Source organism: Scyliorhinus torazame, chromosome 8, assembly GCF_047496885.1.
Source record: "Scyliorhinus torazame isolate Kashiwa2021f chromosome 8, sScyTor2.1, whole genome shotgun sequence".
In the NCBI taxonomy this organism is placed as follows: domain Eukaryota; kingdom Metazoa; phylum Chordata; class Chondrichthyes; order Carcharhiniformes; family Scyliorhinidae; genus Scyliorhinus; species Scyliorhinus torazame.
Window position 1 is genome coordinate 258,653,802 of NC_092714.1, and position 72,089 is coordinate 258,725,890.

Genomic DNA, 72,089 nt, shown 5'->3' on the forward strand with positions numbered 1-72,089 from the left:
GAGTCAACATGGTTTTGTGAAAAAGTAAATAGTGTTTGGCAAATTTATTAGAATTCTTTGAAGATGCAACAAGCAGGGGTGGATAAAGGGATACCAGTAGATGCAGTGTATTTAGATTTTCAAAAGACATGTGATGAGGCGCCACATAAAAGATTATTACACAAGAGCTCAAGGTGTTGTGGGTTATACAGTGGCATGGATAGAGGAGAGGATTGGCTAGCTAACAGGAAAGTGGATAAATGTGTCATTTTCAGGTTGGCAAACAGTAATGAGAGGAGTGCCCCAGGGACCCATGCTGGGGCTTCAACTATTTACGATCCATTTTAATAACTTGGATGAAGGGGCTGACTGTATTGTAGCCGATATAAAGATAAGTAGGAGAGTAAGTTTTGAGGAGGATACAAAGGGTTTGTAAAGGGATTATAGACTGGATAAATAAGTGGGCAAACTTTACCAGATGGAGTAAAGTGTTAACTTCTGGCAGAAAAATCGTATCTTTCTGAAATGGAGAAAAACTGCAGAATGCTGTGATACAGAGGGATCTGGAATATACATGAATCACAAAAAAATAGTACATGCATGCAGCAAGTAATTTGGTCTTTATTTTATTTAAAAGAAGATGGGAGTATAAAGGTGGTGAAACCTTGCTACAACTGTAGAGGACATTGGTGAGACCACAGCTAGAGTAGGGTGTACAGTTTTGGTGTCCTTACTTGAGGCAGAACATAATTGCACTGTAAGCAGTTCAGGTATGGTTAACTAGGCTGATTCCTAGGGCAGCACGATGGCACAGTGGTTAGCACTGCTGCCTCACGGCGCCGAGGTCCCAGGTTCGATCCGGGCCCTGGGTCACTGTCCGTGTGGAGTTTGCACATTCGCCCCTTGTTTGCGTGGGTTTCGCCCCCACAACCCAAAGATGTGCAGGGTAGCTGGATTGGCCGTGCTAAATTGCCCCTTAATTGGAAAAAATGAATGGGGTACTCTAAATTTTTTATTTTTAAACTAGGCTGATTGCTGAAGAGGTGGTCTTTTGAAAGAAGGTTGTGCCTATACTCACTGAAGTTTAGAAGAATGAGAGGTGATCTTATTAAAACATACAGGATTCTGAGGGGTATTAAACCAGGTAGATGATAAGAGGATGTTTTCCCTCCTGGGAGAATCAAGAACAAGCACACAGTTTAGAAATACGAGCCGGAGTTCTCCGTTCCGCCGCACCAGATTTCTGATTCACCCCGCCGGCGGGATGCTCCGTTATGCCGGCCGGTCAATGGGTTTTCCCATTGTGGGGCAGCCCCACGCCGTCAGGAAACCCCCAAGGTTGCCGGCAATATGGAGAATCCCGACGGCGGAGAATTCAGCCCAAGGAGTTTCCTATTTAGGACTGGGATGCATGCAAACCTATGAATTAAAAGCAGGGGTAGGCCACTCGGCCCCTCGAGCCTGCTGCGCCACTTAATAAGGCCATGGCTGGTCTGACAGCAACCTCAGCTCACATTCCTGTATATCACTTATGGCCATTCACCCCTATTGCTGATCAATACCTATCGGGCTTTGCTTTAAAAGAATTCAATCTGCTTCCACCGCTTTTTGAACAAGAAAGTTCCAAAGACTCACGACCCTCAGGGAATAAAACTTCTCATCTCCGTCTTAAAATGAGCGACCCCTTATTTTTAAGGTTCTAGATTCTCCCACAAGAAGAAACATCCTCTCCACATCCACTCTTGGCAAGGCCCCTCGGGATCATATATGTTTCAATCAAGTCGCCTCTTCCAAACTCCAAGCCTCACCTGCCTAATCTTTCCTCATAAGGCAACCCGCCCATTCCTGGTATTAGTTCAGTAAACCTCCGCTGAGCTGCTTCCAATGCAGATGAGAAATGTCTTCTCCCGGGTGGTATTTGGAATTCTCTTTCCCAGCGAGTGGGCGAGGCTGGCTCATTGAATACATACAAGGCTGAGCTACACAGGTTTCTGATCTACAAGGGTTACAGAAGGTAGGCAGGAAAGTGGAGCTGGGACCACAATCAGGTCAGCCATGGCCTCACTGAATGGCAAAGGAGGGATCGATGGGTAGAATGGCCTACTGCTGCTCGTTCCCTATGATCCCGGAAGGATCTCACAGTTTGATTTGCAGAGATACTTGCTCCAGAAGCACTTACTTGATCACTCCTATGGTGAGAAAACATGTCGGTGGGTTGGTTGTTGTTATCTATACCAAAAATGCTCTTGTACGAAATGGACTTTCCTTGTTCCGAAAGCTTTTAATTTGCGTGTTTAATTCAGTCACCGCCCTCGCAATCACTTCCTCCTCTCGTGAAGACTCTTCAAGCTCTGTGGATATGAACTTGGTACCTTGGTTGAAGATCGATTCATCATGAAAGAGTTCAGCTATCCACTCCATCACGAGAGCCCTGGTCTCAAACAGACCGATACGTTTAACTCTTCGTAGATCTCGAAAAGCCCGTGTGAGGCAAACCGAATGTTCAAAATACAAAATGGATTAAGGAGACCTGGGCTCGTTTAAATCATAACTTTTGTATTGGACTTTTTTTTTGTAAATTATGCAAGTTTTGTTCAAAAAGAAGAAATAAAAATCAACAATTATGAGAATTTCCGTGAAAGCCATTCCCTTTTTATCACATATTAACAGGCGCTGTAACTGCACAGAACTGGCAACCAAAAATAAAATAATAGCCAACGCAATCAGAAAACAACACACAAATAATGTAAAGAATTAATAACAGTGTCACAAAAAACAGGAACAGACCACCTACATTAAAAGTCTACTTCTGTATATGCTACAATGTGACAGTACTTGGGTTTTCCTAAACACCCGTGCGGTTTATAAAGTGCATTAAAAGCAAATTCTACCGAAAATAGCTGATCATGAAAACTGTTCTGCACAATCCTAGGTTGTCTTTCTTCCCATTACCCCCACCCACCCCCACCCCCTCCAAACCCTCTCCCCTCCCTACCTATTGCCTTGTAGCACCCTTATTCGATATGCACTTAAAATCAATTTTAAAATCATTGGTAATTTTATATATATATATATAGATAATATATATATAATATATTATATTATATCTCACCCTCTCCATTCAAAGCCATCTGCATAATTCAACATCAGTCATTATAAGGCCTTGGAACTCCTCATTGCTTTGTTAGGTGGACCATGCATTAATCACATTTGTTTTTAATTATAAATGAAAAAAAAACACAAGGGAAAAAAAGACCAATTACTAGCAAATAAACAATTGCCAATCATATAGATACAAGTGAGAGAAGGCTATTGTTCAATGTTTTACATGACCCCGGTACACTATGCGTTCGTAGTACTTGTGAGTGACAGAATGCAGGATAGAAATCCTGGTGTTTTGGTTTTTTTTTTTTGTTTTGTTTGTTAAAAACACAGTGAAATTCTCTCTTCTCTCTATCCTTGACCAGTTAACGAAGTCCAGGGATCTTCGCTGTCGTAGTGCTGACACCGCCGCCTTCAGCACCCAAAGGTTTCCTGAGAGGCGTATACCATGTAAAGGAAGCCGTCCTCATCCTTCTCCTGCTCGTAGATCTCTGAGATGGAGGTCGAGACGCTGACCATGCTCCGTTGGTTGACCAGCAGGAAGAAGGCTTGGTTTGGGTTCAGCTGGAGTCTGCGCCTGTTGAGGGAAGGAGCAAACGATATTAATCTCAGGGACATGGTTGCTTTTTAAAAAAAAGGGAAAACTGACTGGAAACCCTGGCAAAGTTAATGTGTGTCCAGAAGATTTACCTCCAATTCCTGGGGCTCCAGGATAATCCTGATGGGTTGACGACACTCAACCCATGTGAAATGCATTTGATCTACTTTGGCCTGTAGGTAGATAGTATATGACCCCCTAGTTTGATAGTGAGCTGCCAATTTGACTCGAAGGTCGTGAACATCTGGGTGGCAGAGTGGCTATCACTGCTGCCTAACAGCACCAGACACCCGGCTTCAATTCCAACCTTGGGTCACTGTCTGTGAGGAGTTTGCACGTCCTCCCCGTGTCTGCGTGGGTTTCCTCCGGGTGCTCCGGTTTCCTCCCACAGTCCAAAGACCTGCAGGTCAGGTGGATTGGCCGTGCTAAATTGCTCCTTAGTGTCCAAAGATGTGCAGGTTAGGTTGCGGAGATGGCCGGGGGGAATGGGCCTAGGTAGAGTGCTCTCTTAGAGAGTCAGTACAGACTCGATGGGCCGAATGGCTTTCTTCTGCAGTGTAGGGATCCTATGATTCTACGCGGGTAGTGGAAAGTGTACACGGATGATTAGCGAATGCCTCTAGAGTTTGGGACTAAGCGCATTGTAGAGAAAGTTTTACCCAACACATGCTGAAATATAAAAATACAATTCCTCAGCATTAAAATTAACACCAACATTAGGAATTTGAATGGAAAACATTCAGCATTTTTAAAAAATTGAACTAAGCATGAATATTCAATATACTACTTTTCACAAACTCAGCGCATCATAAAGTGCTTTTCAGCCAACAAACCATTCTCAAAAGCGCAGTCACTTGCAGTTAGCAAGTTCCCATAAACAGCAATGTGATAATGAGCAGAGAAGGTGTGATATCAGTCGATGGATAAATATAATTGGCAGGACACCCGGGAACAAGCCGCCTGCTCCAGATCAAAATAATGTCATGTGATCCATTACACCTAACTGAGAAGGCTGATGGGGCCTAGATATAAGGTACAGACAAAACACTAGATGCAGTCATTGGCAATCACAATGGAAAAGAAGAAAAATGATATTCAGGACCACTAAATGCTGCTCAAGGCCAGGACAGCAGATGCTAATTGTTGTTAAATATTTATTTCTGAAAGTGTCGCTGTTTCTGTTCAAGATTTCCTTTTGTTTGCGTGAAAAGTAATGACGGGGAAAGCCGATTTAAAAACGACAGACGGTGACTAGGGCCTGGGGGGGGGCATTGTTGCTCACCGGTCCTCACTGAATCCCGGGTCTCTCCTGCTCCACACTAGCTGCCTCTGATAAGAAGAAATGAAAGATGCCCAGCTGGGGACTCAAGGGAGCAAGTTAAAAACAGTTGTTTGGTGGTGCAGAACTTGAATATTGCTGACAAAGGGGACATGTACCTGACAGCTTGGGGAGCCTTTCTCAGCTAACTAAAATTGATTTGCCCTTTTCTCCTGCAGTACAAATTGTGATTGTTTGAAATTTGGCATTCTTGCATTTGTCCTAATGAGTGCAAGATGAAAAGCTTTGGCAACATGTCTCTCCTTTCAGCAATATTTTCATAGCACTTCATCATATCAAGTCAGAAATGTCACAAACTTGGCATGATGAATTGCTTTGCAATTAAAGTGACTATTATGTTGGCAAACAGTATAAAGCAAGATCTCACAAAAAAAATGGCTACAAGATGAAATAGTGGCTGATTTTGGTGGTTGACTATAAAAGGGAGAAATTATTGGCCATGACGCAGGGAGAACATCCTCTTCTTCTATTAATGCCATTGGGCCTTTGATATTCATGGTATTGATCACTGAGGAGGAACATTGAAGATCTCGCACCTCATCCACCGGTATCATCACAACATGGAGACTGCCACCTTATTTGGCAATACAGCTTTGAAGCGTCTGATCCGTATTCTCAAGTCCTGGGCTTTGAACGTACACCATGGAAGACTTGACACGGTTGCCTGAATAACTGCTTTTGAGGCAGGGTGAGGTAGCTATTTACTTTTTTAACTCTAGAAATGTATCTGTGACATGCAGAGAGATCAAACTGAAAGATAGGGCTTGCATTAATATAGTGCCTTTCACAACTTTAAGAAGTCCCAAAATCAATTAAGTACTTTTTGAGATATAGTCACTGGAACTGGACAAGATACACCGCAGTACATGTGTGCTCAGCAAGCAGAAACAATGATCAAATAATGTGTTTTTAATGAAGCTGGTTTGGGCTCACACCTCTGTTGTCCTTCTATGTAGTGTTGTGGGTTATTTTGCATTCAGCTGAAGGGGCTCAGGATTAACATCTGCTGACAGATGACGCAACCTTTTTTTAACTTTATTTCAGCTAATGGATTTTATTAAATTACCTCATGCTCATCCTCAGACTTCAAGAGGCAGCGAGAGAGCACTTTATCAGACCGCATCTCAGGCTGCAGCTGACAAAACCTAATTGTATAAAAGGACACGAGGACGGCAGCAACGGCACACTGGAGATTTTACAGTAAGCTGTCAAGCTGAATGATTCTCTCACGTCAGTAAATAACAAATAGTCCTGTCAAAAACAGAAAATACTGGACAATCTCAGCAGGTCCGACAGCATCTGTGGAGAGAGAAAGGAGCTAACGTTTCGAGTCTGGGTGAATAGTTGTAACTGCCGTGTAACACACACTATATTGGAGAAGAACTTCATAGAATTGTACAGCACAAACGGCCACCATTCGGCCCATCAAGTCAGTGCTGGCTCCTTCCCCCATATCCCGACAACTTTTTCTCAAGTATTGACTTTTTTCTTGTTTTTTAAAATAAATTTTAGAGTACCCAATTATTTATTTTTTTCCAATTAAGGGGCAACTTAGCGTGGCCAATCCACCTAACCTGCACATCTTTTGGGTTGTGGGGGTGAAACCCACGCAGACACGGGGAGAATGTGCAAACTCCACATGGACAGTGACCCAGGGCCGGGACTCACGCCATAGTCCCAGTGCTAACCACTGCGCCACATGCCGCCCCTCTCAAGTATTCACTTAATTCCCTTTTGGAAGCTACAAATGAATCCACTTCCGCCAGCCTTTCCAGGCTCCAATCCTTGTGCCATCAAAATTTGGTTGATCGTTTTAGACTGCAAGCATCTGACAGATTTCAGGGCTCTGGTTTTATTCGGAACTTCAAACAATCTGACTGAATGGAAAGGAGACAGAACTGAACCAGGCATAAAACAGAACGAGTGGAAATGCTTTGGAATTCCATGCTACTTTGCAAGCCATATGGTCCAGTTCATTCTCATCAACAACCATGACAGATTGCATTGGTGGCAGTTCAGAGGAGTTCACGAGGTTGATTCCAGAGGTGAGGGGTTTGCCGTATGAGGGGAGATTGAACAGTTTAGGCCGATACTGTCTAGAGTTTAGAAGAATGAGGGGAGATCTAATTGAGGTGTACAAGACGTTAAAAGTTATGGATAAAGTAGACGGGGAGCAGATGCTTCCTCTTGTGGGGCATTCTAGAACGAGAGGTCATAATCTTAGAATAAGAGGTGGCGAATTTTAAACAGATTTGAGGAGAAACTACTTCTCCCAAAGGGTTATGAATCTGTGGAATTCGCTACCCCAGAGTGCGATGGAATGCTGGGACAGTGAGTCAACTTAACGAGGAGTTAGACAGATTTTTAATTGGTAATGGGTTCAAGGGTTATGGAGAACGGGCAGGACGGTGGAGTTGAGGCCAGGATGGGGTCAGCCATTATCACATTGAGGGTGTTAGGCCCGGGAGGCTAAATTGCCGACTCCTGCTCCTAGGTCATGTGTTCTAGGGAGGAGATGCTCTGGCTGATTTCGCTATCCAGCTCTTGGTCTGTTGCATTGTAGGTAACAGATGAGGAACATATCCACCATGATCAAAAGGCGGAGCAGATTCGATGAGCTGAATGGCTTAATTCTGCTCTTATATCTTATGAATTTATTATCTACCATTTATTTTAAACAAATAATTCTTGTGTTTGGTGTAATTTTTAGAATCTTGCTTCTGTCATTTCAAACTGTTCTCCTTGACCTGACACATAAGCTACATCTTTCCAGAGTTCAGAGGCATCACTTTATTTCTTTTGAGCAGATTTGTTTTAAATACTTGATGATGAGCGCATGTCATTATTATTAGCTGAAAGATTCAGTAATTCAATAGTCCCTTGGTGATACAGAACCGGAGTATTGCTGAAAAAAAACATGCTGTCGAAGCTTCCAATTTTGCACTCATCGGGACAGAGGAAGGACAGCAAGTATACCAAATTTCAAAGCGAACAACAATTTATACTGCACGAGAAGTGTTGATTGGTTGGTGAGTAGACTGTTGGTCAAAGCATTGTCACGGAGATGCATCGGGGAACGCTGTCCACTTGCCAACCAATCAGCACCTTTTATCATGCAAAATAATTGCTGTTCCCTTGAAATTTGGCATTCTTGCATCTGTCCTGATGAGTGCAAGATGAAAAGCTTCAACAACGTGTCTCTTTTTTTTCACCAATACTCAAGTTCAGCTCTTAATGATCACAAATATCTTCATCCACGTCCATCTGATACCATATCCCGTTCTCTGATTACAATCAATCATTGGTTTATTTTACTGATGGATTTAACCCTTACTGTAAAGGACAATCTGGAAATTTTGAACAAGAAAGCTGCTCTATTCTTAGGGCACAGTCTTGATCCTTAAAATTTGTAAAGCATAACCCTAACCCTAATTCCTCAGATAATGAAAGTATGTTAAACACGTTATGGTGAGATGGAAAATTAGATCAACCCAGAAAACAGGCAAAACATCAAATACTGAAGGGGTTTCCACACTGCACAGCTCAGTGAGCGAGCAATTGAAAATATTTTAGTCACAAAAACGCATTAATTTCCAAAAAGCATATTATTATTTATCGCACTATACTTTGTAGCAAGTAAATAAATACACAAGTTTTTTTAAAAATGTGATTTGACAGGAATAGTTTTCAAAAAAATAATTTAATACGGGACTGTCCTGAAATACAAACGATTTTCATGTCTATCTACAAAATGCAATTGCAGTCAATAAACCCCTCTCGGTACAATGGTAGTCAAATTCAGGTAGCAAAACTGGCCATTGTAACAGGAGATTGAAAATACAATATCGAATGAGCGTGAATTAAGGCATTTTTATAATTAATCACTGCATGTTTTGACTAACAAATTGATTCAATAATCACTTGGGAATTGGCAAATGGAGATAGGTCATCCAGAGTAACCGATTTATATTAGTGTCTATCTTCCACATGGAGCCGGATTCCATGTCCCTGCTCTCATATCACATTAATTCCGCGACCCCATACCTCCTCAAATCACTCGATAGTCTCCTCCGCTTTCATGAAATCAACCCCAAGTCTTTTCCGATCATTTCCTGATGCCAGGCAACATTCTCGTGAGTCGGCGCCGCACCCTCTCCATCCATAGGATAGAATCCATATAACCCCCACAGCGCAGAAGGAGGCCTTTCGGCCCATCGCATCTGCACCGACCCTCTGAAAGGGAACCCTGCCTGGGCCCACTCCCCCACCCTATCCCCGTAACCCCACTAACCTGGACATCGTTGGACACCAAGGTGCAATTTAGCACGGCCAATCCACCCAACCTGCACAACTTGGGAGGAAACCGGAGCACCCGGAGGAAACCCACGCAGACACGGGGCGAACTCTGCACAGAGTCACCCAAGGCCGGAATTGAACCCGTGCCCCTGGCGTTGTGTGGCAGCAGTGCTAACCAACAAGCCACCCACCATTACCATAAAATTCTTCCTCTAACGTAGAGTCCAGTATTGGTGTTTAGTGCTTCAATTATGGTCTTACTAAAGTATTAAATATAGTTTTACCATTGCATCAGGGCTATTAGATATAATAGTTTTAGCATTAAATCCAATATTCCATTTGCTTTTTCAAAACAAAAATACCCTGCACATCCATCAAGTCTGCTCACAATAATGCTGGAAATGCGAGAACGAGTATTAAAAACCTATTTTCTTTTTTCAGTGCACAGTGTTAGGGGAATGTACCTCCACTCCAATGGCCCCCAAAACATTTAGTTGTGCGTGGCCAGTTTTCTCAGTGTACAGTGTCGTTAATGCACTTTACACGCTGTGAAATGTGGTATTTATTACAGAATAAGGCCTGCGTGGTATCTTCCAGCCTGCTGCCCAGCCTCACACAGGAATGTTTCGACAGCCCATCCTTGAAATAGATTTCAGTTTGAAAAATATTGTGTTTATATAGCACCCATCATGACCACGGGACAGTCCCAAAGTGCTTTCTTTACAGCAGTGAAGCACTTGTGATGTGCTGTCACTGTTGCCATATAGGAAACGCAGCAGCCAATTTGCGCACAGTAAACTCCTACAAATAGCATGTGACAACAGCCATCTAATCGGTTTGTCTAATGTTGATTGAGGTGTAAACATTGGTCAGGGATAACTCCCCTGTTAGGAAAACAGAAAAAGCTGAAAATACTCAACATTTCTGGCAGCATCTGCCCAGAGGGAAACCGGGTTAATGGGTGGGATTCTCCATATTTGAGGCTAAGGTTTGCCGCTAACGCAGAATCCGTGGACTTTTACGACAAAAAAACGGAATTGGATCACATCGAATGTTAGTGGGGTTGGGGGCTCTATGCGTTAATGGTGACTATGGGTGATTCCTGATTTCTCTTTGTCATTTCTTCATGTTAAAATGCGGGCTAATGTTTGGGGGTTTGGTGGGAGAATTGGATCGTTGTTATTGATATGGGGATTGACATTACATTCGTTACTGATTATTGTTTATTGTTGGGTGTGAATCTGGGAGGAAATGTGAAAAAGGAGAATAAAAAAATATTTTTTTTTAAATGAAAGTACATTGCCCAAGTATATAAGCTTGGCAGGATAATCTAATGTAACAAAGTGTACACTCTGTCCATCACTTTTCATATATATATTTTTTTTAAGTTGTCCTCCTTAGTCCAGAAGGTTAAGATGAGATTTAATAGAGGTGTTCAAGATGTTGAATGGGTTGACATAATAAAGAAAAAGCGTTTTCAGCAACACCATCCTCTAATTTTTTTTAAAGTCCTCTATGGGTTGCGGGCATCGTTGGCTAGGCCAGCATTTACTGCCCATCCCTAATTGCTCTTGAGAAGGTGGGTGCTGAGTCACCATCTTGAACTGCTGCAGTCCCTGTGGTACAGGTGCACCCACAGTGCTGGGAGGGAGGGAATCCCAGGATTTTGACCCAGTGACAGTGATGGAACAGCAATATATTTCCAACTCAGGATGAGAAGTGACTTGGAGGGGAACCTCCAGGTGGTGGCGTTTCCGTGTGACTGGTGCCCTTGTCCTAGAGGTCACAGATTTGGAAGATGCTGTCGAGAGATCCTTGGTGAGTTGCTGCAATGCATGTTTTAGATGGCACACATGCTGCCACTGTGCGTCGGTGGTGGAGGAAGCAAATGTTGAAGGCGGTGGATGGAGTGCCACTAGGGCAGCACGTTAGCACAAGTGGATAGCATTGTGGCTTCACAGCGCCAGGGTCCCAGGTTCAATTCCCTGCTGGGTCACTGTCTGTGCGGAGTCTGCACGTTCTCCTCATCTCACCGTGGGTTCTCTCCAGGTGCTCCGGTTTCCTCCCACAGTCCAAATATGTGCAGGTTAGGTGGAGTGGCCATGATAAATTGCCCTTAGTGTCCAAAAAGGTTAGGAGGGGTTATTGGGTTACGGGGATAGGGTGGAAGTGAGAGCTTGAGTAGGTCGGTGCAGATGCGATGGGCCGAATGACCTCCTTCTGCATTGTATGTTCTATGTTCTAATCAAGTGAGTTGCTTTGACCTGGATGGTGGCAGGCTTCTCGAGTATTGTTGGAGTTGCACTCATCCAGGCAAGTGGAGGGCATTCCATCATACTCCTGACTTGTGCCTTTTTGACAGTGGATGGGCTTTTGAGGAGTCATGAGGTGAGATATTCTCCATAGAATTCCCAGCCTCTGCCCTGCTCTTTTAACCACAGTATTAATGTGGCGAGTCCAGTTCAGTTTCTGATCAATTGTAACCCCCAGGATGTTGATTTTGGGGGATTCAGCAATGGTAATCCCATTGAGTGTCAAGGGGTGATAGTTAGATTCTCTCTTGTTGGAGATGGTTATTACCCGGTCCTTGAGTGACACAAATGTTACTTGCCACTTATCAGACCAAGTCAGGGTATTGTCCAAGGTCTTGCTGCATATGGACATGGACTGCTTTAGTATCTGAGGACTCACTTTTTAAAATTTAAAGTACCCAATTATTTTTTTTTCCAATTAAGGGGCAATTTAGCCTGGCCAATCCACCTACCCTGCACATCTTTGGGTTGTGGGGTGAAACCCACGCAGACACGGGGGGGAATGTACAAACTCCACACAGACAGTGACCCGGGACCGGGTTCGAACCTGGGTTCTCAGCACCGTAGGCGACAGTGCTAACCACTGTGCCACCATGCCGCCGCCAGTATTCGAGGAGTCACGAATGGCATTTAATAATAATAATCTTTATTATTGTCACATGTAGGCTTACATTAACACTGCAATGAAGTTACTGTGAAAAGCCCCTAGTCACCACATTCTGGCGCCTGTTTGGGTACACTGAGGGAGAATTCAGAATGTCCCATTCACCGAATAGCACGTCTTTTGGCTCTTGTGGGAGGAAACCGGAGCACCCGGAGGAAACCCACGCAGACACAGGGAGAACGTGCAGCTCCGCACACTCTGTGACCCAAGCCGGGAATCGACCCTGGGACCCTGGGTGCTGTGAAGCAATAGTGCTAACCACTGTGCTACTATTGTGCAATCATCAGTGAATATCCCCACTTTGACCTTATTGCGGCAGTTGGGAGGGTGAGGTGCAGGGAAGGTCATTGATGAAGTAGCTGTAGATGGTTGAGCCTAGGACACCACCCTGAGGAAACCCAAAAGTGATGTCCTGGTCTGAGATAATTGACCTCTAATGACCATGAGGAATTGAACAAACGAATGTGATATAAAATAGTTAGTTCAAATATTAGTTACAATAATGTAGATGTGAGCCAGTCTGATAGTAGTAAGTTCACAAACAAAGGACAAAGGGATTCAGAAAGCATGGCAAGGATGGGGAAAAGGATGCTGGGTAACAAGAGGCCCAGGGTTAAGGAATGCGAAGTGAGCCAATCAGGATATATGGCCAGGTCAGGAGGTGTATAGGATGACCTATGAGAATCTTGTATGTGAAACTTGATGCCATTTGAATGAGATTTGTAAAGATTTCTTTGTCTCCGATCTCACTCGGTTCTGGAGCTCCAGGAGACCGCTTGTGTGTTCTGAATCTCTGTGGTGTGAGTCAGCCTTGCAAGAAGGTTAAAAATAAATAATACTATACCTACAAATCCATCTCGAGTCTTATTGAGGCCAGACTGACGGGTAAAGAATTCAATATTGTCATTTGGTGCCGAAACCCGGGATTTCTCCAGACGGTCACCGGCCAGCTGCAAAATCAGAATTAGACTGATGTTGGACAAGGAAAGTGGAAATGGGCCCACAATATGTGTAGCTGGAAAATGACCACATTGATTTTCCCCTCTTCTCGTGGTCTGATTGATCTGGTCATTCGCGGTTCGTACGGAAAGATCGTCTCGTCGAAATCAAAGGTCAGTCTTGGGATTAGAAAATTAAAAATTCAGTCGATGTAGGTGCGACTGAGGGTTAAAAAAAACAAAACTGATGGGATATCATAAGATTGATAGTTCAGTTTTGAGTTGATTTTGGAATTGATGGGACGTCGGAAAGCTGGTTTAATTCCAGTGTGTGTGTTTTGGAATTGATGGGACGTCGAAAAGACGGTTTAATTCCACGAGTGTTTTGGAAACTATAGTTGATTAAGCTAAAACTGTATCCTTGGACTGTAGTGGCGAACAACGCAGTCTTGAGGACTAGTTCGAGATTATGGGGAATTGCTTGGATAACACGAGTGATCCAGGCAGTTCATTGCAAATATTATGTGATATTTATCCAGATAAAGCGAGGGATTTTAGAAAAATGTCAGCAACCTTAAGGAAGAAATTGGTGACGAATGGCCACTAGGGGGCACTAAAGATCTGGACATCATTAAGAAAATTCAGGGTGAAATCTGGAAAAAGAGCCAAAGTATGAAAGCAACAATATTGTCAAGAGGAGAGGGATAAGATCATGTTAGCAAGTTGGCAAGAAAATGCCCTTAAAATGGGGATTCCAATTAGTGAAGGGGGAAACCAGAAAACTCTGGAGATCTTGAAAAAGGAGTGTGCATTCAAAAAACGCGCAAGTAAAGTGAGGGAGACACCTAGCGGGGCAGACCCGAGTAAAGAAAAATGGGCTCCGTAGTTCAATGGCTGGCCTTGCATTGACAGAGGCAGATGATGACCTAGAGAATTGGACCATGTCGGGTAGAGTCCCGACTGCACCAATAGCATTGTCTGCACGAATTCCAGAACCAGCAGGGTATCATAATTTATATCCAGTCACTGCTCCCCAGATTCAAATCATGCCAGCCTCTCCAGCCCCTTCGGTTGATAGTTTGAGTCTTATTTCTGCACCTTCACCGTCTGTTAGAGAAGGGGAGCTCTGTTCCACAAGCCCAGTTAACTCTAGGATCCGATCTCGGACAATGAGAGAGGGGCCTGATCCTATCCAGAAACAATTACGCATACCACCTAGATCTCTTAAGACCGATATGGTAGGACAGAAAAGTATGAGAACAAAGAAAGAGGACAAGATTTGTTCTGAGGAGCCGGAGCTCCCCCTATTGGAAGGGAAGGACATCAAAGTCTTTGAAGGACCAGAGGAATCCACTAAAGCCCCCTAGTGAGACTCTGAGACAGTTGCCAATTAGGAAAATACTCAACCCTGATGCTGCAACAGCAGCAGCCCAGCCCACGATAGACGTTTATTTCCCATGGAGACCCAGTGAGATGATGGCTATTCTGGCTCAATCCCAGACAGGAAGAAATCTCCTGCTGCTTTCGTGGACTATCTGAGAACTACCATCTCAGTTTATCAAGCTGATTCAAGGGACCTCTGGGCCCTAGTCCAGCAGCTTTTAACCCCAGCAGAGTACCGCAGTTACCTCAACCACTCGAATTATACTAACTACGCCGCACTTCAGCAAGCCCATGCCTTGGACGATGATAGACGGGCACAAATCCTGAATGCGTTGAATGCCACATTTCAAAAGCCCATAAACATCTCTGCTATCTTAGACCTCAAACCTAAAAAGACTGAGCAGCCAGAGGAATTTCTGGAACGTTTTAATGAAATCTACCGTGGGCAGTCAGGCAACTTGCTGTACCAAAATGGTCAGAATTCCCCTCAATATTGTGCTATGTTAATACATTGCTCACCACCTTCCGTGGCTACTGCTGTGAAATGTAATAACATGAATTGGACAGAGAACGACCCCTCCCAGAAGGCCCGGGCAGTCAGATTTTATTGGAAGGAGGGTGTAGGCCAGGAAGGAGGCTCAGTTACAAAGATTAAGACTGAGTATGTAATGAAAAAGGATGTTCTGAGACCCCAACCAGCGGCAGATACGGTGGCTTACCAGCTGGAACCCCAATATTGTGACCTTGGGTGAGTGGATCAACATGGGGGAGGATATCAAACCCACCCAAATGGACCCTCAGCCCCTCTTTATGGCCCACCGTATGCACCAACAGCTTTACAACTGCCGTCCCCTCTGAGGGGCCATTGGTCTACTGGGAAAAGAGGATGGGGCAGATATAGAGGGAACAATTGTGGCCGTACAGATCACTGGCATCAGGAATGCCCCTTTAAAAGACGGGCAGCAGAAGGAGACTACCCGACCCAAAGGAGGGGGTACCCACCAAGGGGAGGACAGGCGAGGTACACCGACTTCTCCCAGGCAAACCCTTTCCCAACACAAGATTGACTAGCTAATTTAGTCATAAGGACTCTCCAATCGGACAGGGAACCTCTTGTCTCTGTGCAGATAGATCAACATTACCCAAATTGTAATCGACACTGGAGCAGCCATGTCTTCGGTGCAATCAGAACTTCGACTACCACTATCCGACCACACCCAGCATTTGTCGGGGTTCCAAGGACAGGTGTGTGAGACAGGTTATGAGAATAAGTCTACAGATCATCAGTTTGTGGTGACTACTGGATTGGACTGTAACTTGTTGGCCTGAGATTTACTGTGTATCTTCCAGCTACAGCTAGAGTGCGGAGACGAAGGGGTAACGGTTCAATCATGGAGGATGAGGCAACAGTGCTATATTTCTATCACACCCCAGTGGTGGACGTTAGACATTGAACATTCACTGCACCACGTTACCCTGGCCTATGACAGAACAGAGAGTTGGAGGACAAATACCGGCCGTTAATTGGGACCGAATGGCCAGTCAAGATTACAGCCACAGTCACGGGAAAAGAAGGTACAGCCAATTTTGTAACAATACCACCACATTTATGGCCACAGTCAGCTTCTGTAGGCCCTTATATTACATGTCAGGTCCACGGCCAGTACCATGCCAAGGATCTGGGGCCTATGGTAAGGAGGGCAGTGGATCATTCAGACCCAACAGAGTACGCACTTCAGATCGCCGGGTAAATATTTATACTGACTCACGATACGCCTTCGGGGTAGTTCATGACTTCGGACAGTTCTGGAAGAATAGGGGATTCCTTACCTCGGCCGGCATGGAAATATCCCACTGGGGTTTAGTTAATGACCTACTGCAGACCCTCCTTATGCCCGCGCAGATTTCCGTCATTAAATGCGCTGCCCATACAAACGGTAAGACTCCAGTTGACGTTGGTAATGAACGAGCAGATTGTGCAAATTCAGCAAGTGATGGTGCCTAAAATGTTAAGTCAGACTAAACGTTCTGCAATAAATAGGTCTGCCTCTGACAAGCCAATGCCAACCATCCAAGACGTCATACGGTTACAGGAGGACGCTCCTGAGAGTGATAAACAAATGTGGAAACGGTTAGGTTGTACATATGATTCTGTTTCTTCTTTATGGACCACACCAGCACATCAGACTTGTATGTCTGATGTACTGGCTTTATGGGTCATCGAATGTGTACACTTTGCAACTCATTGTGGGGCTCGGGGGACTAGTGATTTGTTGCTGGACACTTGGTGGCACCCTAAAATGCAGGGGCTGGCCCAGAGTATCAGTAATCGGTGTTTGATTTGTCAGCAATATCACACCGGCAAAGGTACCCCTTGTGGTTGAGTTGGAAAGGTGTCAATGTTATAATAACCTGCCTCCCTTCCCCAGCGCTGTTTTACAGGTGTGGAGCATGATGGGGTGGCTACGCACCGCCTGTGTAATCTTCGGCCTCGCCTCGCTTGCAGTGACATCGGCGACGGAAATGGAAAAGGGAAATATCATCCACATCTGTAACCCCAACCAAACTACAAGGACATTTCACTTATGCAGAGGTGACGTTCTTCGCTGCCCCCATATACGAGGACGTGGAATCGACTCATGGAAGGTTATCAGGTTAATGGACAATGCGGGACTCATGAAGCAATTGCACCGGTCCCGGCTATGGGAAGGGAACATTGCATGGACATTGCCTTGTTTTTGGAGTACATGTAAATTTGATTTTGGATGTGTTAAGATTGGTGCCATACAGGTAAAGTCAGACCGTAGGAAGAGGTTGTGAAAGAGAGGGGTACTAGAGAGAGAACGGAGCGTGTGAGAAGGGGAGTGCAACTAGAACGTAGGTTATCAGGGGATATACTTAATTCATTTAGGACCCAGAATGAGGGGAACCTGGGCAGTATGAATCTCTTCTACCAGATCTACCACCGCTTGTATGGCCATGGATGGGTTATCTGCTACCTGAACCCCACATCGGTGTCTAGGTTATTTTCTGTTTCACCGCTATGGGGCACTCCCCAAACGGTGGTTCATTGTCAGCGTTCCGAGCCACCGCCCAAGTAAATCACTCTTCCTTACGATCCGGGTTCAGCACCACCGGCTATTTGCCTTCCCCTTCCTTGGAATAATTCCCACTCACAGTATGATAAGCTGCTTGGGGTAACTGGGGATTCGGAGGTTGGAAGAACTGGTTGATAAATATGGCCATGTATTTAGCAGTGGAACTCGGCTGCATCTTTGTGGGCATGGCCATCCTTAAATGCGTGATGGATAAAGTGCAGGGTGCACTGGAACAGTTGGCGCCCCTAGAATCCTGGCTGTTAGGATCCACGAGGGCGCAGCGGATGACGGGGGGCTGCAACAGGAATTGGAAATGCAGCGACAAATCTTCTTAGATGAGGGGCCGTAGTTACGGATTGGACCGATAGGTTATCATGAAATGATAAAAGGAGGGAATGAGGAATTGAACAAACGAATGTGATATAAAATAGTTAGTTCAAATATTGGTTACAATAATGTAGATGTGAGCCAGTCTGATAGTAGTAAGTTCACAAACAAAGGGATTCAGAAAGCATGGAAAGGATGGGGAAAAGGATGCTGGGTAACAAGAGGCCCAGGGTTAAGGAATGCGAAGTGAGCCAATCAGGATATATGGCCAGGTCAGGAGGTGTATAGGATGACCTACGAGAATCTTGTATGTGAAACTTGATGCCATTTGAATGAGATTTGTAAAGATTTCTTTGTATCCAATCTCACTCGGTTCTGGAGCTCCAGGAGACCGCTTGTGTGTTCTGAATCTCTGTGGAGCGAGTCAGCCTTGCAAGTTGGTTAAAAATAAATAATACTATACCTACAAATCCATCTCGAGTTTTATTGAGGCCAGACTGACGGGTAGAGAATTCAATATTGTCAACCACTGCATCTTCCTTTGTGGTAGGTATGACTCCAACCGGTGGAGAGATTCCACCCCTGACTCTCATTGACTCCAGTTTCGCCCAGGGATCCTTGAAGCTCCAGTCAGTCCAGTCAAATGCTGCGTCGATGTGAAGGGCAGTCACTCGCGCCCCAACTCGCTCTTTTGGTCATGTTTCGTCTCAGGTTGAAATGAGGCTCGGAGTATAGCGGCTCTTGTGGAACCCAAACTGAGCAATTTATTACTGAGCAAGTGCCGTTTGATGGCACTGTCGATCACTTTACTGATGACCGAAAGTAAACTTACGGTGCAGTAATTGGCCAGGCTGAGTTTTCCTGCTTTGTGGGTACAGGCCATACCTCAGCAATTTGCCAGGTAGCTGCCAGTGTGGCAGCTTTACTGAACAGTTTGCCTCAGGGCATGTCCAGTTCTGGAACACAACTCAACTCCTCAGTACTACTGTCAGAATGCGACAAGGCCCAAAGCCTGGAGTGTGCTGCCTGGATAGGGCGGTGGATACAGATTCAATAGTTTTAATTGGAAAATTGGGTGGTGTGAAGAGGGTAAAAAAAAATTCAGCTTCAAGGGAAATGGGACTAATTGGATTGCTCCACCAAAGAGCCAGCACGGGCACGAGGGCCAAAGGGCCTCCTTCAGTGCTGTAGCAATCCCGGATACGATTGGAGTTTCAGTGCAACTTAAAACACAAGTTTTATTTATCAATTTCCCACCACCTTCCCACATCAGTGTTGTGTTCTGCTGCTTCGTGCAGCATGAGCTGCTTCCTTGATGTCTGCTTTGACAAAGGAAGCTCCAGACTCTGAAATGAGTTCAACTTGTTTACTGAACTATTAACACAGTTCTTAAATGAGTTCGACTCTCTGCTAATCTAGCTGTAGTAACTCAGTCTATCTTTACCAGCCTGCTCTAAGCCACGTGCCGGGTGTGATGCTGTTGATCAACCCTGAGGTACTCTCTCGATGTCTGTCTGTGGAAAGAGGCAGAGCATGTGTGCCCTGTAATTTTTTATGGGTTGTGAAGTGCCCCCTTGTGGTAATGCCACCTCTGGGTGTCCTAATTACCCATTGGTTGTGTCCTGTTGTAATGGCCCATTGGCTGCTTGTCTGCATGCCATGACATCTCTGGTGCTCCCTCTGGTGGTTACTTAGTTGTAGTGTATTTACATTAACCCCTTGTGTATATACAGTGATGCATATCACCACAATCAGTTCCAAGTATTTTTCATTTGTTTACACAATTCATTCCTGCCCCAGATTCTCGGAAAGGAAGAGTAACTGTTGACGTTCCTCAGACCAGGAAGTTCTCGTCCGTTAATAACAAGTATCTAATGACTAACACCTTGAGCATGTGTTCATCTGGATCAACTGCAGTCACAACACATGAGCGTCAAAGTTGCCTTCCTCATTCCTCCCTCCAATCCTGGCAGAGACGCATGTCCACCTCAGGCACAGTAAGAAGTCTTGCAACACCAGGTTAAAGTCCAACAGGTTTGTTTCAAAGACTAGCTTTCGGAGCACTGCTCCTTCCTCAGGTGATTTTAGAATTTTGCTTACCCCCTTCACACCACCGAGAGTGACGAGTCAATGAGAATCACTTGAGGAAGGAGCAGTGCTCCGAAAGCTAGTGTTTGAAACAAACCTGTTGGGCTTTAAGCAGGTGTTGTTAGACTTCTTACTGTGCCCACCCCAGTCCCACGCCGGCATCTCCACGGCCTGGTCACCTCAGACAGAGCCAGAAAACAATTTCCTCTGCAAACACCAGCCTTGGCTCAGAATTTTTATTTAAATTGTGGAAAACATTAAATGAAAATGTAGAAAAGGTTTTTGAAAATATTTTTATTCAACCAAAATTTTATTTATTATTTTTATATCAAGACTACACCCCCCCCCCCCCCCCCCCGCCACAAAGACCCTAATAGACTGACTAAGTTCATTTGTGGCGGGTATCCTGCGTTTCCCATGACTATCAAACGACTTAGTCACTTTTTGGGGGCCCCGGGGAGGTTCTCACCGGTTTAGCCCACACTCAGCCAACGGCCTCGCTGCACCCGAAAAGCAGCTCCCCGTGGCACAGCGAGGCCATTGAAAGCCGGGAGACCACAATGGGCGGAATCACTTTTTTGGCAGATCTGCACGCTAGAGCGAGGCAGTAAAGCTTCACCCTCACGTGCAGATTCCTGAGGCGTCCGAAGCTTTGGGATTCGACCGTCTTCGCCTCGGGGACCTCAGGTGAGCGCATTTTGTTTCTGGTCCCCACAAATTGGAGCCAGACTCGTGGGGGTCTCCTAGGGTATCGGCGGCCCCCAGCTGCATGCCCTTTGGGCAGGGTGATGCCATCTGGCGGGGCACTGTCAGGATGGCACTGTCAAGGTGCCAGGCTTGGCATTTTTTCAGCGCCCGCGATCGGGCTGGGGGGGTGGGGGGGGGGGGGGGCTGTGGCCTCGCTCAGGTGGGGGGGGGGGTGGCCTCGCTCGGGCTGGCGGCAACCTGATCTCTCGCTACAACAGGGAGTTCCGGCGCACGGACCTCCCGTTTTACAAAACGGGGCTATGTGCAGCCTCGGCCGTGCGTTCCCCAATCAGGCCCCTTATCCAATGCGAGTTGTGTTGAATAGCCATGTGTTTCTCCGTACTGCGAGCGCCGGGAACCACGCGGCTAAACGTGTTCGCTCGGGGACTTTGTTTCCTTTTGGGAGAACCACCAGCAGGATTTTGTTCAGCATTGGGGAGCTGAACTCAGAGATCGGCCCGCCATTTTGAAAGGGTGCCCGAACTTTAAGTGACCTTGTGGGTCCCCCAAACACCCCCCACCCATGGACAATGTCAAACCCCATATGGGCACTAGCCCACACCTCACAAATAAGGACACCCCACTATGGCGTCCCAGGGGGCCCCCTCTTCAGGTGCCCCCCTAGCCTCCTCTCCCAGGACCCCCACCCGTCACCCCCTCCAACCTTCTGGCGGCCGCTACTTACCTGCCCTGCGCACCCCCACCCTTCAAACCCTCCCGCCACACTCATTTCATGAGCATGCCACCCCTCCCCACCCCCCCGGCCCCGACCCTTGGCACTGCTACCCTGGCACCTGGCAGTGCTCCTGCCAGCTGAGCACCTTGGCAGTGCCACCCAGGCAAGTGCAAGGTGCCCACATTTCAGGGGAGGGCTAGTGGGCCCACCTGCACTGACTCTGACCACTCAGGGATCTCCAATGGCCTGGGAGAGCCCCGGGTGCCGTTCGGCCTGGTCCACGTTCTTGTGGACCCGTACTGATCGGCGCCGGCTGCAGCCTCCCTGGGGAGGCCGGAGAATCGAGGGAGGCCGCTGTACCTCTGGCAAGTAAGCCTCAAGTAGGTTTAAGACCTATTCTCATGAGTGCCGTTTGTTCCCGTCCCTTTTAGACGTAGTTCCGAATCCAACGCCTCGTGGGACTTGGTTGAACCCTGCGAGGCGCGGGGACTGCCGAGAAGCCCACCGAAGGGCTCTCCTGGGATTCCCCCGGCCGCGTTGTGCTCATGCCTTTGATCATTCATTTTCCTACATGTTGTAAATTTGCAAATCCTGTGTCTGGTTGCCCTATGGCATGAGTTGTCCGGGTGGATAATCAGTATCGTGGAGTTCCAGACGTAACCAGTAAAAGTGACAACTCCAATGGTGTATCGGTCCCCTTCTCCCCTTACCATCCACACCCACACCCACACCGCCCACCCCCCCCAGACACATCCACTCCAATCAGCACCCACTGCCCCACACCACCCACACCCTATTCAATCACCACATCCTCTCTCCTCACATCTAATCCCCCACATCCTTTCCCACCTACACCTACACCCCCCATAACTTCTTCACCCTCCACACCCACTCAACACCCCTCCACAGCCATCAACACCCACTCTCCCCAAACTCACTTAACACCCCACACCCTCAACACCCCCCATACCTACTCCACCCCACAACCACTCCTCCCCGCTCCTCCCCCCAACCACTCCTCCCCCCAACCACTCCTCCCCCCCAACCACTCCTCCCCCCACCACTCCTCCCCCTCAACCACTCCTCCCCCTCAACCACTCCTCCCCCAACCACTCCTCCCCCAACCACTCCTCCCCCAACCACTCCTCTTGCCCCCCAACCACTCCTCCTCCCCCCAACCACTCCTCCCCCAACCACTCCTCCCCCAACCACTCCTCCACCCAACCACTCCTCCCCCCAACCACTCCTCTCCCCCCCAACCACTCCTCTCCCCCCCAACCACTCCTCTCCCCCCCAACCACTCCTCTCCCCCCAACCACTCCTCTCCCCCCAACCACTCCTCTCCCCCCCAACCACTCCTCTCCCCCCCAACCACTCCTCTCCCCCCCAACCACTCCTCTCCCCCCAACCACTCCTCTCCCCCCAACCACTCCTCCCCCAACCACTCCTCCCCCAACCACTCCTCCCCCAACCACTCCTCCCCCAACCACTCCTCCCCCCAACCACTCCTCCCCCAACCACTCCTCCCCCCAACCACTCCTCCCCCAACCACTCCTCCCCCAACCACTCCACTCCTCCCCAACCACTCCACTCCTCCCCAACCACTCCCCCCCCAACCACTCCTCCTCCTCCCCCAACCACTCCTTCCCCCCCCACTCCTCCCCCCCACCCACTCCTCCCCCCCAACCACTCCTCCTCCCCCCAACCACTCTTCTCCCCCCAACCACTCTTCTCCCCCCCAACCACTCCTCCCCCCCACCCATTCCTCCCCCCCAACCACTCCTCCTCCCCCCAACCACTCCTCTCCCCCCCAACCACTCCTCCTCCCCCCAACCACTCTTCTCCCCCCAACCACTCCTCCCCCCAACCACTCCTCCCCCCCCACCCACTCCTCCCCCCCACCCACTCCTCCCCCCAACCACTCCTCCTCCCCCCCAACCACTCTTCTTCCCCCCAACCGCTCCTCCCCCCACCCCCACCACTCCTCCCGCCCCCCCAACCACTCCTCTCCCCCCCCCCCCAACCACTCCTCCCCCTCCCCTTCTCCTGATCACTCCTCCCCCTCCTTGGTAAATTTGCTGTATTACACTGAGCTATGAACCGGTCCCACTTACTAGAGGACAATGAGACGCAGCAGACTCCACACTCCTGGGCCACCCCAGGAGAGATGCATCTTATAAATAATAGCTGGCTTCAATCATGTGTTGCGAGTTAGTAATATAACCTTCGGGGTAAGATTACTATTGCTCTTGTGGTTTGCAACATACCTGTGGCAGCAGATTGTATATCTATTCACGGACAATATTCAGTGATGGGGTCTGTCGGTGGAATCTTATCAAAGTTACAGCTGGTAAAGTTAGGTGGCAGCTGAACACTAAAATCACCCGAGGCCGAGTCTCATGTTTCCAATCACGATTGGCCAGCATTAGTGGATCTACTAATGCTGCCCCGCCAATTAGAGTGAGGTGGGCATGGCTTGACTGACAGGCCCCTCCCCTCCCCTGCTTCTCACGGCATTGATTCCCTTACTGGCACACAGCACCCCCCCCCGGGCACAGTCAGTTTCTGGTAGATGATCTCATAACCCTTGGCTCTTGGCCGACTATTCAGTTGTGGCAGACATTAGATTGGCTCTGACCGAATTCAATGTCCCCCATGTGTACCTTCCAGCCGGGGTCCGCGCTCAGCACTCCGCAGTGAGGAACTCTGTCTCGTTTCCCCTGTCCAAATGTCCCAGTCCCTCGAGTCTCAAATTAAAAAATCGCACGCTCGTGTTCAAATCCATCCTGATCACTACCCTGCGCCATCTCTATAATCCTCTCCAGCCTTCCAGATCCCTGTGTTAGGGGAGGTGGTGGTGTAGTGGTATCATCACTGGACTAGTAATCCCGAGGCCCAAGGTTATGCTCTGCAGATTTAGGCTTGAATCCCACCATGAGAGATGGTGGAATTTGAATTCAATAAAAATCTGGAATTAAATAACCAGGAAACCATCGTCAACTAGCACTGCTGACTCACGGTGCCAAGGACCCGGGTTCGATATCAGCTCTGGGTCACTGTCCGTGTGGAGTTTGCACAATTCTCCCCGTGTCTGCGTGGGTTTCGCCCCCACCACCCAAAAGATGTGCAGGGTAGGTGGATTGACCACGCTAAATTGCCCCTTAAAATTGGAAAAAAAAAGAATTGGTTACTCTAAATTTACTTTTAAAATGTCATCGTCAATTGTCGGAAAAATGTCACTCACGTGTTTCAGGAAAGGAAATCTGGCATCCTTACCTGGTCTGGCCTACATGTGACTTAGTGACATTAGTGAAGATTTGACTCTAAGCCCTCTGAAATGGCCTCGCAAGCAAGGAGGGATGGGACTTGCCAGCAATACCCACATCCCCTGAAGGAATAAACAAATAAATAATATTCCTCTAATGCTGGCCTCTTGTGTATCCCCGACTGCCTTCATTCCACCACTGGCAACTGAGTCTCCAGCTAGCTTAGTCCGAAACTCTGGGATTCTTTTGCTCAAGCTCTTCCAGTGCTTTTGTTTACTTACCCTGATGTCTCTTTTTGCTCAATGTAACATTTTACAATTCCGACAGTGCAGAAGGAGGCCATTCGGCCCAACGATTCAGCACCGACCCGCCTGAAAGGGCACCCTACCCAGGCCCACTGCCATGCCCCATCCCCGCAACCCTACCTAACCTGCACATCTTTGGAAACTAAGGGGCAATTTATCACGACCAATCCACCGAACCTGCGCATCTTTGGACAGTGGGAGGAAACCGGAGCACCCGGAGAAAACCCACGCAGACACGGGCAAAACGTGCAGACTCCGCACAGACAGTGACCCAAGGCTGGAATCAAAACAGGGTCCCTGGCGCTGTGAGGCAACAGTGCTAACCACTGTGCCGCCCTTTTGTCCGAATACATTCACAGAAAGAGCTTTGGGAAGAGGAAAGCACTAAATATAAATGGAAACCTACGGTGACATTTCTGGTAATTGTAGCAACTCTTAAATCCTGCCCTAGATAAGGGTCCTGTGCCGTACTGTGACAGGGTTCAGCTTTGTGGTTCCCCACATAGAAAACTACTGGATCGCGTGGACACTGTGCAATGACACCAAGTCAAAACATGTCGTGCTCCTGTGTAATGAGAGCTCCCTAGACTGTTGTTGTACACCCACAAACCAATACTATTTAGAAAGACAATCATTGATTATGATCAAGTCAGAAATCTAGCCATTTACAGAGACTAGTGGCATCATGGGAGAGTAGTATTGGGCAAAATTCTCCGTTATCGGCACAATGTCCGCCGACTGGCGCCCAAAACGGCGCAAATCAGTCCCGCATCGCGCCGCCCCAAAGGTGCGGAATGCTCCGTATCTTGGGGGGCCGAGCCCCAACCTTAAGGGGCTAGGCCCGCGCCGGACGAATTTCCGCCCCGCCAGCTGGCGGAAAAGGCCTTTGGTGCCCCGCCAGCTGGCGCGGAAATGACATCTCCGGGTGGCGCATGCGCGGGAGCGTTAGCGGCCGCTGACGGCATCCCTGCGCATGCGCAGTGGAGGGCGTCTCTTCCGCCTCCGCCATGGTGGAGACCGCGGCGAAGGCGGAAGGGAAAGAGTGCCGCCACGGCACAGGCCCGCCCGCGGATCGGTGGGCCCCGATCGCGGGCCAGGCCACCGTGGGGGCACCCCCCCGGGGCCAGATCGCCCCGCCCCGCCCCCCCAGGACCCCGCCCGCGCCGCCTTGTCCCGCCGGTAAGGTAGGTGGTTTAAACTACGCCGGCGGGACAGGCATTTTAGCGGCGGGACTTCGGCCCATCCGGGCCGGAGAATCGCGGGGGGGGGGGGGGGGGCGCCAACCGGCGCGATTCCCGCCCTCGCCGAATATCCGGTGCCGGAGAATTCGGCAACCGGCGGGGGCGGGATTCACGCCAGCCCCTGGTGATTCTCCGACCCGGCGGGGGGTCGAAGAATCTCGCCCATTGTGTGGGAAAGTGGAGTTGAGGTGGATGATCAACTATGAGTGGTGGAGAAGACTCGATGGGCTGAATGACCTCCTCTTGTTCCTATGTTCCTAAACGGTGGCCAGAGAACTACGGAAAAATGTAACCACATTTTCACAGGAAGCGGAAGAGGAGGAAATATACAGGCAGACAAGTCTATTTTATAGCCACCTCGGCCAATAAATCTACTGAACTGGAATCAATTGGTTTGTATTCCAGAGAGCGTGAATTTGAATCGCAGGTCAGTTTTTTGGTTCCTACAGCCAATGCCGACTACCTCAATGAGGGACATCAGGGTCTTGCTAGGACTAAACATTGAACATTACCGAACAAAAACCTATCAATCTCGGTATTAAAATTTTCATTTGACCTCTCAGCAGCTTTTTGGGGGAGCTCCAGATTTCTGTGAATAAATGTTTCCCGCTGAACAACCTAACTCTAATTTCAAAATTCTCCCTGGCTCTGGACTCTTACGGGCATGATCGAACTGCCTCATCGCGCCCGAAACAGCGAAGCAACGAGGCCGTTAAATCTCCTCAGAGGCCTCTCGCGGGATGTGCGACACTCGGATCGCCTTGCGGGATCTAACGAGATCTCGCGATATGGATCTTGCCCTCACTGGGCGAGATCCAAATTAACATGTTTAAGTGAGCCATCAGACTCCATTAAAAATGTCGGCGCCCGATTCTCTCAAAGCCCAGGAACGAACACTTGCACCAGGGGGACCTCTTGCCATGGCGCCGTTTAGCAGACATCCACACAAATGTGGACCAGGCGTGACCGCACCAGGGGGGGCGGGGGGAGGGGGGGATTGTCTCCCAGGTCATCCGAGGCCCCCGGATGGTCAGGCTCGGGGCAGGGTGGCACTCCCACTGCCACCCAGGCACCTTGGCACTGCCAGCCTGGCAGAGGCACTGCCGGGGTGCCAGCCTGGCAGTGCCCAGGTTCCCGTGCCAGGGATAGGGCCGGGGTGCCGTGCCCTCAAGCAGTTTGGTATGGAGGGATGGGGGGGGGGGGAAGGGTTCAAGGACCCCCAAGAGAAGTTGAGGCAGTGGGTGGGGTGGGTGTCAGGAGTCTGTGGTGTGGTGTCGGAGAGGGGGCTCGAGAGACCGGGGCGGTATTTAAAATTGGCGCCCCAATCTCGTCCTGCACTGATGAGCTGAGCTGGTCTGTGCAGGAAGTGAGGCAAATGCGGCCTCGGTGGGCGTTCCCGACCGAGTCCCATTTCATCACGAGGTCATTCCCGGCACTGCAGGCACCAGGAAAGACCCCGCTATTCGCGCCCAAAACGGGAATCTTTTTTCTGTGCGTTAAATCGCAACCTATATGTCAAAAAACAAAAATATTCAACAAAGTAACCAATATGTTAAACCTAATCAATAGTTCAGTTCCCTTGCTTTTTTTGGCCTCTATAACCTCTCCATTTTGTTTCCAGACTATAACTATGAGGATTTTGAGTGAAACAAATGGTATAAAACAAAAAACAAGTTCCCTGCGCATACGTACAGGTATAGATTGTGGTGGTATGTTTTGCATATGTACAGGTAAAGATTGTGGTGGTATGTTTTGCATATGTACAGGTATAGACTGTGGTGGTATGTTTCGCATATGTACAGGTATAGATTGTGGTGGTATGTTTTGCATATGTTCAGGTATAGATTTTGGTGGTATGTTTTGCATTTGTACAGATATAGATTGTGGTGGTATATTTTGCATATGTACAGGTATGGATTGTGGTGGTATGTTTTGCATATGTACAGGTGTAGATTGTGGTGGAATGTTTTGCATATGTACAGGTATAGATTGTGGTGGTATGTTTTGCATATGTACAGGTATAGATTGTGGCGGTATGTTTTGCATATGTACAGGTATAGATTTTGGTCGTATGTTTTGCATATGTACAGATATAGATTGTGGTGGTATATTTTGCATATGTACAGGTATGGATTGTGGTGGTATGTTATGCATATGTACAGGTATAGATTGTGGTGGTATGTTTTGCATATGTACAGGTATAGATTTTGGTGGTATGTTTTGCATATGTACAGGTATAGATTGTGGTGGTATGTTTTGCATATGTACAGGTATAGATTTTGGTGGTATGTTTTGCATATGTACAGATTTAGATTGTGGTGGTATATTTTGCATATGTACAGGCATGGATTGTGGTGGTATGTTTTGCATATGTACAGGTGTAGATTGTGGTGATATGTTTTGCATATGTACAGATATAGATTGTGGTGGTATATTTTGCATATGTACAGATATAGATTGTGGTGGTATATTTTGCATATGTACAGGTATAGATTGTGGTAGTATATTTTGCATATGTACAGATATAGATTGTGGTGGTATATTTTGCATATGTACAGGTATAGATTGTGGTTGTATATTTTGCATATGTACAGATATAGATTGTGGTGGGATATTTTGCATATGTACAGGTATAGATTGTGGTGGTATATTTTGCATATATACAGATATAGATTGTGGTGGGATATTTTGCATATGTACAGGTATAGATTGTGGTGGTATGTTTAAAGGGTTAAACCACCTATTTACACCTCTTCTATGAAGTATAGATAATGTGAACACTTCCTGTAACAATAGAGTCCTGGAATGAGGCCTTGGATTAATATTGCATTAGGGAATAATGCACAGATGGCGATTTGTGTGTCAAAGGCTCAACTCCTTTAATGTTTAAGACGGGGCTTCCAATTCTAGTAATGCACAATAAGGAAAGATGCCAGGATAGAATTAAAGTGAGCTGTGTCTTACTCCATTGTTCTAGAATTCTGAATCTTTTGAAGGGGGGTCCTTACACACTGTATTCAGCTACCTCATTAGACTCATCAAAACGGTGAGTTAATGGCAACCTCTGCCAAAAAAAAGCTATTCTGGTTAGTGCTGCTGCCTCACGGCGCCCAGGTCCCAGGTTCGATCCCGGCTCTGGGTCACTGTCCGTGTGGAGTTTGCACATTCTCCCCGTGTTTGCGTGGGTTTCGCCCCCACAACCCAACAGATGTGCAGGCTAGGTGGATTGGCCACGCTAAATTGCCCCTTAATTGGAAAAATGAATTGGGTACTCTAATTTTTTTTTTAAAAAGCTATTCTTCCCGTCCGGGTTCCTCCAGTGGCTTGGCAAATGTACCCATTGAGGAACCGAACCACAGACACCACGCCGGTTTTCCTTACTGTGTTCACGGGTTGCGAGCGTCCCTGGCCAGGCCGGCATTTATTGCACATCGCTAAGTGCCCTCGAGAAGGTGGTGGTGAGTCGCCTTCTTGAACCACCACAGCCCATGTAATGTAGGGTACTCTTGCTGTGCTATCAGGGAAAGAGTTTTCCCCAGTTTATAATTCCCTTAGTTCCATCTCTCACCCTAAACAGTGGAGGGACATGCACGACTTTACAATCTAAGGAAATGGTTTCCAAACCGAGAGATCTTTGGATGGCTAAAGTTTGGGATCTGCAATTTTTTCACCACCTGCTTCCTTTAGAACCCTGGGATAGAAACCATCGCTGGTCCTCGGGATTTGTCATTTTTTGGTGTCATTGCTGATATTTTGCTCACATTAATTTTATTAAGTCCCTGGCCTGATTCAACAGTAGTTCCCTTCGGATTTCTTCATGGTGACCTCTTCCTCAACTGCAGATACATAGGAACAGGAGTAGGCCATTCAGCCCCTCAAACCTGCCCCATCATTCAATGAGATCATGTCTATCTGTCCCCTAACTCCATGCCTGGGATTTAAGCGTTGACGCCAGCGTAAACACCGGAGTGGTGCACGCCGGCGTCAACAGGCCTCCTGGCCCAGCGGTACAGCGGCCCTCAGGGGGCCAGCACAGCACCAGAGTGCTGCGTGCTGCTCCAGCGCCGATACGCGGCCCTGCAATGCCGACGCGGGTCCGCGCATGCGCGCGCCCGTCGTCTCCGCGCCGGCGCAGGTGCGCGACAGCCGTCTCCGCACCGGGGCACGGTGGCCGTTTCGGCACCGGCGCCGCGCAACATGGCGGAGCCCGACAGCGGGTCCGCACGAAGGAGGTAGGCCCCCTCCAGATCGCAAACGCCCGGCGATCGGTAGCCCCCGATCGCGGGCCTGGACGCCATGGAGCCCCCACCGAAGTCTGATCCCCCCCCCCCCCCCCCACCAGGACGGCCACCGCGGCCGCCAGTCCGATCTCCCGCCAGGTTGGAACCACACCGGCAGGACATCGCAGAACTTGGCGGGAATTCGGCCGGTCGACCGCAGAGAATCGCCGCGGGGGCCGCTGAAAGAGGCGCCGATTCTCCGGTCGCCGGAGAATCGCGTCCCGGCGTCAGAGTGGCGGGAATTTCCCACGTCACTGGTGATTCTCCGACCCGCCGCGGGCTCAGAGAACCCCGGCCCAGATACTTATGTTTAGCCCATATCCCTTAATATATTTGTTTCAGAAAAAAATCTATGTATCTCAGATTTAAAATTAACAACTGTTCCAACTTCAACTACTGTGGGAGAGGATTTCAAACCTCTACCACCCTTTGCATGAAGAAGTGCTTCTTAACATCTCTCCTGAACGGTTGGGCACTGATTTCTAGACTATGCCCCGTAGGTTTAGAATTTACAACCAGTGGAAATAGTTTATCTCCTGTCTTTCCCTGTTAATATCTTGAATACTTCGATCAGATCACCCCGTAACGTTCTAAATTTTAGCGAAAACAGGTCTAATTTGAGTAATCTCTCCTCGTAACTCAACCCCCTGTAGTCCAGGTATCATTTTTGCACTCCCTCCAAGGACAAAATGTCCTTCCTAAGGTGTGGTGCCCAGAACTGCTGACAATATTCCAAGTGGGGTCTAATCAGGGTTTTGTATAGCTGCAGCATAACCCGTGTCTTTATATTCCAATTCTCCAGATATAAAAACTAGCTTTCCAATAGCCTTTTTGATTATTTTCTGCACTTGATCCTGGCATTTTAAAGACCTGAACCTCAAGCCTCTTTGGACCTCCACTGCACCTAACCTTTTTCCATTTAGAAAGTATCCTGGTCTATTCTTTTTGGATAACCTCACATTTGCTTACATTAAATTCCATCTGCCACAATTTTGCTCATTCGCCTCGTCTGTCAGTGACTCCTTGCAATTTTAGACTATCATCTGGGCTGTCTACAATGTCACCAAACTTTGTATCATCTGCAAATTTGGATACAAAGACTTTCTTCATCCGAGTCATTAAGGAATAGTGTGAATAATTGAGGCCCCAGCACTGATCTCTGTGGTACACCACTAGTTACCTCCTGCCAATTAGAGTAATTATCCATTATCCCCACTCAACCAAGTTCCTAACCCTCAAAGCTACCTATGGCGGCTTTACTTTGACCTTGCAGCGGTGGGGTCTCAGTGATGGCCAACACGTTGTACCCTCCAAGATGAGAGTTGTGTTTTATTTAATTTATTCCTTATACTCCACGAGTTTGTATATTTGTGTCATTCACCTGAACTGGTCCTTCTGCTCCAACTTCTTACTCACCTGTTTTTATTTCTCTCATGTGGTTTAATTACTTTCACCTCTTTCAGCGTTCCCTTTATCTATAGTGGCTGAAGCACAATTTCTGACTTGCTCGACTTGCGTGTTTTCAAACTAATATTTTGTGCCATCCTTTAACACCCAAGTCCGCCCCACCCCTATTTACTGGTTTGAAAGTTGTTGCTTGGCAGTACAGAACTGGCGTATTACTGAAAAAAAGAAAGAAACATGCAATTTGCACTGCTCCAGCCAATCAGCACCCTCTTCTCACCCACGATAGGAATAGCAATCACAAAGGGCACAACATTTTCTGATTCTGTCCAGATGAGTGCAAGACAAAAAGCTTTGACGGCTCTTTTTTTTTCCAGCAATAGTTCAATGTTCAGAAGAAGAGTCATATGGACTTGAAGTGTCAACTCTTTCTCTCCCCGAGACTTCCGGTTGCGGCTATGCCTAGGTAGGTCGCACGTTCGGCAGCTCCCGCCGGGAACGGACCTTTGGGCTCTCTAGAGGAGCTGTGGGAAGGTGACAGCAAGGTCCCCCCGACATTATATGGATTGGACCAGGAGTGGAGCGGTGAAAAAAGTGATCTTGGAGCAGCGAAAAGTAAAAGGGAGAAAAAAACAAGATGGCGGCGGGTGGAGACCAAGCAGCATGGGCGCTGTGGTCGCAGGAGCAGCAGGGGTTTCTTAAACGCGGCTTTGAAGAGCTGAAAACAGAAATTCTGGCGCCAATGAAGGCGGCGATTGAGAAGCTAGTGGAGACCCAGAAGGCCCAAGGGGCAGCGATCCGGGAGGTGCGGCAAAAAGCCTCAGAGAACGAGGACGAGATCTTGGGCCTGGCGGTGAAGGTGGAGGCGCACGAGGCGCTGCACAAGAGGTGGGCGGAAAGATTTGAGGAACAGGAGAATAGGTTGAGGAGGAAGAATCATCTGATTCTGAATCTCCCTGAAGGAGTGGAGGGGCCCGATGCTGGGGCATATGTGAGCACGATGCTCAATTCGCTGATGGGCGCGGGAGCCTTACCGAGGCTACTGGAGCTAGATGGGGCTCATCGGGCCCTGGCAAAGAGACACAGCCAACGAGCCGCCAAGGGCTGTAGTGGTGAGGTTTCACCGCTTTATGGACAGAGAGTATGTCCTGAGATGGGCCAAGAAAGAGCGGAGCAGCAGGTGGGAGAACACGGAGATCCGAATTTACCAGGACTGGAGTGCGGAGGTGGCTAAGAAGAGAGCTGGTTTCAATTGGGCTAAGGCTGTGCTCCATCGAAAGGGGGTGAAGTTCGGTATGCAGCAGCCAGCATGATTGTGGGTCACGTTCCAGGATCGGCACCACTATTTCGAAACGCCTGATGAGACATGGAGCTTTATACGGACTGAAAAGTTGGACTCAGATTGAGGGTTTGTTGTGGAGGGATGTTTGCTGTGTATATGGTGTTTATTACGTTTAGGGAATGTTCCTTTGGTTTGGGTGCTGGATGGGGATGGGTGAAGGGATTTGATGGGGAGACTGGGAGAGTGTGGGCGTCGGTGTTGGAGGGGCAGACCCCCATGAAGGAAGAGGGGGAGTGGAGGCCCGGGGATCGGGAATTGGGGTAAGGCCGCAAAAGAAGCAGCGCCAGAGGGGGCGGGGCCGGCTCAGGAAAGCACAGGCTTTTACCCGCGCTAGGCAAGGACGGGGGTGGGGGCCGGGGGGATGGGCGGTGCTGGAGGGTAGCGCACACTGACTGCCAGGGAGGGGGAGGGTGGATTCTCACACTTGGGGGGGTCGATGGAATGGCGGGAGAGGCCGGGGTCAGCAGGAGTCAGCTGACTTACGGGAGTGTTATGGGGGGAGCAAAAGGGCTAGATGTGGATCTAGAGGGGGGGGGGGGGCGGGGGTATAGGGTTGCTGCTGTATTGGCCAAAGGGGAGCTGGATGTAGGAGAGGTAGTCGGGGCGGGGGTCTGCCGTCTGGGGGACTGGAGGGTGCGGGAGGCGCGGGCACGTAGCTCGCCTAGAAAAGGAGATGGCTAGTCAGCGGGGGGGGCCTGCCGTCTGGGGGACTGGAGGGGGGGGTGGTAGCAGCCCCCCAATCCGGCTGATAACTTGGAATGTGAGGGGCCTGAACGGGCCGGTCAAGAGGGCCCGGGTGTTCGCGCACTTAAAGGGACTGAAGGCAGACGTGGTTATGCTTCAGGAGACACATTTGAAGGTGGCAGATCAGGTTAGGCTGAGAAAGGGATGGGTAGGACAGGTATTCCATTCAGGGCTGGATGCGAAGAACAGAGGGGTTGCAATACTGGTGGGGAAGAGGGTGTCGTTTGAGGCAATGAATATTGTAGTGGATTATGGGGGTCGATATGTGATGGTGAGCGGTAGGTTGCAGGGGGCGTGGGTGGTATTGGTAAACGTATATGCCCCGAACTGGGATGATGCCGGATTTATGAAATGCATGCTGGGTCGGATTCCGGACCTGGGGGTAGGAAGCTTGATAATGGGGGGGGGATTTCAACACGGTGCTGTACCCAGCACTGGATCGCTCTAGATCCAGGACAGGTAAGAGGCCGGCTGCGGCCAAGGTGCTTAGGGGGTTTATGGATCAGATGGGGGAGTGGATCCATGGAGGTTTGTCAAGACCCTGGCCAGGGAATTTTCATTCTTTTCCCACGTCCATAGAGCCTACTCCCAGATAGATTTTTAAATTTTGAGTAGGGCGCTAATCCCAAAAGTGGAGGGAACGGAGTATTCGGCCATAGCCATCTCAGACCACACCCCGCACTGGGTGGAGCTGGAGTTAGGAGAGGAGAGGGACCAGCGCCCGCTGTGGCGTCTTGATGTGGGATTATTGGCGGATGAGGAGGTGTGCGGGCGGGTGCGGCGGTGCTTTGAAAGATATTTGGAGGCCGATGACAACGGGGAGGTGCAGGTGGGGGTAGTCTGGGAGGCGCTGAAGGCGGTGGTCAGGGGAGAGTTAATCTCCATCAGGGCCCACAGGGAGACGAGAGAGGGCAGGGAGAGGGAGAGGTTGGTGGGGGAGATTTTAAGGGTGGACAGGAGATATACAGAAGCCCCCAAGGAGGGACTACTCAGGGAGCGGCGGAACCTCCAGACGGAGTTCGACCTGTTGACCACAGGGAAAGCAGAGGCACAGTGGAGGAAAGCGCAGGGGGCGACGTATGAGTATGGGGAGAAGGCGAGTCGGATGCTGGCACACCAGCCTCGTAAGAGGGAGGCAGTGAGGGAGATAGGTGGAGTTAAGGATAGAGGGGGGAATACGGTGCGGAGTGCGGTGAGAATAAACAAGGTATTTAGGGACTTCTATGGGGATCTGTACAGATCTGAGCCCCCAGCGGGGGAAGAGGGGATGCGACGATTTTTGGATCAGCTGAGGTTCCCGAGGGTGGAGGAGCAGGACGTGGCTGGTTTAGGGGCGCCAGTTGGGCTGGAGGAGCTGGTTAAAGGATTGGGGAGCATGCAGGCAGGGAAGGCCCCGGGGCCAGATGGGTTCCTGGTCGAGTTTTACAGGAAATACGTGGACCTGCTAGGCCCGCTGCTAGTGAGAACTTTCAATAAGGCAAGGGAGGGGGGGACCTTGCCCCCGACAATGTCCGGGGCGCTGATCTCTCTGATCCTGAAGCGGGACAAGGACCCACTGCAATGTGGGTCGTATAGACCGATCTCGCTCCTCAATGTGGATGCTAAGTTGCTGGCAAAAGTGCTGGCTACAAGAATTGAGGACTGTGTCCCGGGGGTCATTCATGAGGACCAGACGGGATTTGTAAAGGGCAGGCAGCTAAACACTAATGTGCGGAGGCTCCTCAATGTGATGCCCTCGGTGGAGGGAGAAGCGGAGGTACTGGCCGCTATGGACGCGGAGAAGGCCTTCGACCGGGTGGAGTGGGAATATCTTTGGGAAGTGCTGCGGAGGTTTGGGTTCGGGGAGGGGTTCATCAGCTGGGTCAGGTTGCTATGTAGAGCCCCGGTGACGAGTGTGGCTACGAATCGGCGGAGGTCGGAGTACTTTTGGCTGTACCGAGGGACGAGGCAGGGGTGCCCCCTGTCCCCCTTGTTGTTTGCATTGGCAATTGAGCCTCTGGCCATGGCACTAAGGGAGTCCAGGAAATGGAGGGGGTTGGTCCGAGGGGGAGAGGAACATCGGGTGTCGCTGTATGCGGACGACCTGTTGCTGTATGTGGCAGATCCAGTGGAGGGGATGGCGGAGGCCACGCGGATCCTAAGGGAGTTTGGGGACTTCTCGGGGTATAAGCTCAATGTAGGGAAAAGTGAGCTCTTTGTGGTGCATCCAGGGGACCAGGGAAGGGGATAGACGACCTGCCGTTGAAGAGTGCGGAAAGGAGCTTTCGGTACTTAGGGATCCAAGTGGCTGGGAGTTGGGGGGCCCTGCACAAGCTCAATTTGACGCGGCTGGTGGAGCAGATGGAGGAGGATTTCAAAAGATGGGATGTGCTGCCACTCTCGCTAGCGGGCAGGGTGCAGTCGGTTAAAATGATGGTCCTCCCGAGGTTTCTCTTTGCGTTCCAGTGCCTTCCCATTATGATTCCCAAGGCCTTTTTCAAACGGATAGGTAGGAGCATCATGGGTTTTGTGTGGGCAAATAAGACCCCGAGGGTAAAGAGGGTGTTTCTGGAGCGTAGTAGGGACAGGGAGGGCTGGCTCTGCTGAATTTGTGCGGCTATTATTGGGCAGCCAACGTGGCGATGATCCGTAAGTGGGTAATGGAGGGAGAGGGGCCGGCGTGGAAGAGGTTGGAAATGGCGTCCTGTGTGGGCACGAGCCTGAGGGCGCTGGCGACGGCACCGCTGCCGCTCTCGCCGACAAGGTACACCACGAGTCCGGTGGTGGCGGCGACGTTGAAGATCTGGGGGCAGTGGAGACGACACAGGGGCGAGGTGGGAGCCTCGGTTTGGTCCCCGATTCGGGAGAATCATCAGTTTGTCCCGGGAAGGATGGATGGGGGGTTCCGGAGCTGGCATCGGACAGGGATTAGAGGAATGGGGGACCTGTTTATAGATGGGACGTTTGTGAGCCTAGAGGCGCTGGAGGAGAAGTTTGGGTTACCCCCGGGAAATGCTTTCAGGTATATGCAATGAGGGTGTTTGTGAGGCGGCAGGTGAGGGAATTCCTGCTGCTCCCAGCACAGGACAGGTTGATTTTGGGTGTATGGGTTGGAGAAGGCAGTGTTTCGGCGATCTACCAGGAGATGGAAGAAGAGGAGGAGGCCTCGGGAGAGGAGTTAAAGGGCAAGTGGGAGGAGGAGCTTGGGGAGGAGATAGATGAGGGTCTGTGGGCTGATGCCCTGAGTAGGGTTAATTCTTCCTCCTCTTGCACCAGGCTCAGCCTAATACAATTCAAGGTTACTCACAGAGCGCATATGACAGCGGCAAGGTTAAGTAGGTTCTTTGGGGTTGAGGACAGATGTGGGAGGTGCTCGAGAAGCCCGGCGAATCACGTCCACATGTTCTGGTCGTGCCCGGCACTGGATGGGTTCTGGAGGGGTTTCGCGAGGACTATGTCCAAGGTGGTGAAAGTCCAGGTCAAGCCGAGTTGGGGGTGGCATTATTTGGGGTAACGGACGAGCCAGGAGTGCAGGAGGCGAAAGAGGCCGGCATCCTGGCCTTTGCGTCCCTGGTAGCCCGGCGGAGGATCTTGCTATTATGGAAAGACGTGAAGCCCCCCAGTGTGGAAGCCTGGATAAATGACATGGCAGGGTTCATTAAGCTGGAGAGGATAAAGTTTGCCTTGAGAGGGTCTGTGCAGGGGTTCTTCAGGCGGTGGCAACCGTTCCTATACTATCTCGCGGAGCGTTAGGAGGAGGCAACCCAAGGGTGGGGAGGGGGGGGAAGGGGGGTGTCTCTTTCAGGTAGAGGGGGGAAATTCGGGTGGGTGGGGGGGGCTTCCCTACGGGTACCTTTGAATGTCATATGGGGGGGGGGTTACTGTATATGGGGGAAACCCAATGTATAAGTTTTGTATAATTTTTGACTGTTGTGTTTGTGTTTCTTTCTTTTTGTTATCGGGGGGGGGGGGGGTTTGTTAAAAAATTTTGTTGGAAAATTTGAATAAACATTTTTTTTAAAAAACTCTTTCTCTCCCCACAGATGCTGCCAGACCTGCCAAATTTTCCCCCAACATTTTCTGTTATTAATGTCAGATTTCCCGCACCCGCAGTATTTTGCTTACACTGTTGTTTTAAAAGTCCTTGTGACTGTTCCATTTATCCTTCCTGCTTGGAGCCTGGTCCTAGTCCAATCCATGTGGAAACCATCCCAATGGTACAGTTCCTTCCTGGCCTAGTACTGGTGCCAATGACCCATAAATGGAGCCTGGCTTTGCAAGACTGCTCCTTTAGCCATATGTCAACTCCCTAATCTTTCTCCCTACACCGATTATGACTTGACTGATGCAATAATCCAGAAATTATAACCCTCAAGGCCCTGGACTGTAATTTAGCTCCTAGTATTCCCGACCAGGCCTACTTGTCTACTCACCCTATGTTGTTGGTCCGAACATGAATCACAACAACTGGATCCTCCCCTTCTTATAGCCTGCCAAGCCAATTCAAGATGTCCCTCGCTTGGCAGCAGGCAGGCAACATATTGTGTGGGACTCCATCCTGCCAGTCCCTTCAATTACTGAATTTGTTACAACAACCACGTTATACTTCACCTCCTCCCCTCCTTCGGGAAGCTTCCTGCTCCGAGATGCCATGGTCATCAGCTTTCTGGCCATCATTCCAACAGTTTCGACCATCCCCACAAGTGGGCAAACACATGGTACCTGTTGAACAGATGATCAGCTTCTGCACATCCTCGATCTCTTGTCTCACCATCGGCCACACCCACCCCATCCTGAACATGCTCCCAGTTATGAGAAATGACTAAGGTCTGGAGCAAACTGCCCCGATACTGTGTCGTCCCCCCCCCCCCCCCCCCCCCCCCCCCCCCCGTACGCGCGTTGGCAGTCTTTGCAACTTGCATTCCAGCTCAGGGACTCGGAGGCAGAGTGACTCGAGATGGAGACATCTACCACAGGTGTGTCCGCTTGGGTCAGTCGAGCTGCCCACAAACTTCCATCTATCATTTTGTTTGCTGTAATTATTTTCTCTTTTTCCACACTGCCTTGAGCTTCAACAAACCATAAGTACTGGATAACATAATTACCAAATTGGCAAGTTTCAAATTCTATGTGACAGACTTTGAGATACTGGCCACGATCCAATGGCCACCCTGCGTCCAAAACGCAGTTCGCCGCGGCGCATGGTGGCGGATGAAAGCAGGGAGACCCCACTCCCGGGCTCTACCCGGCTCGCCATGCCTCGTAAGATCCAACGCAATCTCACGAGACGTTGCGATGTAAATCCCACCCATTGTGGGCGGGGTCACCTTTTGGCAAATCTGCATATTAGATGGTTAGCCTCACTCTAATGTGCCGATTCCCGAGGTACTGGAGTCTTTGGGATTCAACCCCTTCGCCTCAGAGACCTCAGGCGAGCGCTGTTCATTACTGGTCCCCGCCGTGCCGTACCACCTGTCCCTCGTGGAAAAGCTTTTGAAGAAAAACACCTTTGACCACAAGGCAATGAAGCAGTGGTCAGCACGTAATGTCCTCGAGGCCCTCAGGGAAAAGGAGACCGTGGAGGACGTTGGACGGTTCCCTGAGCAGACTGCCAGAGTCATCTGGCAGAACGCCTCATCACCAGAACTTACAAACAAGCACCAAGACCTAGCTTGGCTGGTGGTGAGAAGGGCCCTCCCTTTCAGATTCTTCATGTACACCCGAAGGCTCAGCGCCGTTGCACACTGCCCTCGGAGTGGCTGTGGGGGAAATGAGACGGTCACCCACCTCCTTGTGGAATGTGCCTTTGCAAAGAAGGTCTGGAGAGAGATGCAGTGGTATTTGTCAAGGTTCATCCCGAGCAGCTCTGTGACACAGGACTCTGTGCTCTACGGACTGTTTCCAGGGACACACACCGAGACAAACATCAACTGCTGCTGGAAGGTCATCAACTCGGTGAAAGACGCTCTTTGGTCTGCCCGGAACTTGCTGATCTTCCACTGCAAAGAGCTGTCCTCGACCGAGTGTTGCAGACTGGCACATTCCAAGGTCCAGGACTATGTGCTGAGGGACGCGCTCAAGCTTGGGGCAGCTGCCGCCAAGGCGCAATGGGGAAAGACCCCTGTGTAAGGTCTTACCAGCAAATGTACACCGAGGGGCGGGTAACAGTGTAAACCCCCCTCGGTCTGGGTCATTAACACTCCAAGGTATAAAAGTAACATGACAATGTAAATGTTTAAGAAGGAATTGTAACGTAAAGAGCGATATGTGTGTAATGTTATCAAGATTGAATGGAAGAAAGTCAAGGGAATGTGTAACTCTGATGGAAATGTACAGTCAAGACAATTCAAAATGTTCTGTAATGTTTATGATAGATTTTATGAATAAAGTATATTTTTTGAAAAAAAAACTGGTCCCCACAAATGGGCACTCTTGGGCGTCTCCCAGGGGATTGGAGGCTCCCAGCTGCATGTCGTTTGGGCAGGGTGGTGCCCTTGCTCTGCTGGGCTCCCTGGCTGTGGCACCTTGGCAATGCCACCTGGGTGCCAGCCTGGCACTGTGATTCTCGGCTTTACAGGAAACACGTGGCTAAACGCGCTCGCTGGGGGACTTTCTTCTCTTTTGGGAGGATCGCGCCCAACTATCGTACACACCTTTATGATCCAAACCCTAGTTACAATTGCTCACTCAGAATCGTTACAGGACAGAAAGAGGCCATTCACCCCACTGTGTCTGCGCCAGCTCTCCGACTGAGCATTTCACCGAGTCGTTCTCCCACCTTCTCTCCGTAACTTTGCACGTTCTCCCTTTTTCAGGAAAAATATTGATTCTCTTTTTGATTGCTTCACTTGAACCTGCCTTCACACACACACACACACACACACACACACACTCGAGCAGCACATTCCAGATCTTTATCACTCGCTGTGTGAAAACATTTTTTCTCGCTTCACTTTTGCATCATTTGCCAACTATTTTAAATCTGTGGCCCCTGGTTCTTGAAAATTCCATGAGTGGGGGCAGATTCTCCCAATCTACACTGTCCCGACCCCGCGTAATTTTGAACATCCTTTCGAATCACAGAATTTACAGTGCAGAAGGAGGCCATTCAGCCCATTGAGTCACCACCGGCCCTTGGAAAGAGCACCCTACCTAAGCCCACACCTGCACCCTATCCCCGTAACGCAACCTAACTTTTTTTGGGGGCACTAAGGGCAATTTATCATGGCCAATCCACCTAACCAGCACATGCACCCGGAGGAAACACACGCAGACATAGGGAGAACGTGCAGACTCCACACAGACAGTGGCCCAAGCCGGGAATCGAACCTGGGACCCTGGAGCTGTGAAGCAACTGGGCTAACCACTGTGCTACCGTGCTTCCTGGAACCATTCCCATGAATCTTTTCTGTATTCTCTCCAATGCCTTCACATCCTTCCTAAAGTCTGGTAGACACAATACTCCAGCTGAGGCCATACAAGTTCAACACAATCTCCTTGCTCTTTTACTCTATGCCCCTATTAAAGCAACCTGGGTTACGGTGTGCTTTATTAATCACTTTCTCAACCTGTCCTGTCACCTTCAATGACTTGTGCACATATGCACCCAGGTCCCTCTGCTACTGCGCCCCTTTTAGAACTTCCCCCTTTATCTTATATTGCCTCACCCATGTTCTTCCTGTCAAAACGAATCGCTTCACAATTCGCTGCATTGAACTTCATCTGTCATCTGCCTGCCCATTCCAACAACTTGTCTACCCCTTTTTGAAGTTCTACACTATCCTCCTTAAACAGTTCACAATGCTTCCAGGTTTCATATTATCTGCAAACTTTGAAATTGTGCCCTGTACGCCAAGGTTTAGGTCATTAATATACATCAGGAAAAGAAAGAATCCCAATACTGACCTCTAGGGAACTCCGTTACAAACCTTCTCTGATTTGAATAAAGACTATTTATCACTATTCCTTGTTTCCTGTCACACAGCCAATTTCATATCTATGTTGCCACTGTCCCTTTTATTCCATGAGCTATAACTGAAGTCTGTTGTGCGTCACTGTATCCAATGTCTTTTGGAAATCCATGTACACCACATCAACAGCATTACCCTCATGTTTGTTACATCTTCAAAAAACTCCCGCAAGTTAGTTAAACCTGATTTTCCCTTTAGACGTTCATACTGGTTTTCCTTAATTAACTCATACGTGTCCCTGTGACTATTAATTATATTCCTAATTATGGTGTCTAGAAGCTTCCCCACCACTGAAGTTAAACTGGCCGGCCTGGAGTTCCTGGGCTTTTCTTTACACTTTTTTTAATAACGTTTGCAATTCTTCAATCCGCTGGCACCATGTCCCAGTCCAAGGAAGACTGAAAACTTATGGCCAAAGCATCTGCAATTTATTCTTGCACTTCCCTCAGTATCCTTGGATGGATCTCATCTGGTCCTGGTAACTTGTCACCTTAAGTACAAACGGCCGATTCAATACCACGTCTTCATGAAATTAAACCCTTCTGATGCCCGAATTACCTCCTCTTTCACCATGGCCTGAGTAGCATCTTCTTCCTTGGTAAAGGTTGATGCAAAGTATTCATTGAATACCTCAGCCATCTACCCTACTCCTTCTTTATTTTTTCCCTTTATTTAGAAGGTGGCATGTTGGTCTAGGGGCATGAATCTTGCCTTGGGTCTTTCAGTCTATAAAGTTGCGAGAGGTCTCGGGTTCAAATCCCACACGAGCCCTAGGGCATCACGGTAGCACAGTGGTTAGCACAGAGGTTTAAAAATAAATCTAGAGTATCCAATCCATTTTTTCCAATTAAGGGCAATTTAGCCTGGCCAATCCTCCTAGCCTGCACATCTTTTTGGGTTGTGGGGTGAAACCCACGCAAACACGGGGGGAATGTGCAAACTCCACACGGACAGTGACCCAGAGATGAAATCGAAACTGGGACCTTGGCACAGTGAGACAGCAATGCTAACCACTGTGCCATTGTGCTGCCCTTGTGGTTAGCACTGTTGCTTCACAGCTCCAGGGCCCAGGTTCGATTCCCGGCTTGGGTCACTGTCTGTGCGGAGTCTGCATGTTGTCCCCGTGTCTGCGTGGGTTTCCTCCAGCTGCTTCAGTTTCCTCCCACAGTCCAAAGATGTGCAGGTTAGGTGGATTGGTCATGCTAAATTGCACTTTGTTATAACCTGCCTGCTTACCATTGGCTGGGGACTAATAACAATCCCACAATCCTGTGGGAGTATGAGCTTCCCCAATGAGGGGGGCGGAGAAATCATTAGCAGACTCCCTGTATAAATAAAGCTGGCCAGTTTGGAACCAGCAGGAAGGAGTGAGCAGCAAGCGAAGTTGCTGCTGTTGTATATATATATATATATAAATATATATGTTATTATAAATAAATGTTATTTCTTTGTATCCTTAAAACTCGTACTGGATTCTTTGTGGCCCTCACAAAACACATAGCATCCAAAAAGGTTAAGTGGGGTTACTGGGTTGCAAGGTTGGGGTGGGCTTAAGTAGGGTGCTCTTTGCAAGAGCCGGTGCAGATTCGATGGGCCAAATGGCCTCCTCCTGCACTGTAAATTTTATGATTCTCTTTTTACCATGCTTTTACTACACCTATCGAAGACTTTGGGATTCCATTTCATGTTGGCTGCCAGTCTCTTTTCATACTCCCTCTTTGCTTCTCATTTGTTTTTTCACTATCCCTCTGAACCTCCTACATTCAGCCTGGTTCTCAATTATACTTTCTATCTGACATCTGTCATAAACATATTTTTTCATCTTTATCTTAATGTCAATCTCAGGGAACCCTGGATTCCTTTGCCTTAGCTTTGCCTATTGAGGGAATATACCTTGATTGTGTCTGAACTCTCTAATTTGAGCCTCCTATTCACAGTATTAAAGCACTCTTGATCAATAAGGGGCTCTGGGTTTACAGGGGGAAGGCAGGAGAATTGGGATGAGAAACATATTGGCCATGATCAAATGACAGAGCAGACTCGATGGGCTGAATAGCCCAATTCTGCTCCTATATCTTACGGTCTTATTCCGGCAATCATTTATGGTTGATTGACAGTTAACTACAGATGATAGGGCAGTTTCCTTAACTAACTTGCAGTTCCCCCAAAAGTTTTAAAGTTTAACATTAAATTCAGGATGTTAAACTAAATTTCAGTTTGGGATATACTGACCTGTTCATTCCCACTCTCATCAAATTGCCAACTTTTACCGTGTTTATGATGTGCTCCACTTGTGAATACTCTGTGCATCAGCAGATACTCGGTGATGATCACTCTATGTAATCATCACTGAATGTCCCTACATCTGACCACTTGAAGGTTATTGATGGAAGCTCAAGATGGTACGGGGCAGCACAGTGGTTAGCACTGCTGCCTCACAGCACCAGAGACCCGGGTTCAATTCCAACCTCGGGTAACTGTGCGGAGTTTGCATGTTCTCCCAGTGTCTGCATGGGCTTCCTTCGGGTGTTCCGGTTTCCTCCTTCAGAGGTGGATAGGTTAGGTGGAGTGGCTATGCTAAATTGCCCCTTAGTGTTCAAAGGTTACATGAGGGCAGCAGAGTGGGCCTGGGTAGGATGTACTTTCAGAGGGTCGGTGTAGACTCGATGGGCCGCATTGCCTGCTTCTGCACTGTAGGAATTCCATGGTAAATGCTCAGTGCGGAGCTAAAGTTTTAGGCCTTTATAGGTTTGCTACAACTGTCTCAACCCTGCTGTTAGGCACAGAAAATAAACTCAGGTAGTGTTCTACTCTTTACCACTACCCGACAAGCAGAGGTGCACATGTAAATATTAAGTATGGGCAAGATAATAGAATTAAGTAGAATGTACAGAACAATACAAAATTAGCCATTTGGCCCAAATGCACAATGCTGGGGCTTATGTTCCATATGAAGCAATTCCTACCAGACTTTATCTAATCCTATCAGCGTATCCTTTTTATTCCTTTATCCCTTATGTTTATCTAACACCCTTAAAAGCATCTATGCTATTAACCTCGACCTTGGAGTAAAGCGCTCCCTCCGATTGGATTTATTAGTGATTATGTGGTGCCTAGCAGTGGCTGCCCGACTGGTGGGCATATCAGTCTGAATGCTCCTCTGGCGTCAAGAACCTGATGCCAGGACGATATAGAACATAGAACATAGAACGATACAGCGCAGTACAGGCCCTTCGGCCCACGATGTTGCACCGAAACAAAAGCCATCTAACCTACACTATGCCATTATCATCCATATGCTTATCCAATAAACTTTTAAACGCCCTCAATGTTGGCGAGTTCACTACTGTTGCAGGTAGGGCATTCCACGGCCTCACCACTCTTTGCGTAAAGAACCTACCTCTGACCTCTGTCCTATATCTCTTACCCCTCAGTTTAAAGCTATGTCCCCTCGCGCCAGCCATTTCCACCCGCGGGAGAAAGCTCTCACTGTCCACCCTACCTAACCCCCTGATCATTTTGTATGCCTCTATTAAGTCTCCTCTTAACCTTCTTCTCTCCAACGAAAACAACCTCAAGTCCATCGGCCTTTCCTCATAAGATTTTCCCTCCATACCAGGCAACATCCTGGTAAATCTCCTCTGCACCCTCTCCAAAGCTTCCATGTCCTTCCTATAATGCGGTGACCAGAACTGTACGCAATACTCCAAATGCGGCCGTACCGCATATGTGGATCCCGAGCCCACACTTGTCGTCATGGTGCTCGCCAGAGGTGGGATCCTAATTGACCACCTCCACGTTCACCATCCAATTAAGCTTGGTGATTGTTTCCTGAAGCAGGAATCACAGCCCTGGCTGGTTGGCAGCCCGACAGGAAGAGGTGGGAGTAGCTGAGACAGAAAGGCATCAATAATAATAATCTTTATTAGTGTCACAAGTAGGCTTACACACTGCAATGAAGTTGCCACATTCTGGCGCCTGTTCGGGTACACAGAGGGAGAATTCGGAATGTCCAATTCACCTAACACGCACGTTTTTCAGGGGGCGACACGGTGGCACAGTGGTTAGCACTGTTGCTTACGGCGCTGAGGACCCGGGTTCGATCCCAGCCCCGGGCCACTGTCTGTGTGGAGTTTGCACATTCTCCCCGTGTCTACGTGGGTTTCACCCCCACAACCCAAATTTGTGCAGGGTAGGTGGATTGGTCACGCTAAATTAGAAAGAAAAATAATTGGATATCTAAATTGTTTAAAAAGCACGTCTTTCAGGATTTGTGGGAGGAAACCGGAACACCCGGAGGAAACCCACGCAGACACGGGGAGAACGTGCAGAGTCCGCACAGACAGTGGCCCAAGTCGGGAATCAAACCTGGAACCCTGGCGCTGTGAAGCAACAGTGATAACCACGGTGCTACCGTGCTGCCCATATAAATGGAGGCGTTCTCAGAAACCTGCTGAAAATTTACAATTAAACAATGCCCATGGCTTCTACAGCCAGCCACCATTCCACAGGAATGGTTTGGTCCACGATTGAGGCCTTTTCGTGAGTTTGGCTCATTCGGAGGAGGTAACAAAGATGCTCTTTCCTGCCCACAGCAGGAGGCCTCCTCCAAATTGCTACTTGCCCCCGAACTCAGAGGTGAGGGCAGTCCAATGCCAGTTCAATGCAGGCAGGTTCAGAAAATGGTCCCCAAGTGAGGCCTTTATTCGTTCCCTATCTCAAGTGAAGTGAGTTACTGATTCTCGTGGCAGCTTGTCCCTGGGAACCTCACTTGGAGGTGGCACAGCATCAGGGCACACTTATATGTTCCTCCTCCAAACCCACCTCTGCTGTAAAATTCAGCCAATCTTCTCTATGTAGATGGCATCAAACCCCTTTCATAATGTTAAAGATCTCTCATCAGGTCAACCCTGAACTTTTTCCTTTTAGAGGGACGAACCCAGCCTCATTAATCATCTCGGATCAGTATAACCTCTCAATTCTGGTATCATCCTTGTAAAATCTTATTTGCAACTTCTCCAAGACCTCTATATCCTCTAAATATTATGGATATCAGAACTGTGCATTATAATTCAAGTGTATTCTTACCATGCTTAATATGCAGATTGAAAAAACTTTTCCATATCTCAATCCTAAATGGCTGACTCCTAACCCCGGGATTAGATCCCCTAATCGTAGACTCACCAACCAGAGGAAATAGCCTCTTAGCATCTACCTTATCAAGCACCTTGAGAGTTGTCTATGTTCAATAAGATTACTTCTCATTACTCTAACTTCCAGAGCAGTGGCCCATTTTATTCGATCTTTCCTCATAGGATAACCATCCCACCAGGAATCAATCCAGTGAGGCTTTGTTACAACCACGCTCAGGAAAGTTCACCTTTCCTTAGTTAATGAGACCAAAGCTGTATACAGTACTCTCACAATTATAGCAAGACATTGAAACATAGAAAATAGGAACAGAAGGAGGCCATTTGGCCCTTCAAGCCTGCTCCGCCATTTATTATGATCATAGCTGATCATTTAACTCAATAGCCTAATCCCGCCTTCGCCATATCCTTTGACCCCTTCGCCCCAAGTGCTATATCTTTATTTATTTATTTATGTTTAAAATTTAGAGTACCCAATTCATTTTTTCCCAATTAAGGGGCAATTTAGCGTGGCCAATCCACCTACCCTGCACATCTTTGGGTTGTGGGGGCGAAACCCACGCAAACATGGGGAGAACCAAGTGCTATATCTAACTGTTTCTTGAAAACATACAAAAATGGTTTGGCCTCAACTACTTCCTATGGTAATGAATTCCACAGGCTCACCACTCTCTGGGTTCTTCTCATCTCTGTCCTAAATGGTCTACCCTGTATCTTCAGATTGTGACCCCTGGTTCTGGACACCCCCACCATCGGGAACATCCTTCTTGCATCTACCCTGTCTAGTCTAGTTGGAATTGTATCGGTTTCTATGAGATCCCCTCCCCTCATTCTTCTGAACTCCAGCATATACAATCCTTTTGGAACAGAGACAGGTGACACATTATCTGCATCACTTTTTCAGCAGAAAGAAAAGAATGATCGTTACCATCTGATTCCCATTCCAATCGCCATAAAAGTTCCAAATGTCCCTCCGCTCTGCGTCATGGTCTTCCCAGCACCACACAGCAGCTCTCGTCCTTTCAGTCCCAGCCTGTGACTGCCAGAATGGTCCCATTGACTGGCATCGCAGCAGGGGTTCCGATTCTCAGCGGTTCCTTCAGGCCGACATCACCCCCGCTGGGAAGTCAGCGAAGACAATCCTAACCGGCTCAATCTTTCCTCACACTCTCGTCCCACCATCCCAGGAATCAATCAGTCTGGTAAACCTTCGCCGCACTGCCTCAAGAGCTAGAACATCCTTCCTCAGATAAGGCCACCAAAACGGCACCAAAATGCTCCAGGTGTGGCCTCACCAGGACCCTGGATAACTGCTTCTTTACTCTTACACGCCAACCTCCTTGCAATAAAGACCAACATGTCATTCACCTTCCTAACTGCTTTCTGTATCTACATGTTAATGTTCTGCAATTCCTGGATGAGAACAATCAAATCCCTCTCAGCACCAACATTTATTAGTCTGGGCTTGTAATTCAGTGAGATTTTCATCCCTGACCACAGCCCTTGTACAAATTGGATTACTTTTAAAGACAATGTGATTCAATTAAAAATGGGAAATTCAGGCGGGTCGGTCTTCTATTGCTTTAGATCTTAATCAAGACCAAGTTTACATATTAACAACACAAAAACCAAACATTGGTTCTCAATGCAAACACAAAGGATTCGCTACTGAATGACTGTGCCAACATTCCTTTGTAAGAGGTCAGTCAATCGCAACTGCGTGACTTGAGCTGGAACTTTGACTCAAAGTACGTACAAAAAAAAACTCCACTGTGCTTGGTTTTATAATTTGAACTCGACAAATACAAGGAAATCCAGAGGCTGTCTAGGGAACTGATCTCAATCTTGAATCTAGATGGAGATCAGGGCTGATTCCAATCCCGCCTTCCCTTTTTGGTTCAGCTCTATGTCTGAACATATGTTTGAACAATGATAATAAAAGCACTGCTCCAATGAACTGAGAATTAATGCACACACCTGGGAAGGGATTACCGCACTGGAGTTTAGGCGGGATCGTAATGTGCCCGTGTCGGACATTGCCAGTATTAACCTGGATCACGGTGACTCAGGGCAAGCTGGCACTCGAGGAGCTGTCTGTCACTTACATGTTGATTTTGCATCTCTGAATTTACCCCATTTTCTCCTTTCTTTCCATCTCTTCCTCCCCTCTGACTTCTGCTTGACATTCCCACACAAAAGCAAACGTAGTCACGGGTGACCCATCCAAAGCATTCTCTAATGCAACATTCTGTGGTCCCAGATTTTTAAAAAACAATTTAGAGTACCCAATTCTTTTTTTTTCAATTAAGGGGCAATATAGCGTGGCCAATCCACCTACCCTGCACATCTTTTTGGGTTGTGTGGCGTGAGACCCACGCAGACACGGGGCGAATGTGCAAACTCCACAAGGACAGTGACCTGGGGCCGATATTGCCCCCGGGTCCTCGGCGCCGTGAGGCAGCAGTGCTAACCACTGAGCCATCATGTCACCCTTGTGGTCCCAGATTTTTAAGTTTAACAAAATGTAACTGATCTGCAGGATTCACTCATTGACGGCCAAATTTTAAACTGCTTCAAGGACAGTGTCGAAAGGGGAGAATTAACGATTAAAAATTTAAAAATAAAGAATCTTTAAAAACACAAAAACATAATCTGGTTGTTATCCTTCAGAGACTGGAGAACTACCAGGAGCATGAAATATGGGTCTGAAAGGATTTAGAGTTTTACAATTAAGAGTATAGCATAATCGCAACTTCATCTAATGTCAGCGCTGCCTTACTGCTCTCCTGAAGGGGACAACCTTGCACTGGAAATGATTCAATGGGAAGGACCCTCTACTATCTCATCAAATTAACTTTGCTGGAACATAGGAACAGAAGTGACCATTCAGCCCCTCCTGCCTGGAGCTAAATAATGCACATTTGACAAGCAGCATGCTCACCACCCAATAGCCTTCAGCATTGTAAAACCTGAGGACACTGAAGGTAACTAGCGACCCGTTGGGCAGAGTGGGCGTTGTGTCTTCATGTTAGATGCCTCCCTGGCCTCTATGTCAAACCGCACAGTACATTTACCCACAGCCACACGCACGTCTGGTCCCTCTAGTATTTAGAGCAAAGCAGAGGCATTTAATTTTGTGCAGTTCGTTATATGGTTATGTTGGAATGCTTAATTTATTTTTATATGTGCATTCTTTTTTAAAAAAGGGTTATTCACAACAGTTCCCCTGCTTAAAATGGCAGAGGCATTTCAAACAAGGTGACATTGGCCCACAGTGAACACGTCTCACCTCTGTTAGTATACATTTTTCAAACCCCAGCATTTCAAACCAAGCTGCAATTTCACATCCTGCATCTCCACACCACAGGTGGTTTCACTTCTCTTTGCCTTTGCTGGAAGGTAACACTTACCGAATAATCTTAACAAGTTCACTCATGTTGACATGGTCGGGAACTAGGAATTTGGTCTTATCCAGCACTGGCAATTGCTTCTCCCCCTTGTATCTTTCAATGATCACCTGTTGACAAAACAGATTCAAAGTGAAGAGATGGGTTTACGCAATAACAATCTTATCTTTCCAAAAAAAAAAGTTCAGTAATGTAACAAGGAATCCACGCACCAGATTGTTCCTTTCATAAATTTTTAATATAAAACAGATACTCAAAAACTACAGTGGATATAAGTGGCTGGGGAAGCAGGGAGGTGAAGATCAAGGAGAAATTGGAAGCGGAGTTGGGAATGGAGATCAATTGGGGAGTATGGAGTGAGGCACTGCGAAGGGTAAACGGGACCTCCTCATGTGCAAGGATGAGCCTGATACAGTTTAAGATGATGTACAGGGTGAATATGACTCGGGCGAGAATGAGTGGGTTCTTTCAGGGGGTAGCAGATGAAAATGAAATGAAATGAAAATAGCTTATTGTCACGAGTAGGCTTCAATGAAGTTACTGTTAAAAGCCCCTAGTCGCCACATTCCGGCGCCTGTTCGGGGAGGCTGGTACGGGAATTGAACCGTGCTGCTGGCCTGCCTTGGTCTGCTTTAAAAGCCAGCGATTTAGCCCAGTGAGCTAAACCAGCCCCAGATGAGTGTGAGAGGTGTGGGCGGGGGCCAGCGAATCATGCGCACATGTTTTGAGGTTGTGAAAAATTGGGAAGATTTTGGCGGGAGTGTTCGCGGTCTTAGCCAGGATAGTGGAGGAGAGACTGGACCCCGGACCCTTTGGTGGCAATATTTGGGGTTTCAGAGAAGCCGGAGCTCATGGAGAGGAGGAAGGCCGATGTCATAGCCTTCGCCTCTCCGATTGCACGGCGACAAATTTTGCTGGAGTGGCGGTCGGCATCGCCACCGGGGGTAGCAGCTTGGTTGGGTGACATGTATGACTTCCTGTGGTTAGAGAAAGTAAAGTATGAGTTAAGGGGCTCTGCAGGGGAGTTTGAGAAAAGGTGGGGGATGTTTGTGACCGTGTTTGAGGAGCTGTTCGTCGCAGGGGGGTGGGGGGGTGAAAAAGGAGAAAAATCTGTACAAACTGTATAGTTGATTGTTGGGAAGAATGTTTCCCGGGGTGTTTATTTGCTGTAACCTACTTTGATACAAGTTTGAATAAAATGCGTATTTTCAAAAACCTACAGTGGAACCACGGTGATGGAGGGAACCTCCAGTCATGGCTTACCACAGGGCCAGCAAGGATGAATGGTCTGATTTTTTGGGGTTGCCTGCTGTCTGTACCTTGCCTTTCGTCCTTCGCTGTTTGACAGATCGCACCCCGGGTCATTCCTGGTGTAATTTTTCTCCCAGTCTGTGGTGTTCATGCCATTCAGGTTCATGTTGAACCGTAATCTGGGTCTACCTCTCAGGCAGTGCCAAAGTTTAAATTGTGAATAAGGGTGTTATCATCAGTCTTCCTGGAATCTGCTCCACCTGAGCTAGATGCTGACGATGTGCTTCAATTCCAGACATTTTTGCTCTTCGAGTGTTGTTCTTCCATTTGATGCCCATGATGTTCTGAATGTAACTCATGTGGAACTGATCCAATTGTTTAAAATGTCTAGAGTGTGTAGTCCATGTCTCACAGGCATATAGGGAGGTGGGTATTACCACAGCTTTACACACAGGAGGTTTCGTTGTAAGTTTAATATCTTGTTTCCTTCAGAGACTCTTGTGCAAACGGGCAAATATTGAGCTTGCTCTGGCAATTTTACTTGTCATCTCACGTTCAATGCAGACGATTCTGGAGATTGTGCTTCTGAGACAGGTAAAGTTATCTACAGCTTTCAGGGTTGTGTCATTGACAGTTCTAGTAGGTAAGGTACAGTCAGAGTTCAATGGTGGTTAGTGAAGTATCCGGCTTCCTTAAACTGATGGTTAGCCCATCATTGTCAACCACTTTTGAAAGGAACCCATGATCTTTTGAAGGGCACGTTGGCAGAGTGTTTAGCACTGCTGCCTCACAGCGCCAGGGTCCTGGGTTCAATTCCAGTCTCGGGTGACTGTCTGTGTTGAGTTTGCACATTCTCCCTGTGTCTGATTGGGTTGCCTCCGGTTTCCTCCCACAGTCCAAGGATGTGCAGGTTAAGTGGACTGGCCGTGCTAAATTGCCCCTTAGTGTCCAAGATGCGCAGGTTAGGTGGGGGTGTGGTCTTAAGCAAGGTGCTCTCACAGAGCGTCGGTGCAGACTCGATGGGCTGAATGGCTTCCTTCGGCACTGTAGGGATTCCATGGTTCTAAGTCACGCTCACAGAGTGATATGTGGGCACCGTCTTCAGCAAATAGCAATTCCAGTATCATCTCTTGATACCTCAGTTGAAAATTTCAGTTCTCTCAGGTTGAAGAGGTTGCCATCTGTTCTGATTTGGATGTATATTCCATCAACATCTCCATCAAATGCCCCAGAAAGCGTAGCAGCGAAGGAAATACTGAAGCGCAGAAGGGCCATGATACACTCCTGCTTTACACCATTGTTACATCAATGGAGGTCAGTGTATTCTCCACAGTCAGCAATTCTGGCCAATATTCTATTGCGAAACTACTGTATCAGATTTCCAGCTCTTTCAGGAATCCGAAGGCTTTCCGCAAGATTTCGCTGTTTAACATGTCACTTCTCCTGCATTTGTCAAAGGGGGACATCATGTTGCAAGTTGCCTTTCCTCAACCCACCAAAACTTGGAGGATTATCATCAGTACATACATTTTGATCTAACACATAATAAACACTCCTGTGCAAAGGAATACAAACCAGCACAAAACAAGGGCACTTAATCTTTTTTAGGCTTTGAGGAGGAGATTAGCGATAATGGACAGGGCAATAAGGCATCTTCTCACATGGCATTTTGTTCATGAAGCCTCTGGCAGCTGTCTACTGGGAAGGCAGGTTACTGAAGTAAATGCAGCGGAGGATCCCACTACTTCAGATTGCCCGATGTCCCCATTGAAATTTGTTTATAGAGTTCGAACCATGGTCCTTACGCTACATGGTTGATCTTGTAAATTGGTCCACAAACTTCAGAAAGATCTGTCCTATTTATATTTCTACTTTGTTTGATTGTTCTGATAAATTATTGTTGTTTTGCAATTTAATTAGCTGCTGTTTTATTAGTAGAGAATCCTACATCTCAGTTAGTATTGACAATCTGAGCCACCTGCAAGTCAAAGTATTTCAATGCTATGGTCCACAGGTTTCTGTGTGCAATCAAGTGCCAATCCTATTGAGAAATATTTTATTAGCCATCACTGCACTGCAGGAATTGCCAACCAAGAGTGAATGGTCTCACTCCATGTTATGACTTTAATATCTCCAGTCAATAAAATGTTGACAAAACACGTTTGCAGGTGCAGGATTAGGAACGAGAGGGACCAAATATTTTGATTTAGCAACCATCTTCAACTTCATTTTAAGGGCAAAAAGTTTGATCCAAGAAGGACATGAGACGTGGAAACTTTAGTGAGATCTGGGTTTGAACAGAACCGTCGACCCAATGTTCCACAGACTCCTCTTCCTCAAGGGGATGCTGTGATAAGACAGTCTGGGCCACGGTGACCAGACAGCTTTGTGAAACCAGGTAAAGAAGCTCTTAATACTCAAATTACAGCCCCAGGGAGACAGACGGTGGCTGAATGTTTTCTCTCATCATGTTTGGACGCAACGCAAGCCAAAGTTAAACCAGAATTAAATGTAGCAGGAATAGGAATAATACCTTTGACCTAATGCCACAATGGCTGCATAAATAAAGATATTGGAGCCTATCTACACAAGGGATAGGAAATAAATTCTCCGCCCAATGCAGCCGATAGTATTTAGCAATTGGTGGGAGAGGGGGTGGGGGAATTCTTTACGGGCAAGTTATTGGTGATGGTTATTACTGAGGTCTGGGCCCTTCAGTGTAATTTAAACACTCAATGCAGGATAAGCATATTGCAATGGCACAAAACGTCATTCTTCTGCTGCCTTAAAAGCGAATGAAAACGACGTGTGATGCTAACTGCTCAGGGGTTGAAATGCAGTGCGACTGCACAAATGGTCACGCTTCTCTCTGCACATGGGATCTGTTGATCACAGGATTATTAGAAAGGGCCTTCATGTGCCTGCCCTGTTCTATGGAGTTACACAATTATGCTCCTCAACATCAAGTCTAAATGCATTCAATGGGTGTCATAGAATTTACAGTACAGGAGGCCATTCGGCCCGTCAAGACAGCACCGGCCATTGGAAAGAGCAGCCTTCTTAAGGACAGCCTTCCACCCTCTCCCCGTAACCCGACCTAACCTTTTGGACACTAAGGGGCAATTTAGCACGGCCAATACACTTAACCTGCACATCTTTGGACTGTGGGAGGAAACCGGAGCACCCGGAGGAAACCCACGCAAACCTGGGGAGGACGCGCAGACTCTGCACAGACAGTCACCCGAGACTAGAATTGAACCTGGGACCCTGGAGCTGTGAGGCAGCAGTGCTAACTACTTTGCCACCATGCTGGGTGTAACGGCTTTCTCATCACTGATATGGCACAAAATATTGGAACGAATACCACACTCAGATCCTATTAAGAGTACACGGGGAGTGTGCCGTTCAGCCCCTCTAGCCTGTTCTGCCATTCAATTAAATCAGGGGACCCGCAAAATCTCAGAGCAGCATCTGATTTTGGCCTCATCATGAATAGGTATTCACCCAGGGGTACGGTTCTGTAAACACCAGAAAACGCCCAGCAAAAGAAAAAAAGTAATTTTTCATCTGAAGATTAAATCTTGGAGGGGGGGGGATGGAAACAAGTTCTGTCCATCAAGTCTGCACTGACCCTCTGAAAGAGAGCCCCACCCAGGCCCACTCCGTAATCCCATATCCCGCCTAACCTGCACATCTTTGGACACCAAGGGGGCAATTTAGATGGTTACCTGCCAGGATTACAGAAGCCGACTTCCCCTCACCAATCAATCCCTCTGCAGACCCAGAAAATGGTCAATTGTATATATATATATATTTTTAACGTTTTAAAATTTCAATATCGCCCCTGGCAATCCCCTCCCCCTTCCAAATTCTCAAAACGCTACTGTACTCCCAGCACTAAACCCCAAAGTTCACCTAAAAACAGTCGTGTCAAACTCGAATTAAACCAACACTGAAACGTACAGTCTAGCAGGAGTCGCTCGTTCCTTTAAGACAAACTCCCAACACACATACAGAATGCAATGGGCAAACTGTGTAATCATTTATAAATTCGCTGCTGGTCAGGCGTTAAGAGCAGCCCTGTCCCCCAGCATCTGATGTGTTGAGTTGGATGGTTGGTCGGTGGGGGGGGGCGGGGGTGGGTGAAGAGGGTGGTCTGTCTGTCATTAAGCTCTATTGTGCTGGGAGCTACCATGACTTAAGCTTCCTACCCGAAACGCAATGCGGTAAAAGACCATGATGTAATGCTGTGAGTGTGTGTGTCTCTCTCTCTCTCTCTCTGCTTTACTGACAGTCCACCTGTTAGCAGCAAGTCTGCAGAGAGCAGCCTGGGCGCTCAGCGAAGTTCATTAACCAGCGGCCGGGGGAGCGGCTACACTTGGAAAGGACAGGACCTGATCAACACTCACACGGTGTGGAACCACTCCAATTCTTCACCCACCCACCAAGTAAATACGTTTCAACCACCGCCTTCACCCCCCCCCCCCCCCCGATTGGGATCCGTGTGCAGTGAAAAGTAAAAGAGAACTGACAACAAAGGAACAATTTGGGAATCTCCACCCCCCCGCCGACCTTTGCAAATGCTCCTCCTCGTCCTTTAGGCGGTCAATGGGAAGGGCTGGGCTGACTGTAATGGGAGCACCGAAGGCCATTCTGCCCATCGCGCCTGTACCAGACCTCGTCTTACATTAGCCCCACTCACCTCCTTTCATAAATCAGTAATTCCTTCCTCTTCAGCTGGGTCCCAAAGTGAGGCGTCTTGTTAACAACATACTTCCTTTTAGACCCCCCCCCCCCCCCCCAACACAGAAAAGAATCTGCTTTGACAATCAGCCCATCTCCCCAAGAAACAGAAGTTTACGATTCAGCTCTGATCATAGGGAAGAAAAAACACTTACTGGTATCTTGTTAGGATGCTGGTCTCTGATTTGTTGAACTTCTTTGATTCGATCAGCTGTACCACAAACAAAAGAAAAGCAAGACAATATTACTCTAAACTCAGCTAACACTGAAAAGGCTGATTTCTGTCAGTGAATTAAAGGATTAAATTTGGTGTATCCCACACACCATTCTTGGGTCATTGCAGGATGCAGTATGTGTTGCTTGCAGGTTGCACAGAGTCAGGGCTTTGAGGGAGCTCAGTACAGGCTCTGTAACTCCAGTAGAGAGGATCTGGGCCTTTTCCTTTAGACAGGTAAAGCAGGTGGTCTAGCAAGAAGGTCAGTGGGGACTCCATGAGGGTAAGGTATGGGCAGTGTTACACCCTCACCAAGCACTGGTGGGAGTTTAGGGTTTTTCTGGGTCAAGCTGATCAAGATCAGTTCAGCTGGGGTGGGGTAAGGTGGACCTGTAGAAAGGAGTGCACAACACGAGTTGTGTGCACAGCTCCTGTACAAGGTTACATCCTTATTTCCTCATCTAGATGTTTGCAGGCAGGGGCTCCACATCAGAAGAATGCATTTGGGATAAAGGTAGAGAGGGTAAGTGAAGGTGCTTCTGGGGCCCAGTGGCCTATATCGATCTTCAATCGAGGCAGGTATATCAACAAATTGCAATGGACCGCAGTCTTGCCAATCCCAAGGTAATAAAAAGGGCCCTGTCCCATTAAAAGTAAATCTCCCCAATCTTTCAGCATTTTTATGATGGGTTTAATAATATGTAGTAAAATCTGGCAACTAAACAATAAAGGACAAATTCTTGGAGTTCAACTACTGGATCATTGACAGGCAATATTACAGGCAGAATCACAATACTAAATAGCATTATGGTTTTCGTGAGTGAGGAATGTGTTAACACCTTCTGTGGAAGGAAGGGCAAAATGAGATACAGTACCAAAAATCACAATATAGTTAATCTAGTAAAAGAAACAAATTGGATCTTGTCATTAAACTGACTTTTGTTTTGCCTAAGACTTGAAGCTCAGGAGCAATATTTGACATTTGAATGCATATTGAAGAAACAAAAGCCAAGATTCAACTCACTAGACAGCAACCAGCCCTTCTCAAACTAGGCCTCACTCAGTAACTGGTGTAGAAGAATTATGGTTTCAAAATCCAACACCTTTGACAGATTAGTGCGGGACACCCAAACATTTTTTTCTTGAGTGTCCGCACCATCTCAGAAGATGAAAATCCCATTGAAAACTCAGTCTCTCTGAGGCAATCGAGGCCAAACCCTAACCTACTCCTATCTAATAACAATACAGTGTGCATTGCACCATTTGTCACACCCCTTCACTTTAAACTGGCTTAACATCAGTTTTGAAAATATTATAAATAGTATATTAAATACAAATATTAAAAATCAGTTAAATGAATGGCAGAAAAACACATCCTGTCAATAGCTATTTTGATTTACAAATTAATAGCAAACATGTAATTGAAGTCAAATACAAAATAATCTCTGCCATTATTTTTGTCAAACTGGGTACAAGCTGCCCTTGGAATTGAAAGTAAATATGTAAGAACGTCTGGGCTAAACAGCATTTCCCATCCAAGAGCAGTAAACCTCCCTAACGTTTACCTAGTACTTATTAACGAGTTATCACTTAGGTTTCTATAAACACCTATTTGCCAACAGATTATTGTAGGGGAAAGGACAATTTGACTGATTTGCTAACTAAATTACGCATTTTGGGTTTTTTTTTTAAACTCGGAAGGGTCGATAAAGGAGGAGGCGAATTCTCCTTGTCATTCAAACATTTTGTGTTTTTAAAAAAGGACAAATTTACTGTAAAATGGCTTCCAACGTGTGAATACAGCAACCACAACAACAAAATCCACATCCCTTCGAAAGCCCTATTTCAGGAATTGTAAGGCTGGCTCCGGACACAATTGCAGAGATTGCAGCTCACAAAATTCAGGCGGAGAAAAGGGGAGTAAAACATAATTGAGATTCATTTCAATAAGAGATGGGAGAAGTGTGCGTTGGATTGGTAAATGCATTGCCCCCAGGCGATCTCAGGGAGTGAGCTTTCCCTTTGTTAGCCACTTTTGGAGACGGTTTCTTTCTTGTTGTCTATAACTGATCTCCCTCTCTCCCTCCCACTAACACTCTCCCACATTTCTCCTCTTACACCCCACCCCCCTTTCCCTGGCTCTGATCTGCCTGTCCTGCTAGCTAGCAGCTGTTTAAATGAGTCCACAGCGGCATCACCCCCAGTCAGCTGAGAGAAGGAAGGTCAAAGGCAAAAATGAGAGAGAAGAAAAACAGCAACAGCCCCGGAGAGGGAGGAAGGGAGGAAGGTGAGACACACGTCAAGACTTCTTCCCCCCCCCCCCCCCCCCCCCAAACTGCTACCTTTCTCCCCTCCTGATCCTCCCTCGGTCCGCTCTGCTCTCCCTCTTTCCTGAAACTCGAGTACTTACCGAAGCTTCTCCTCTGTTTGAATGACTTGTCAGAAGGCATTTTCTGAGCAGGAGAACCCGAGAATGATCAGCTGAAGCGGACGGTGCAGTTCCTGATGTGTCCAAACACAGAGCGATGTAACAAACCAGGTCACGTGAACACTTTGACGTCAACGCAAAAGGATACTTCAGGGGGCGGAGCGGGGAGTAAGTGACAAGTTCGCCCCGTGTCAATTCCCACTTTCAGCAGCCCCAGGGCAATGTGCCAAACCCCAGTCACTCTTCTGTTCTCGGTTGAAGTGCCGCCGTTGAACTGTATTCGAACGGCACACAACAATCTTATTATCTTTCAAAGGTACTTAGGTGATATTACATCACCAGTTTTGACAAAGGGTCATCTGGACTCGAAACGTTAGCTCTTTTCTCCCCCTACAGATGCTGCTGAGATTTTCCAGCATTTTCTTTTTGGTTTCAGATTCCAGCATCCGCAGTTATTTTATTTTATTTTTTAACATCAACAACATTGATTGTTACACTGATCTGGAGAGACTTTCATCTCGACTCAACTTGGTCGGAGAAAGTTTGTACTTTGAACGATTGCGGTTGTGAAATGGATGCAGCTACACGTCCTGGGGAGGCAGACTGAATGGGTTTTAACCCCCCATCTTATTTTAGTTTCAGTGTTTAGGGTTTTTTTTCCCTGGTGACTCAATGGACGCGATCTATCTCAATGGGAACAGTGTCTCGTAGCGGACGCGATTAGCCGGACGTTTCCCCCGCTTGCAGCGCCGATAAACACAATGCTATTCAACGACCATTTTTGGGGGAGGCATGAGCGGGGCACACGCTGCCGAGGCCGTAGTTAATCCCGTTTTCTGCACCGCTCGCCGTAACTCCTCAGTGCAGGGAAAGATCGGGATGCCCCCCCAAGCACCAACTCATTGCTAAGTGACCCTCGGCCCACCGATAATCCCCCACACCGGGCAAGCCCAATCGCCATTGCGTGAAAAATGCCAACTTGGCACCCTGGCAGTGCCGCCTGTGGCAGAGTGCAACCCTGCCCAGAGGGCAAGCATCTGCATACCCCCATGAGTGCCGTCCTGTAGAGCACCCATTTGTGGAGACCAGCACTGAACAGCGCTCACCCAAGGCGAAGGAATTAGATCCCAGGCCTTGGGAAGATCTCGGGGATGCATATTAGAGTGATGTCTAGCTGTAAGGGGGCGGCACGTTAGCACAGTGGTTAGCACAGTTGCTTCACAGCTTCAGGGTCCCAGGTTCGATTTCCGGCTTGGGTCACTGTCTGTGCGGAGTCTGCACGTCCTCCCCGTGTCTGCGTGGGTTTCCTCCGGGTGCTCCGGTTTCCTCCCACAGTCCAAAGATGTGCAGGTTCGGTGGATTGGTCATGCTAAATTGCCCTTAGTGTCCAAAAAGGTTAGGTGGGGTTACGGGAATAGGGTGGAGGTGTGAGCTTAAGTAGGGTGCTCTTTCCAAGAGCCAGTGCAGACTCGATGGATCGAATGGCCTCCTTCTGCACTGTAAATTCTATGATATACAGATTTGCCAGAAAGTCTCAGAAAGCCAGACATTTCGAGAGATTGCGTTAGATCTCGCGAGGCATGGCGAGCAGGGTTGATCCTGGAAGAGGGATCTCCCAGCTGCGTTGCACCACACTGCTTTAAGGGCGCAATGCGACTGGTGGATCTCAGCCAATATGTGCATTCTGTCACCCATCTCAAATACAACGCTAATAATCGACAGACTGAAGTAGTTTGAAAGACTTAACATAAAGATTTTCCCATTTGTGGGGGAGAAAAGAACTAGATGATACAAATGAAAGATGGTCACTAATAAATCCAATAGAGAGTTCAGTAGAAACTTCTTTATCCAAAGAGTGGTTAGTTAGAATGTAGAACTCGCTACCAAAAGGAGGCAAATAATATGGTATGTGAGTGCCACTGACAAAGCTTATTTATTGCCTACTCCTAAATACCCTTGAGAAAGTGGTGGCGAGTCACCATTCTGAACCGCTACAGTCAATGTGGTGGGGGTACTGAGCACCCACAGTATTGTTTGTAGCAATTTGATACAACTGACTTACAACACATTCCAGAAGGCAGTGTGGGTTTTTTAAAATACTGAAACATCAATTTCATGACCATTATTGATGAGACTAGCATTTTAATCCAGATTTACTAATGAATTGAATTTAAATCCTCCCAGCTCCCTGTAGTATAAGGGTATTTGGGCTAAGCAAGGGTTAACGTGGGACTGGGGAAGCAGTTCTGCCACATAGCAATGTGGAGAGTCACACAATAGTAGACTGTGTTTGTAATCTGGAAGGAGCCAGCATGGGGCAACATGGAGGTACGGTAGCACAATGGTTATCACTGTTGCTTCACAGCGCCAGGGTCCCTGGTTCGATTCCCGGCTTGGGTAACTGTCTGTGCGGAGTCCGCACGTTCTCCCCGTGTCTGCGTGGCTTTCCTCCCAGTGCTCAGCTTTCCTCCCATAAGTCCCGAAAGACGTGCTTGTTAGGTGAATTGGACATTCTGAATTCTCTCTCAGTGTACCCGAACAGGCGCCGGAATGTGGCGACTGGGGATTTTCACAGTAATTTCATTCCAATGTTAATGTAAGCTTACTTATGGCACTAATAAAGATTATTATTATTATTACATGCATGGTTGTACCTTGGAGATGTGCATAGTTATGGGTTACCACTAAAAGGTTTATATTCAACCACACAGGCCTCCTGAGCTCTTAGTCAGACACCAAACAACCTTACAACATTATCAAGGTAGACTTTGAACTCATATCTCCACAGCATTAGTCCAGGGTTCGCTCTGGGTTAGCACTCTAGTAACATTATGATGTTACGCTAGTAACATTATTACTACGCTACCATCCTCTTAAGAGGGCAGCTAGATAAGTATCTTCAGATAAGGAATAGAAAGGCATCATGATAGGGAGGAATATGAATATGCAAGTTCGGAGCAGGAGTAGGCCACTCGACAACATTGAGACTGCTGCACCATTCAGTCAGATCTCAGCTGATCTGATTGCAACCCCAATTCCACATTCCCACCTATCTCTGATAACCTCCCAGCCCCTTGCTTCTCTACTTCAGCCTTTAAAATGTTCAAAAGCTCTGCTTCCACTGCCTTTTGAGGAAGAGAGTTGCGAAGACTCCCCATCCTCTGAGAGAAAACATTGCTCCTCTTCCCTGTCCCAAACGGGTGACCCCCTTATTTTTAAACAGTCAGTGATCCACTCGGCTTCAGTGGAGTGGGATGAGACTCCTCTGGACCACAAACACCAGCATGTGCCAGTTGGGCCAAATAGTCTATTTCTGTGCCTGAACCGCTATGTAATTTACTCCTCCACGTTCACTTTTCATCCCCGACCCCACACTACCCACGTCCCACCCCAGCACAGAAAGCTCCACTATTCTTGTTATCAATTATAAATCTTGTTTCACCCCTTTGAGAACCTGAGGAATCACTGGTGGGGAATTGTTTCATCCACAGCTCATTCGTATCTACCAATTTTACTAATATTTGGTTCTTTGCAATAACATCTGGATTACAAATAAGGGGTGAAATGAACCTGTAACTCATACATTGGGTGTTACAGAAGGTCAGTGTGGCATTCTGCCATGTTCACAATAGCAAGTTATGTTCAGATGAATTTGGCATCATCATCTGGTGCAAACTTGGCAATGTCAGGCCCGTCCATGAATTAGTCATCCTTCTCACGAGACAGGATGTGTGTCCGCAATGGTGCAATGTGATTAGTACCAGGCTTCACTTCAGATGGAACCATAATTTGTTTTTAATCACTCTTTCAGGCAGTGATTAACTTCAAAGCATCTCACTTGTTAATTGTGCATTAATTGCATTTAATTCTATTCAGGTGATGGGTACTAACTGGGCATTCACTTGAGCCTTTCTAAAATATGCAAACACTAAAACTGTAGTGGTTGGGTTAGGAGACGCACACTTGTCATGCGGAACTCTGTAAATAAATGTAAAAGTATGTAAAGGTTGGCTCCAATTCTATCTTTCATCATAACATTGCTGGTTTCTTCACAGCTTGCACAAGTGGCTAAAATGGTCAACATGGACTTCCGGTGGTGGCCATGGAGTGAGTGGTCGCACATAAGGTGTCTCCTGCCTGAGGTCTGACTCTTTGGCCCTTTTTTGACCATTTTACAAGGTTCTGACCGGTGGAAAAAGTGAGAATATCAAAGCTAAGGTATTGTAATGTCAAAGTGTTACCAAACGAGGAGTGCAACAAATAAGGGGCAACATTCGGGCAACAAGAGGAAAAGATGGAGGGGGACCTGTGGTGTTGTTGCCTTCACAGTGGTCAACAGAGCAGTTGGTGGAATTCCTGGGGGCTGAGCTTAAGCAGCAAAGGAAGGCAGCCTCAAAGGATCTGGCCAAGTTGGCACAGCCGATTCGGGCTGCACTTGGGTGAGTGTAGTAGAAGTTGGGGGCACAAAATGCGTCGATCCAGAAGGCGGACGAGGTGGTACATGACCATGATATCGTATTGCCTCATTGAAGCCTGAAACGTAGATGATGGTGAAATGGTAGAAGAAGTTGAGGGAGAAGGTCGACGACCTGGAGAATCCTTCGAGGAGGCAAATTCTGAGGATCGTAGGGCTGCCTGAAGGGAATGAGGGAACGCAGGCCACAAAATATGTGGCCAGGCTGTTTGAGCAGTTGGTAGGGGACGGGGTGGGGGGGTCTTTGACCGACCTCCTGAAGTGGATCGGGCACACAGGTCGCTGCGGTGGGAGCCAAAAGCGGGCGAGCTGCCAAGGGCGCTCATTGTGAGGCTGCATCGGTACTTGGATAAGAAGAGGATTCTGAAGTGGGCGAAGAAGACTTGTGAGTGTATCTGGGAAGGTCATACAGTTCATATCTACCAGGACTTGGGAGCGGAGCAGGCCAAGCGGCGGGCTGGGTTTAACAAGGTCAAGGCGGCTTTGTTCATGGATGATGCTTACATATGTTCTGCGCTTTGTAAATAATTTGGAAATGCCTTGATGAAAACTTTTTTTTAAAAGGTCAACATGACGTTCCAAGTGGCAAGAAGTAAATAAAAGTCTTGCTTTATAGCACTTTTTATCCCCACCAGACATCGCAAAGTGCTTTACAGCCAATGAAGACCTTTTGAAATGTAGTCACTGTTGTAACGTAGGAGAAGCAACAGGCAATCTGTGCACAGCAAGCTCCCACAAACAGCAGTATGATGACAATGAGATCATCTGGTTACTTGTGGTGTTTAATGAGGAGTAAATATATACTGGCCAGGACACCAGAGATAACTACACTGCTCACCTTTGAAATAGTGCCATGGAATCTTCCACATCCTCCTTACCAGGCAGGTGGCGCCTTGGTGTAACGTCTCAAAAGTCAGAGTCACTAAAATATGAAAGGCTTGCTGATTAAGTATTTTCCAGGTGCAGTCACTGTTATTATGTGGGAAAAGCAGCAAGTTAACCATGCACAGCATACCTCTACTGATAGCAAAGTGATTGAAAGGTCAGAGAAATACTCTATTATTAAATTCCAACACTCGGTGTCTAGGTGCAATGTTCAAGTGGTTTTATTACACATGTGGGGAGCAAACGCTGGACATCCAGGAGGTTCTCCACTAAGGTGCAAATGAGCACAATTTATATATGTTTTCTTTACCAGTTACAATTTAATGGTATTAAGTAGACAGAGGCCACAGCACAATGGCCTCCTTGGGCTGCTAAATGTGGTGCTGAACAGTAATTGCAATTGGGTATTGTCCTTCTGGTGTTTGGTAGAGAATTTGAGTACTCTGCAAATAATAGGTTTGCAGGGGTGAATTGATGGGCGTTGAGACCATCAGACGATGTGACAATGGCTTCCCCCATTTCTTGATTAGATTATTCTGTGCATTGTTTGTGTGTCTCCCATTTCTTAATTGTAACTGCTCTCATGTATGGCTGTGATTGTCTGTGTATATTTCGGCCCCCGTGCTGCTGGTCCTGACTGACATTCTAAGATAAATCCATATTAATAAATCCAAATTTTGCACCACACTCCCCTCTTTTGGGCGTGTTACCATTAAGTTGAGCCAGCCAATTAATCTGTGTCTCAGAGGATCAGACGGGTTTTGTGAAAGGGCGGCAGCTGTCGAGGAATATTTTAAATAAATATATATTTATTAAAGGCATTTTTCATATGTACGTAAAAATATCAAATGACAACAGCAACACCAGCTCCATTCGCGTATTGCCCTCTGTAATTGTTTCTCCGGCACCCAAATGTCTATGTACCTCCCCAGATTCCCCCCCCCCCCGCCACAAACAGATGCTTACTTATGTGTTAAAAATATTATTGCCAATTGTACAGAGTTGCTGTTGTTGAGCTCGTGCATAATAGTTATTTTATTTTTATTTTTTTCTTGTTTTTTTTTGTGTGTGCTCTTCTCTTCTATATATATATATATATATTTCATTCTGTGTTAATAACGGTAAATATACTTTGTTCAAAAACCCAATAAAAAACATTTATTAAAAAAATATCAGATGACCAAAAATCCACAGGAACAAAGAACACAGGCCCACAACAACCCCTGATACCAAGACCAAAACTCTCCCTGCTCCCTTAATTTTTCCCGCTGTCGAGCAATATTAGGCGATCATAGAATTTACAGTGCAGAAGGAGGCCATTCGACCCATCGAATCTGCATCGGCTCTTGGAAAGAGCACCCTACCCAAGGTCCACACCTCCACCCTATCCCCATAACCCAGTAGCCCCACCCAACACTAAGGGCAATTTTGGACACTATGGGCAATTTAGCATGGCCAATCCACCTAACCCGCACATCTTTGGACTGTGGGAGGAAACCGGAGCACCCGGAGGAAACCCACGCAGACACGGGGAGGATGTGCAGGCTCCGCACAGACAGTGACCCAAGCCGGAATCGAACCTGGGACCCTGGAGCTGTGAAGCATTTGTGCTATCCACAATGCTACCGTGCTGCGATTGTTGACTGTGGTTGTGATTCAGTCAAAGGGTAAGGTGCCGGAGGTTATTGTGTTGGTGGACACGGCAAAGGTGTTTGATAGGGTAGAATGGAGAGATCTGTTCGAGGTGCTGGGGGTGGGGTTTGGGCCTACACTTATCTCCTGGGTGCAGTTACTGTATACCGGCCCCACAGCAAGTGTAAGTGTAAGGACAAACTCAATGAGTTCTGGAGATTTCTGGGGCATGAGGCAGGGGTGCCAGCTGTTTGCGCTGGCTATCCAACCTTTGGCTATTATGCGGAGGGCACCGGGAGAGTGGTCAGGTACTGTAAGGGGAGGCAGGGAGAAAAGGGATTTGCTGTATGTGGATGACTTGTCACTGTACATTTTGAATCTGGTGGAGTGGGAGTGTATGCATAGGATAATGGGGAAGTTTGATGCGTTTTTTTGAGTACAAATTGAATGTGGCAAAAGGCAAAGGGCTTCCGGTGAACGCCCAGGGGAGGAGTGCAAATTTGAGTGCCCCACCATTCAGGCTGGCCAACAGGAGGTTTAGATATTTGGGTATTCAGGTGGCCCATGACTGGTTGATGATACATAAGTGGAACCTGGCTGGCTTGGTGGAAGGGGTGAAAGGAGATCTGAAGAGATGAAAATGAATGAAAATCGCTTATTGTCACAAGTAGGCTTCAATGAAGTTACTGTGAAAAGCCCCTAGGCGCCTGTTCGGGGAGGCTGGTACGGGAATTGAACCGTGCTGCTGGCCTGCCTTGGTCTGCTTTAAAAGCCAGCTATTTAGCCCAGTGTGCTAAACCAGCCCCAGATGAAATGCCCTCCCACTGTCACTGGCAGGGAGGGCACAGAGGGTCAAGGTGAATGTCCTTCCAAGGTTTTTGTTTGTTTTCTAGTCCCTCCTGATATTCCTGCCAAAGGCATTCTTCCAAAATGTGGACAGGTTAATTTGGGCATTTGTGTGGGCTGGTAAGACACCGTGGATTCCGAGGGATTTTCTACAGAGGGGCCTGCAGGTGCGGATTGGCACTCCCAGATCTACTGTACTACTACTGGGCAACGAATGTGGAGAAGGTGCAGCGTCAGTGGTGGGAGTGTGCCTGAACGCCCTGGCTATGGGACCCTCCCATTCTCCCTGAGTAAGTATACTGTGAGCCCGGTGGTATCATCATCCCTAAAGGTTTGGAACTAGTTGAGGCGACGTTTTGGCATGGGGGATATGTTGGTATTGGCCCCAATATGTAGGAATCACAGATTCGCTCTGGCAGAGGTGAATGTGACATGAGTGCATTGGCAGAGGGAAGAGGTAGAGCGGGTGAGGGATCTGTCTGTGGAAGGCAGGTTCGCAGGGTTGGGAGAATTACAGGAGAGACACCAGTTGCCAAGTGGTTTAGGGGTAAACAGGCGCGGGATTTTACACGGAGGGAGTTACACTCGTTCCCTCAACTGCCGGAACATACCTTGCTGGATAGGTTATTAACACAGGACACGCTGGGAGATGGGAGGATTGCGGACATTTACGGGTTGTTGGTCGATATGGAGAAGGCACCAATTGAGGAGATAAAATGGAAGTGGGAGGATGAGCTGGGAATGGAATTCGGATGGGGGGGTCTGGAGTGAAATTATGCACTGGGTGAATGAGACATCATCCTATGATAGGATGCGCCTGGTACAGTTTAAAGTGGTGCATATGGCTCATATGACATGGACTCATATGAGCGGGTTCTTCCCAGAAGTAGAGGATAAGTGCGAGGGATGTGGAGGAGGGCCGGAAAATCATGTCCATATGTTTTGGTCATGTTGACCGGTTCGGTCCCACCAGAGTCGCCAATAATATTGCTCTATTAATAATGTTGGTGAACCACAAGCCTTCCCTTATATCAATCAAATGACCACACAACCAGTTAGTTAATTCAAAAGATGGTTTATTTACATACACAAGAGTTACCTCGACATACAAACACAATATCTACTACGAGTTAAACTACACCTATCAGTTACAATAACCTATACTTAACTTCAGGGCGACCAGCACTGTGCAAATGGATAAGGCCTTTATCTGGATTTCACTTGGCTGGTTCAAAGAAAGTGGCTCTGTCTCTGCTGGGCTCATCCGTCAGGTAGCGATCGTTGGTCTTGAACTTGGCTGGCTGTTCCTGCTGCAATTGGGTTGGCACAGGCCGGATCCAAAAGAGACAAAACACATGGCTGTGCTCTCTTTTATCCCTCTGGGATTTTGCGCTCTTTGGGGCGGTCCTTAACCTCAGACCCAATATTTTGTCAGGGCTCTGATCACTGTCTTCGATTTTGGCCAATAAAGGGGCGGGTGCCTTGGTGGCTGGGCGGGTCCTTAGCGGTCAATGACCTTGGCAGTTGTGCTTTCTGAGTAAGGGGTGTGGCGCCGATCAGTCTGTGGCTGTACCGGTTGCTTGACTGAAGTTCTATTGTCCTGGGAAAATGGGCCATTGAAATGTAAACGAGCGGGGGTTTCGATCAGGCCTGGTTACCTGTGTTTCAGATACACATAGGCTCTGTATCTGTCTGAGTCGTGCGTTGGCCATAATTCCCATGATCCTTTGCAGGTGGCCATCTTAGATGGCTACAGTCATGTCTGGGATTAGTGGGTTTTTGGACTCCGATTTTTGAAGCACTTGTCGGAGATCGTGGTGGTGAAGATGTCATTGTGCCCGCTGGTGGCGATCTTCGGAGTGTCGGAGCTGCCGAAGCTCCCGCCGGGGTGGTGGACTGATTGTTGTGGCCTTCATCACTCTGATTGCCCGACAGCGACTACTGGGATGGGGGTTGATGGAGTCACCGAGGGTGTCGGCGTGATTGGGGGATGTGGTGGCGTTCCTTAAATTGGAAAAAATTATGTTTGCGCACAGAGGGTTGGAGGAGGGGTTCTTCATAAGATGGAGGATGTTCCTGTCCCTATTTGGGGACTTGTTTGTCTCTAGTGGGTGGCGAGGGGTGGGTGGGGTCTGTTGGGGGTAAGGGGAGAAAAAGGGGGAAAATATGTAAACTGTGTGGACTGTGTTATGTTTTTGAAAGATTGTGTGTATTTTGTACACTTTGGTTTGGAATAAAATATTTTTTTTAAAAACATTTGATTCCAGGCACCAACTTGGCTTGCTTGTTTGTTCTTTATCTTAGGTTACATCATAATTTTTCAAATGCTGCCTCACGGCGCCGAGGACCCGGGTTCGAACCTGGCCCCGGGTCACTGTCTCACATTCTCCCCGTGTCTGCGTGGGTCTCACCCCCACAACCCAAAGATGTGCAGGGTAGGTGGATTAGCCACGCTAAATTGGCCCTTAATTGGAAAGAAAAAGAATTGGGCACTTTAAATTTATATTAAAACTATATAAATAAATTTTCAAAGGTAAGTTACTAAATTACACTGCACCTCCCATATCACAAAATTGTCCTCAATCCAAATAACAATGTTGCCGGGCTGACAGCATTCTTTTAATAGTTAATTCACTTCTTCCTCAAGAAGACCTTGTTTTATTATCTGTTGAAACCATCAACAAACAGCCTTTTATTTTCTTAGAGTTCCCTTGAATTTCAGGCCGATTTTCCTCAAAATGTTTCGAATATTAACTCATATGAACTGGAATTAATTCGTCAATTCCAATTTCTTGTGCCAAGGCTTGCTGATTTTGAAAAGTCTGATATTCATTTGTCAATGTGTTTACATCCGATTTCCCAGACATTGTTTCAGGGAATAGCAAATCGCCGGAATGGGTTGAGGCCAAATTTGTCTTAAGTTTTCTTTTTAAAAACCAAGCCTTTAGTCCGTGACTATTGCTGTGATGGAAATCTGCATTGTCCCATTTGCAGTAGCCTGTACAAAAAACACAAAGGATCCATTTTACTTGGGGCAAAACGGGTTAATCCATCCAAACATATCTGGCAGCTGAGAAACTTCAAATGTCGCAATGCCCGACATGAATACATTTTTAAATAAACAGAGTCTGTTTCTTCATGTAAAATTTTCATGATATCTTTTCCACGCTTCCTCAGACTTTGTAACCTTCTCCTCAGACGGTGTTTCAATTACACCTCCCCTTTTAGATCACCATTTCCATTGTGAAATTTACTTTAACTCAAAACTAGTGAAGCTCACTACTATAAAAATCCCAATGTCAGGAGACGTGCAAATTATTTTATCGCCCACTTTCTCTCCTTTTGGAAGCTTCCAACTATCTCCACAGTGTTCCTTTAACTATATCGACTCAAAGCAATGAACACAGCGCATGTTTTACAAAGAAACAAAAAAAAACTTAGGGCCCGGTTCCTCAAGGGCTTCTTTCTTCAATGCACCTCTTGAAACAACTGGAAGTAGGAACTCAAGGAAAAGTGAATTTTCACAGCGTAGCATACTAACTTCAGGCAGAATAGCAGCCTCGCACAACATGGGAGAGGACTGTCCCTATCTCTTACTCCCTCAGAACAAAAAAACACAATAGTTTTACAGTCCAATATCCATGTTGCCATTACATCTTTCTCACATACACCAATTAATAAAGGGATACAGCTTTTGAACACACATTAAGCAGCCAACTGTTTTAAAAACACATACAAAACAGACCACAAGGGGTTCAGGAACTTTTGAGTGACACAGACACTAGATTGCAAGGGCACAGAGAAATCAAAGCGACAGAAGACAGTCTCTTTCTCTCTCACTCAGCACAAGGGTACTGAACTATTGGGTTTAACACTTCCAACATTCACTCAGTGGCAGACACTGGAGCACAGACATACAAAATCAGACAACACTATTAATGACACAGTAAGAGAAACTAAACCCACTTGCATACTATCGCAAAGCGCACTGATGGTATTTGGGAGGGAATCCCAACTTGGAACACCAGTTCGTGGGGGTGTAGTTTCATTTTGTTTTGGTATGAGGAGACAAGTGAAACCCCAGTGAGAATAAACAGCCCAGTCGTCGTGTAACAATTATCAAAGACTATTTAATAACAAACACACAGTGCATGTAGAACGTGCGCCTGTTTCCACAATATATCTACGATACCCAAATTCTGTAAGAATGCCCCTATTCCTCAAACAACATCCAAATTGAATAATCAGCCATAGTTATGTCATGTGAGACTACCTTTAAGAAATGGATGTTTAAGCAATGTACCTTTAAGAAATGGAGCTGATCATATTACTGAAGTGATGTCAGAGGGTGGGGGGAGCTGAGCTCACTTCTGCTTTTCTGAGTTTCAGTTTGAGAAGGCAGCTGGGAGTGTCTGTGTGTTTTGCTGTGAGCTACAGGAATAAACACAGAGCTGGTCTGTTGATGTCTGCAATCCAAAGACTATAAATATATTGAATGTAACCTAACGTGTTCTTATTTTTGAAGGTTTGCAGTCTTTTGCATGTTTAAAGGAACAGTTTGAAGGATTATTTAGTGTTGTAGTCTTTTGGGGTTATTTTTTAAGTAATGGGTGTTAAGATATCCAATGTTTGTTTTTAAAAGGTTAACTTGAGTTCATAGAATAAACATTGTTTAGTTTTAAAAACCATTTGTCCGTTTCTGCTGCATCACACCTGGAGAGTACGCCGTGTGCTTCCCACACCACAAACTATTAAAAGTTGTGGGTCGGTTGAACTCCATGAAACACTTTGGGGTTCTGTAAACCCAGACCCATAACAACTGGGGGCTCGAGGGAGCTAAAACTCTATCGATTGGATTGGCGTAACGAACTTAAAGACAGTGAGGGGTAAGCATATTGTGGTTGCTTTTCAGGTGTGGTATTTTAGTTTAAGTGGGGAGTGTGTTGGGGACAATGGCTCTTTCAGAGGCTCAGGAGTTGTT

At 47.5% G+C, this 72,089-nt stretch overlaps 1 protein-coding gene across 1 annotated transcript; it reads right to left on the reverse strand.

Moving 5' to 3' along the window:
• Nucleotides 1-2,609: 2,609 nt before the first annotated feature.
• On the reverse strand, nucleotides 2,610-59,420 carry LOC140428565 (microtubule-associated protein 1 light chain 3 alpha). Its single transcript, XM_072515185.1, has 4 exons — nucleotides 59,254-59,420; nucleotides 56,785-56,840; nucleotides 50,639-50,745; nucleotides 2,610-3,658 (listed from the first exon to the last, which is right to left on the reverse strand). The coding sequence occupies exons 1-4, from the start codon at nucleotides 59,291-59,293 to the stop codon at nucleotides 3,496-3,498; spliced, it is 366 nt and encodes a 121-aa protein (XP_072371286.1). The 5' UTR covers nucleotides 59,294-59,420; the 3' UTR covers nucleotides 2,610-3,495.
• Between the last annotated feature and the right edge of the window lie 12,669 nt (nucleotides 59,421-72,089).

Coding starts and splice junctions, on each gene's coding strand:
- LOC140428565 (XM_072515185.1), bottom strand. CDS start 59,293: ATGCCTTCTGACAAGTCATTCAAACAGAGGAGAAGCTTCG. Junction 50,746..56,784: donor AGCATCCTAACAAGATACCA/GTAAGTGTTTTT, acceptor TTTTGTCAACAG/GTGATCATTGAAAGATACAA. Junction 3,659..50,638: donor GAACTTGTTAAGATTATTCG/GTAAGTGTTACC, acceptor TTCCCTCAACAG/GCGCAGACTCCAGCTGAACC.